The sequence below is a fragment of the Carassius gibelio genome, chromosome B20, assembly GCF_023724105.1.
Source record: "Carassius gibelio isolate Cgi1373 ecotype wild population from Czech Republic chromosome B20, carGib1.2-hapl.c, whole genome shotgun sequence".
Taxonomy (NCBI): domain Eukaryota; kingdom Metazoa; phylum Chordata; class Actinopteri; order Cypriniformes; family Cyprinidae; genus Carassius; species Carassius gibelio.
The window spans coordinates 947891-1014429 of record NC_068415.1 but is presented as its reverse complement, the minus strand read 5'-3'; the positions used below and the strand labels follow the sequence as shown (position 1 = coordinate 1014429).

General features: G+C 33.6%; 3 protein-coding genes and 1 long non-coding RNA gene across 13 annotated transcripts in view; 1 reads left to right on the top strand and 3 right to left on the bottom strand.

The window, feature by feature from the left end:
• Positions 1–6459: 6459 nt before the first annotated feature.
• Positions 6460–10980, bottom strand: slc25a47a (solute carrier family 25 member 47a). Of its 3 annotated transcripts, none has more exons than XM_052585574.1 (6): positions 10587–10980; positions 9841–9884; positions 9651–9722; positions 8700–8796; positions 7758–8013; positions 6460–7654 (listed from the first exon to the last, which is right to left on the bottom strand). In XM_052585574.1, the coding sequence occupies exons 1-6, from the start codon at positions 10621–10623 to the stop codon at positions 7291–7293; spliced, it is 870 nt and encodes a 289-aa protein (XP_052441534.1). In that variant the 5' UTR covers positions 10624–10980; the 3' UTR covers positions 6460–7290. The 3 variants fall into 3 exon arrangements, with proteins under 3 accessions (XP_052441534.1, XP_052441533.1, XP_052441535.1); XM_052585573.1 differs by having other exon boundaries at positions 8700–8876; positions 10587–10976; XM_052585575.1 differs by lacking the exon at positions 10587–10980 and having other exon boundaries at positions 9841–9880.
• Positions 10981–12010: 1030 nt separating this feature from the next.
• LOC127984324 (mitochondrial basic amino acids transporter) lies at positions 12011–21447 on the top strand. Of its 3 annotated transcripts, none has more exons than XM_052586913.1 (4): positions 12011–12409; positions 16571–16614; positions 17695–17778; positions 19093–21447. In XM_052586913.1, the coding sequence occupies exons 1-4, from the start codon at positions 12382–12384 to the stop codon at positions 19864–19866; spliced, it is 930 nt and encodes a 309-aa protein (XP_052442873.1). In that variant the 5' UTR covers positions 12011–12381; the 3' UTR covers positions 19867–21447. The 3 variants fall into 3 exon arrangements, with proteins under 3 accessions (XP_052442873.1, XP_052442875.1, XP_052442874.1); XM_052586915.1 differs by lacking the exon at positions 12011–12409 and adding an exon at positions 14159–14177; XM_052586914.1 differs by lacking the exon at positions 12011–12409 and adding an exon at positions 14880–15315.
• A 920-nt stretch (positions 21448–22367) lies between these two features.
• pak6b (p21 protein (Cdc42/Rac)-activated kinase 6b) lies at positions 22368–46231 on the bottom strand. Of its 6 annotated transcripts, none has more exons than XM_052585665.1 (11): positions 46163–46231; positions 44744–44803; positions 43325–43385; positions 34406–34622; positions 31952–32506; positions 30233–30706; positions 29941–30074; positions 28860–28986; positions 27468–27593; positions 25896–26030; positions 22368–23537 (listed from the first exon to the last, which is right to left on the bottom strand). In XM_052585665.1, the coding sequence occupies exons 4-11, from the start codon at positions 34616–34618 to the stop codon at positions 23370–23372; spliced, it is 1932 nt and encodes a 643-aa protein (XP_052441625.1). In that variant the 5' UTR covers positions 34619–34622; positions 43325–43385; positions 44744–44803; positions 46163–46231; the 3' UTR covers positions 22368–23369. The 6 variants fall into 6 exon arrangements, with proteins under 6 accessions (XP_052441625.1, XP_052441627.1, XP_052441626.1 ...); XM_052585667.1 differs by having other exon boundaries at positions 34406–34619; XM_052585666.1 differs by lacking the exon at positions 46163–46231 and adding an exon at positions 45999–46076.
• Positions 46232–64856: 18625 nt separating this feature from the next.
• The window catches only part of LOC127984434 (uncharacterized), a 2328-nt gene continuing 645 nt past the window's right edge, over positions 64857–66539 (bottom strand). The window contains exon 2 of the long non-coding RNA XR_008160600.1: positions 64857–65673. This is a non-coding gene — a long non-coding RNA (uncharacterized LOC127984434). The remainder of the gene's footprint in view (positions 65674–66539) is intronic.

The window sequence follows — 66539 nt, the reverse complement described above, 5'->3', positions numbered from 1 at the left end:
CAGAGCGGTTTACTTCCTGTTTGCATCCTGAGAAGATGAGAAAGCTGCTTCAAAGCTCCAAAACTAAAGGCTAGTAAAGTGTGTTACATAGGTTTTTGGTCCACATTATCTTTAATGTGTCTAGTGTTAATATATGAATTCATTCACATATATTACATTTAGTTGAGTCCGGTCATAGAATGTTGTTGTTGTACTGGTAGCACTAATATAACAATCTGATCATGTATTTGACCAAAAAAGTAACACTTTTTGTCTTTTATCTCAGTATTCCTATCAGTTTTGCATAAGGTTTATTTATTTATTTATTTTTTTATGGAAAATATTAACTCTAGAATGTGATTAAAGAGTTTAAAATAGCTGGCCTTAGATATTATTATATATAACCCTAACCCGTAAATTTGATACATTTTATCTTTTATTTACATATCATGTATTCTCATAGAAAACTGTTATTTTAATAGAAAAAATATATATATATTTTTGAATAAAAATGAATTAAACCTAAAGGGCAAGGATATAATATTAAATACAAATAAAAAGAGTAAAAAACTGGTCATGAAAAAAAACAACAACTTAAATTGCAATTTAAACCGAAAATATCATGATTAAAGCTAATTCAATATATATATATAAAATCTGTTACAGTATATAAATAATAAATACATTTTTGATGATAAAATAAAACTGGAACACATTAAAAGTAACATATTAAATAAATAAAAAAACACTAAAATGACTAGAAAATAACTAAATACTAAAACTGAATAAAGTATACACATAAATAGTTAACAATTAACCTTTTTTAACACTAACTCTAACCCTGAAAATATCAAAGAAAAATCAAAATAACAACCAAAATAAATTTACGAGGACTTGAATGAAAAGGGGCACTATTGTAAGAGTACAGCAATGATCCATGGTTGAAACGATGACAGTATTCTGGGGTCAGTTATGTAATAATAATCTGTCTGTAGATGAATGCATCTGTTCTCCGTTACTGTCCGAGTTCCATCGGGTTCTGCTGGGAATCACTTTCACATCGTTAGCAGAGAATGGAATTAATTCAGCAGAGAATGTGAGAATACTTCAAAGCAGTGTCCTCAGAGCAGAATTTCATTAGCATTGCTTTCATTGTTTTGTTTTGTTTTTCACATTCTCGAGATGTTTTCAACATTTAACCCTAAAAGTTTGGGGTCAGTACAATTTTTTAATAATGATTTTTTTTTTTTTTTTTATAAGTCTCTTCTGCTCAACAAGCCTGCATTTATTTGATCAGAAACACATAAAAAAATATGAAATATTTTTGCAGTTAACAATAGCAATTTTCTGTGTGAATCTATATTAAAGTGTAATTTATTTTGGTGATGCACCGCCGTATTTTCAGCATCATTCCTCCACACTCTTGGGGTTCTATATAGAACCATAGGGTTCTTTACTCAACTCCAAAGAAGCTTTTATGCTAAAAAGGTTCTATAATGACAAGAAGGAACCCTTTTGGCACAAATGTTCTTTAGGCTATTATTCATTCATATATTACATTATTCTGCAACATTTTGTATTTGTAATTAAATTATTGTTTGTAGTATCTTAATATCACATTTTAATCATGCTGATTTTTGGAGAAAAACTGAAATGGCACTCTTCGTGTGATATTGATTAACTACATAAAATTATTTTAAATATATACAATTTCTAACCTCCATATCTTGAATTTTGTGATCATTCATAAATGCATTTGAATACACCGAATAATGCAGTGAAAGAACACACTCAAACTGCACACGCGCCACACGCACTAGTATGACTTCAGCATGTAACTTTAAAAAATGATTCGCGATGTGGTGAAAGCTAGTTTTTTTCAGGGGTCAAGGTCAAACCATTTTTAAATTGTTCGGACCTTGAGCAAGCTATTCATGCTTTTATTAGTTCAAGACTAGATTACTGTAATATTACTGTAATAAAGACTGAGTCTCACAGTCATCACTCAGACGCCTTCAGCTGGTTCAGAATGCAGCAGGCCGTCTTCTAACGAACACATGTAAACGTGAGTATATTACTCCAATTCTGTCTTCACTCCACTGGCTTCCAGTTTCTTTTAGAGTTGATTTGAAAATTTTATTCCTTGTTTTTAAAGCTCTCAATGGCCTCGCACCACCGTACATAACTGAGATGTTAACTTTGCCTCAATCTAACAGGACTCTTAGATCAACAAATCAACTTTAGCTGGAAGTCCCAAGGACAAGGTACAGACTCTGGGGTGACCGGGCGTTTCTGTAGCTGGGCTACCTGCTGATTTACGTACAATCACTGACTTGGGCTCTTTAAGGCTAAGCTCAAGACTCATTTATTTAGACTGGCTTTTAATTTATAGCAGTTGTTGTGGCATTTTGTGTTTTCTTTGTGGCATTATTGTTTTTATTGTTTTTATTTTTATTTTAGATTTCCTGGAAAGCACTTTGGTTCACTTTGAGTGTTGTAAAGGGCTGTATATATAAAGGTTGATTGATTGATTGATCCCCAAACTGACTCAAATGATTCGCGATCCCGCTCCGAACTCCGAAACTGACTCAAATGATTCGCGATCCCCCAAATGACTCAAATGATTCACGCTCCGAACTCCCGAACTGACTCAAATGATTCGCAAACCCGCTCCGAACTCCCGAACTGATTAAAATGATTCACGCTCCGAACTCCCAAACTGACTCAAATGATTCGCGATCCCCCAAATGACTCAAATGATTCGCTAACCCGCTCCGAACTCCCGAACTGATTCAAATGATTCGCGATCCGAACTGCCAAAATGACTCAAATGATTCACGCTCTGAGCTCCCAAACTAATTCAAATTATTTGCGATCCCAGAACTGACTCAGATGATTCACGCTCCGAACCCCAAACTGACTCAAATGATTCGCGAAACCGCTTTGAACTCCCGAACTGATTCAAATCATTGGCGAACCTGCTCCGAACTCCCGAACTGATTCAAATGATTCGAGATCCGAACTGCCAAAATGACTCAAATGATTCAAGCTCCGAACTCCCAAACTGACCCAAATGATTCACGCTCCGAACTCCCAAACTAATTCAAATTATTTGCGATCCCAGAACTGACTCAGATGATTCACGCTCCGAACCCCAAACTGACTCAAATGATTCGCGAACATGCTTTGAACTCCCGAACTGATTCAAATGATTTGCGATCCCCGAACTGATTCAAATGATTTGCGATCCCCAAACTGACTCAAATGATTCACAAACCTGCTCCGAACTCCCGAACTGATTCAAATGATTCGAGATCCGAACTGCCAAAATGACTCAAATGATTCAAGCTCCGAACTCCCAAACTGACCCAAATGATTCACGCTCCGAACTCCCAAACTAATTCAAATTATTTGCGATCCCAGAACTGACTCAGATGATTCACGCTCCGAACCCCAAACTGACTCAAATGATTCGCGAAACAGCTTTGAACTCCCGAACTGACTCAAATGATTCGCGAACACGCTTTGAACTCCCGAACTGACTCAAATGATTCGCGAACCTGCTCCGAACTCCCGAACTGATTCAAATGATTTGCGATCCCCAAACTGACTCAAATGATTCGCGATCCCGCTCCGAAACTCCCAAAACTGACTCAAATGATTCATGCTGCGAACTCCCAAAATGACTCAAATTAATCACGCTCTGAGCTACCGAACTGACACAAATGATTCACAATCCGAAGTTCTCATCCAAATCAAATGAAACCGCCAGCGCTATTGGCTTAGTCCTCAAATTTTATAACATTTACTGAAATTAAGGTACGAAAAGTATGTTTTTAACAAATCAAATATCAATATTTCCATTCTGAACTGCTTTCCACGTCGAAACATCCACGAACATAACCAGGTGAGTGCAGTCTTCAGTGTCACGTGATCTTCAGAAATCATAATAATCAATATTTAAAACAGTTCATATTTTTGTGGAAACTGCTACCTTTTATTTTTCAGGATTCACAGATGAACAGAAAGTTCAATGAACAGCCATTTATTTGAAATAGAAATCTATTGTCACATCACTTTTGATCAGTTTAATGCATTCTTTTGTGAATAAAGATACACATTTGACAGCAGTATTGCAGCGTTATAATCTATGAAGTTAAGGCCTGAATGAATTGAATTAACATTTACTAGATGTGCACCAATTTGTATTAATTTTGCATTAACAGAACATCAATTACTCATCATCACTGCTGTCCAATCAAGATCTCCGAACACTAGCAGTGAATGTGCTTCGTCTGTAGATCGTTGTAAGTTTTGCCAAGCAGTTGATTTTATTCTCAGCGTTTGCAGTCATCTGAATCCACTCTATTAAAGCTATTATTAGTCTTAATACAAGACTGCAGAACAATGCTTTCTCACCAGCGCTTCAGGGCCGTGAAGCCCATTGCAACGGGATATTTTTATGGATTCAGAAACAAATGCATGAAAAACCTGGAGTAAATGAGGCGTGTTTGTTTCCAGAGCGTAAGCTTCAGGTGTTTGAGTAACTGACCAGTGTTTGAGAAGCAGAGGCACAAAGACACGCCGGCTTTAATTATGAGAAGAGAAAGAACAAAGGAAGCATTGAGGTGTTATTCCCGAGCTGCTAATATCGTTTCTTCACGCCAAGCTACATGCACATGCATTTAATGTTGGACGGCTGTTAAAGCAGAAATGCGAGGCTCTTCGTGCGTGTGGAAGTGATTGTGATGAGGCAGTGCTTCTGAAAGCATGATGCACACACCAGCTTCAGTTTAACGTGCTCCTCGTGGAAATCCAGCTTGATTCATTTAGCTTCATACCATGGCTGTTTGACACATGCTTTGCTTGTAGCAGTTCTCCATTCTTGCAATAACTTAAATTGCATACGCAAATAACCTTCAAAAGCAGTTGACTGGCATTTTTATTTGGATGTTATATTGCAATTTAGCCTTCTGGTTAGATAAAGTTGAATGTTTTTATAGAGCAATATGAAAAATTTAATATAATATGTATTGTGTGAGTGCATGCATGTGTAAAATAAAGAATAAAAAATGTCAAAATTTTATATATATATTTATATATATAATGCATAAAATATAAAATTAACAAAATATAAGAAACTATGTAAATAATTTATATTTAAGAAGGATAATTAATATATACCCCAAAAACTACTAAACAATTATAAAATAAGCAAATGTATTTAATTATTGAGCAAATAATAAAAATTTAATCTAAAAATGTAAACAAAAAAGAATAAAATAAAGAATTTAAATGTTTTAAAAATTATATGAATGTAAATTACATGATGTAAATTAATATAAATAATAAAAGTTAAAAACTAAAAACCCCAAAACTACAAAAAAATAACAAAAACACACAAGAACGCTCTAATTGTCTTCTTGTTTGGTGTTTGTGATTTCTCGGCTGGGATTTGGATGGGCTTAGCTCTGGAGCTTTAGATTTTCTGTGCTCAGTTCAACAAAAGCTACTTTCACCAGTACTTTAATAAGTCCAGTGATGAAGCAGCTCTGTTTGACACAAACACCAGCACTTGTCATGTGTGTGTTTCCTGCAGCCGCCTCTAGAGGGAGACATTCACCAGCAGATGACCGCCTCCGCTTCCACACACTGAAAACCACTGCTTTTATTCTCTTTTCTTCTGTTGTTGTTGTTGTTGTAAATGGTTAGCATGTAATGTTATGTAATCTGATTTTAAAATCAATATTTTAAACAATTCGATTTGATGAACTGCCATAAAATCACCAGTTAAATTTTTGAACATCACATGATAGGTAAAAATTGATAGCCTGAATCCACGGTAAGTCGCTTTGGATAAAACCGTCTGCTAAATGTGTAAATTTAAATTTAATAAGCATGTTATCACATATATATATATATATATATATATATATATATATATATATATATATATATATATATATATATATATATATATATATAATAATTATTATTATTTTATAGGTCATTTAATTGGATTATTTGCATTAACATTATTTAACATTAATCATAATTTTTTTATAACCAATAAAAAATTTTTTTTAAAAGGCATGTGTAAAATATTTTGATTTTTTTTAATATGTACTGTAAATAAACCAGTGTTATTTTAGTATCATTTAGATACCATAATAAATACAATTTTTATGTTTTCAGCTCATTTTAATTTTAAAATTTTAGTTTTTTTATTTGTTTATTAATTTAATTTATTTTATTTTATTACATATATATATTTTATTTTTATTAATTTTGTTATTTTAGAACATCAAAATAAACTAAATTAAATTAAGAAATGTTGGTTTTTTAAAAAAGAAAAGAAAAAAAGATGGTTTTAATTTGACTATAATAACCCTGATGCAAACTTTCCTGTGTTTATTATAGAATTTCAGTATTTAATTTTTTTTTTTTTTTTACATGGGTAAAAAGCGAGGATGAAAAACATCATGTAAATAATGTAAACTTTAATTATTTTCTCTTTGACTGCTATATACAGAATGCATGAGAGTTACTGAAGGAAGAATGTTGAATAAGAAGAATATACGTCTGCAGATCAGAGTGAGTTACAGATGAAAACACAAACTCGATTCATCTCTCTACAGCAGCCAAACAGTCAGCAATATTCATCTTTAATCGTTCATAATGAAGCAAGACACATTCAGTCTCCTAACAGAGATAGTGATGATTCAGACAGCATCCAAAACCAGAACAACTCTTCTGATCTTCATGATGGCCACATTTCTTTTCAGGTAACACAACTGTTTTACGGCTTTGGTTTAACAATTATAATCAACGTAAACTTACTTCTTTCCTATAATGAGAAAACAAATGAGAAATTATATTTCATTTGATGAAAGTGAAGCCTTGTTTTTTTTTTTTTTATTGCATTGTGAGAGTATTTTATAAAAATGAAGCACGTTTTCTTCAATTTCTATTATAACTGACTTTAAGTGAAATATTTTCCCTTTTTTTCAATTATAACACAGTTCTATTATCTATAGAAATACTGAAACATTTTAATTTTAAGTCATCTCCATTAATGCTCATAAACATATTCCTATTCTAATAAATCAAGGGTGGCATATTATAAAATGTTGTGTAAAACAAATACAAGTTTTCGGGGTAAAATATATCTGGGATGTGTTCCTCACAAAACCCAGCTAAAGTCTCTGTGAAAATGCAACCTTGATGTCTTTATTTCTGAGCATGTTAAAGACTGAAATCACGGTGAAATCAAACTTTGATGCTTGTCATCTCATAATTTCACAGAGAGGGTCACAACAAACCATGCACACATTTCCAAGACAAAACCCCATGTGCATCACACACACACACACACACGATGGCTAGAGTCGATCCAGAGACGCTGAGCTGAGACCCCGGACGGAAACCTCGTAGACGGCGAACACCACCATGTTGACGGGAAACGCTCGCAGGCAGTTTATTCCCAGGCTTCGGGAGAAGATCCCGGGTCCTTCGCTCCGGAGCGTCTCGCTCGCGCAGTGAAGCAGTCCTCGGTATCTCCTCGCTCCTCCAGCGCCGTCCATCTGCAGACGGGCTTTGATCACGTCCATGGGTGTCCCGACTGACCAGCCGGCCGTCCCTGCCAATCCCCCGGACAACAGCACCGCCGTCCACTCTGACACACACACACACACACAGACGAGAAACATTACTGAATGAACAGAGACTGCTGGAGTAATAGTGTTGGGTCAGAAGAGCAGTGTTGGGCTGTTGTTCACCTGGCTCTCTCTGTCCTGCAGGTGTGAGCAGTGAACACAGAGAGCTGTAGGTCAGGAAGTATGTGGCAAACGCCGGGCCGTCTCTGAGAGCCAGAGGAACAGCTCCTCTGTAGAGACCGGAGACGCCCTCGTCTCGGACCACGCTCAGCACACAGTGGACCGGACCGCTGTATTTGGGATGGAGTCCGCTTCTCTTGCTCTCCATCTGACACTGAAGACGAACCTTCACCAAGTCTCCCGGCGACATTACAGACACCTGGCAGCACAGAAAACATCATTTAATCAAGGTCTTCATCTCCTTATCTGTGTGTTTGAATGAAAATCAGAAACACTGTCTCTCAAACTTCCCATCTGCATTTTAAAAAGTCTTCCTCTACGCAATCTCAGGATTGGATGCACCCAAGATATGTAATGTGTAATAAATTGTTATGCAATTTTTTTTTTTGCAATGGATTATTTAACACGCATCGGTCTCAGTGTGCAAGGTTTCTGTGCATGATCAATTTTAAAGATGATGAATACAAAAAAAAAAAATGCATGTGGAAATTTCAGACTCGTGCAAGGACCGTGTCACTTAAAAAGAAACGGAGATGTTCGTGAAAGAGTTTTCTCTGTTTTGGAAGAATGGACACTTAAACTATACCACGTTTATTACAAAGGGTAGATGTTTATATATCACTGTTATAGTTTCATTAATAATCATTATGATGTCGAGTGCAGTGCAGTGTTGCCAGATATTTCTATAAAAACAAATAAATAAATAAACAAAAATTATTTTTTAAATCTTTCTCCCATTATAAAGTTTGGAAGAGCCAGGACATGCTTTAATGTGACTCCGATTGCGTTCGTCTGAAAGAAGAAAGTCGTATACACGCCGGATTCCCATGGGGAGAGTAAACCATGGGGTGATTTTCATTTTGGGGTGAAAAGCAGATGTCAGACCTGTGCCACTCCAGCCGCCAGACCCGCCAGAAACACATCGAGCTTTGTTTTGGGAGCGCCGTTCCCGCGCATCTGAGCCAAACACTGCAGACAGTTCCTGTAGGAGCCGAACACTACAGAAGACGTCAGGGATATAGTCGTGATCGGCAAAGCCATTCCCTTAAAGAAGCCATGAACCTGCAGCAAAACACCAGCGTGCATCAGAAACCAGACTAACTCAATCTGACAAACAGTGCTTTGATAAATATGACCAGACATTAAAATATTATAAGAAACAGCAGTCTGCAAGGAAGCAGCGTAATGAGCTCTTACGTTAAAAATAAGGTGGATGGCTTACACTTCAGTATTTTCTGAGTTTTGAGTTTTATAAGAGGTTTTTTTTTGCAATAAGTTGGAAAATATCAAAGAAAACATAAGTAGGCCTAAGTTATCCCAGGGAACACATATGTAAGTCGCTTTGGATAAAAGCATCTGCTAAATGGATACATTTTAATTTAATTTAAAATTTAATTAAATTTACATTTATGTTATTTTTTATATATGATTTGAAGTGTGTAGCTATGCAGAAATAGTTATTTTAGTTAATTAAAAATTAAACTAGAGGCATAAGAAACGTATGTTATTTACTAAAATAAAACATCAAAAACTGTTTTTTTATTTTAAAATTTAAGTTTAACTTGATGTATTAAAATAACTAAAACTAGAACTGAAATAAATTTTAAAAAATCTATAAACATTTTAATTAATAATAACAAAAATGACAAAATAAAAATGACTAAGACTCTTAATGAAATCAGAAAAATAAACACAAATAAATCTCTCAATAATACAGTTGCTGTGTGTTTTACTATACAGCTGCTTTCTCACTTTAATTAGTAATTAACAGAGACAGTTTTGTGGAATATGAAAGTGCATTAATCATTAAACATGAAGTAGATGTATGTTTGGTACCCCTTCTTTTTTGATGGTGGTTACGATGCAGTGCCAGATTCCAGCGAACTGTTTCTGAGTTTGGATTCTGACCTGTGCAGGGGTCAAACCAACATATTTAAGGTCAGGAGATGATGTTACAGCAATGCATGTCTGACATGATATGACATAGCATTTAATAATAATGTGTGATTGGCTGGAAGGAGTGTACTTTGACAGTATCCAGTGGATAACCGACCGCCACACCACACGCTCCTGGAACACAACAACAGCACATCAGTCACACTAACAGATTACTGACTTCTCATTACTGTTAGAAATCAGCAGAGAAAGAAGAACTCAGTTGGACCGGTGTGATAGAGGAGACGCCTTAAAAGAGTGCAGTTTGTTTGCTTTCAGGAACACTGCTGGGAAATATTGTAAAAATGTTGTTTGCATACATTTTTTGTTATTATCTTATGAATACAGCTGTGAGTTTTATACATGTGCCCTCAAAGTCCAATGATTTTACAGATGTTTTGTGTGAAGATGTTCAAAAGCATTGTTTATGAAATGTTGTTCACATGAGTGCATGTAAATGTCATGCTTCATTCAACACGAGGATCATGCTTAATGGAGATCTATTATTGTTGCATTTAAATCAAGAGGACAGTAAATAGTTTACAATTATTTCATTTTTTTATTATTATTAAAATGTCTTATTTTTTATATTTGTTATTACATTCTTGTCTTGTTTATGCATTTGTATTCGCAATTAAATTCTATTTTTAATTTCCAATTTAAATGTTTAACACATACCTTTACAATTCCTTGCGTGCACTTATTTGTTTCCATGCAGTAACAAAAGCAAGTGCTATCATATCATCTACTGTACACATGCGCTACAGCAGACTCTCTCAAAAACCTTCGCCTTATGTCAGAGAACTGAACCCGACAAACAACGACTCTGTACTGTACCTCCAAATGATCCTGCAAAGAAGTCTGCGAAATGCATCGTCCCGTCGTCATTCTAACCCTTCATGACATTATTAAACCTGTTCTAGATTCTGATAATAATTGCATAATGCACCGCTGTCGTGCTCAGTCAAGGTTGTAGGTGTTTCTGATCTGCGTTAGTGCTTTTGTAACTGTGCCTCATTTCTCACGTGGTTCCTTTGCTGGGTGCTTATGCAAGTTCTTATTTAAAACCAGTTACTAACAATTTGAATTTTATTGACACCGGCGCGTGCATAACACACGACGTGCCTTTATTTGTCTTTTAATGTGACTTTAAAACTTTAAACAAGATGTTTATATTTCTACAAGCTCGTGACAGGCGATCAGTCCGGATCGATGACAGACCGAGCACTGCAGCATCCGCGTTTGAACCGTAGACTGAATAAACACGCTGATGCAACGCGGAAGAGAAATTACGAGTGCAATGAATCTTTTTTTAACCGACTCCTTTCGAAAGATTCGGTTGAGTCGATTCGCGAATCACTGAACGCAGAGCGCTAGTGATTAGAACCTTGATCTTGAAAACAGCGGCAAAAGGTCCAATATTAATATACATTAGTTCTATGTTACTATATTTACTATGTAACTAATGTAATTTACAAGGGTAGAAGGATTGACATATAATTTAATGTCACACAGCAGCACAAGAGAGACAAGTTTTTGTTTATATATATATATATATATATATATATATATATATATATATATATATATATATATATTTTTTTTTTTTTTTTTTAAATTCACCTTCATTAAAGAATTTTGGTCTGACATAGATATTGATTTAAGTATGTGTGATATATTATGATATTTGTTTCTCATTATAAACATAAAATGTAGTAAACAATTATTTATTTTGTTAGCTAAATAGTTTATTATATAAATGTACATTTTCCTCGGCATTACCCAAATTCTACAATATAAGTTTCTTTGTGAATTCAGCGACCATGACACTACAAAAATATCAACAACAAAAAGAGTGTCACATTTGTGAAACTGTATAATGATAGGCTAACTGTATAAGGCTAAGTTTATTTACTACCTCTGCACTTTTTAACCCTTACCCACCCTATCCTTCTATTTGTGTTATTTATCCAATGTTGTGTTTAAATGTTGAAGTTATTCTTGCAATATATTTTTAATGCATCTCTTAAATATAAATTTTATTTCTGTCTATCTATCTAAAATAACAATTTTGTGGAGTAAAAACTAAAATAAATCGTTCGATCCGAACGAACCGATTCACTCAAAAGAGTCGGAATCTGCGGCGCCTGCGCTACTTCAGCGAAGCCACGTCATGAATATTAACGACACAACCTCCTATGGCTCGTCTTGCCTACTGAATATTAAAACACCTAGTGATGACGTTCTCTCTGTAACCGAAGCCCCGCCAAAGTAACATTCCGGATCAGGAAAAGCGCTCAAACGCGCATGACGCCAAAAGCAGGAACAGGAATCCTTTTTAAATCCGCCGATCGCGATTGGGCGCGCGCACACACACCTCCTCACCGACACCCATCCATCCAGAACCCGCTACACAAATAAAAAAGTAAACCTTGCAGGTGGTAGTCAAGCTAGAAGGTCGAGCTTCGAGCCTCATCACAGACACTTCTGCTCAGGACAGGCCTGACTAACTAAAGAACTAACTAACTAACCAACTAACCAAGCAGGTCGAATAAAACCCAGTTAACCCTTCAAACCCGGGGTGAGCTCATCTAAAGCAGCGCTTGCTTGCTTCTGTCAGCTTGAAGCAGTGATGGACTTCCTTGCTGGATGTATAGGAGGTAAGATATTTACAGTAGAGTACAGTAAACTCCTGTCTGCTAGATTAGGATTTAGTTAAGCTCGTTAAGAGGGTCTAACCCCTAATGTGACTTCAATATAGGTCGGTTTGTTTACATTCAGACTGCGCGTTCACACAGTAGTAGGGCAGTAATTAGTTAATAGAGTTTCAGTGGAAGTTCATTGATGTAATATACACGGTTAGGAGTCACACATGTTGAATTATTTGTTGTGGAGCAGGAAGCCACGTCAGAGAGATTCTATCTATCTATCTATCTATCTATCTATCTATCTATCTATCTATCTATCTGTCTGTCTGTCTATCTGTCTATCTATCTATCTATCTATCTATCTATCTATCTATCTATCTATCTATCTATCTATCTATCTATCTAGCTGTTTGTTTCCTATCAGTGTGATTCAGATGATTGTTATTGAACTGTATGCTGAGGTGGCGATGTCACGTGACTGAAGACCGCTCTGCCGCCTTTGAAGTGTGGAATGTTACACTGTTTCACTGCTGAAAGATGGATGTTCTAATAAAACTGGTTACAATGTCAATATTTTCTTTTGTGGTGAAAACTGTGGAAGCTGGCTTTTAAAACACAAATGCTACTTTTTTTCATCTAAAAAAGATCTCAAATTTTGTTTAAAAATAAAAAATAAAAGGTTAAATTCACATTTTTATCACACAATTCTGAGATTTTTTTTCCCACAGTTGTGTTTAAAGATCAAAGATTTCGGACTTTTCTTCTCAATTTTCACATTTCTGTCTTGTAATTCTGATATGTCGCAACTCTTGCATTTGTTCAATTCTCAGAATTGCAAGGAAGAAGCACAAATTTTTCAAGAATCTTCAAGAATCTGCTCAAAACCCATCTCTTCCATCTTTATTTGACCCTCTAACTTTAGCACTCACTATTCTAATTCTATTCTAAAAAAAAAAAAAAAAATCCAACTAGCTTTCTAATCTTTTTGTATTCTATCTGTTTTTTTTTCCATTTATTATGCAATTAACAAAAACAAAAAAAACTTCTAACTTTCTATTCTATCTATTTTTATTTTATTTATTACATTATTTAAAAGCCCTTGCTATGTGTGCTGCGTTTACCGAGACTTGTTATAGCGCTTATATATCGTTGCTCTTTTGTTGTTTTTGATTGCTTGCATTGTCCTCATTTGTAAGTCGCTTTGGATAAAAGCATCTGCTAAATGACTAAATCTAATGTAAATGTAATAGTAAATTAGATTTATCATTATTTTATCCTGTGGTAGAAACAAGCTTCCATATACAAATCATATCATTTCGAGCTAAAGCACTTTTTTTATTCATGGAGTCTGTAACCAACTTGAGAGGTAAAGGTGAAAGTTTAAGAATCAAACATTGATAAGAAAACCTGAAAATTGACTCAGGTGTTCAGGGTACTAAAGAAATGCACTCAGATCCACTTACAGATAGTTATGATTTATGTTAGAAGTTCTTCAAGTGTGTGCAGACTGATTCCTTGACTGATGATTGACTTTAACTGAATATGTAACCTACAAGCCTCCTTGCAGTCGTCCTGTTCTCTTGTGTGAATATCAGTCATGCATGAGCTGCTGTGAAATGTGTTTCCTGGAAGAGCCCAGAATAACCTCCTCCCAAACGCCTGTCCGTGTGCCGTCAAACACAGAGGCGTCCCACACACCCCTGTGAGAGCCAATCCCAGCCGCGGGACGGGCCACGTCTCTCAAAGCTCCTGACCGCTCGTGTTTCATATTACAGACACGGTACTTCATAAGTTTATAAATTAATTATTAGATTGAGGATTGTATTTATCTAGCTAAAATATAGCTAAGTATTTTTCCAACTGATACTAATATGCATAAAAACATACTAATATATGTGTGTATATATATTTACTAGTTGTTTATTACTGTGAGTGTATATATACAAACACATTCGATAATTAAGTAAATGCATCTCTTAATATTTGTGCTTATATCCTAGTTTTATTATTTGTTATTTATAACTACAATATAAATATACACATCTATATATAAATCTTATTTTTATTAATTTATTAGTTGTTATATATTATTATATATAAGCAACTAATAAATAAATACAAATACATTTAAATATAGAAATGTATATAACTATTTGCATACTATATATGTATATATATATATATGTACATGTATATATGAATGATATTAAAGATAATATTTATAAATTACATGTTAGGTAAAAATATACAGTATATATTTTTTTAATCAATAAATAAAAAATAAACAATCAAGCCATTTTTTTTATTAATGCCGTTTGTCACTAAAAGAGCAACACAGGTAATATATTTAATTATATAAAATATTTTAATTTATTTTTAACATATAAAACATGCCACACAGATAATTTTGTTAACATTTTTACACAATGATAATGGTAAATAAAAACAATGAGTCTATTTAAACATTCAAGGCATGTTTTCCTTGCACTTTTTATCACAAGGAATAATGATATTTAATATTGTATGTGCACCGATTTGTGAAACCATTCAACACTAATCAAACTTACTGACTATTCAAAACATCTCTCTGAAGACTCTCCGAATTAAATATTTTAAAAATTAAGTTTAGCTTAGTTTTTGTATCAGCAGCAGATATAGAGTATATTCTGTATGTCACTTAGCCCTGCTCTGTAGCCTAGCCTTACTATACTGTATGTATGTGTTTTTAGGTTTTACATAACATCACTATCATCTTAAGTCACCTCTTGGCACCGTTTGACAACTTGAGTCTTGTTTTGGACTTGCTTTGATTGGTCAGGATGGACCAACGCCTTCGGTGCAGACTGACTCCCATCAGCCCGAGCTTGCGTCATCGCTCTCTTTGGCATGGAGCAGTAACTGCTGATATGTAAAACCCTGTGAGATACTGAGATATATCTCCTGTGAGATTTACAGTCCTACACTAGCATCTCCCAGCCAATGACTGACTGAGCTTTTGCGTTAAATCCAATGGAAACACTGAAGATCCTAGAATTGACACTGTTGTTCATGTACAGCTGTGCTCATAACAGTTTTATGCAAAATTCAGTGCTAAATGTGGTCAGAATTGTTTGCGAGATGTAAACTAAGAATTTTGAGTTGTTTTCAGAAAAAAGTTCCAATTGCGAGATGTAAACTCAGAATTGTGAGATGTTTTCAGAAAAAGTTAGAATTGCGAGATGTTTTCAGAGAAAAAAGTTAGAATTGCGAGATGTAAACTCAGAATTGCGAGATGTTTTCAGAGAACGATATCAGAATTGTTTGCGAGATGTAAACAAAGAATTGCAAGATGATTTCAGAAAAAAGTTAGAATTGCGAGATGTTTTCAGAGAAAAAAGTTAGAATTGCGAGATGTAAACTCAGAATTGCGAGATGTTTTCAGAGAAAAAAAAGTTAGAATTGCGAGATATTTTCAGAGAAAAAAGTTAGAATTGCGAGATGTAAACTCAGAATTGCGAGATGTTTTCAGAGAAAAAAAAGTTAGAATTGCGAGATATTTTCAGAGAACAATATCAGAATTGTTTGCGAGATGTAAACTCAGAATTACGAGATGATTTCAGAAAAAAGTTTGAATTGCAAGATGTTTTCAGAGAAAACATTTTATATTTGTTTTCAGAGAGCAATATCAGAATTGTTTGCGAGATGTAAACTCAGAATTGCGAGATGTATCAATATCAGAATTGTTTGCGAGTATAATTAGAACTGCAAGAAAAAGTTAGAATTGCGAGATGTTTTCAGAGAAATGTTTTTTAGAATTGGTTTCAGAGAACGATATCAGAATTGTTTGCGAATAGTTAGAATTGCAAGAAGTTAGAATTACAAGATGTTTTCAGAGAGCAATATCAGAATTATTTGCGAGATGTTTTCAGAGAGAAAAAAATGTCAGAATTGTTTGCGAGATGTAAACTCAGAATTGGGAGATGCTTTCCAATATAATAGATATAAGCTCAGAATTGCAAGTTGTAAATTAAGAGTTTAGAGAAAAAGTCAGGAATTTGAGAGGAAAACTGCAATTAAATGTTTAAATTATTTTTATTAAGTGACAATTTTTATTAAGCAAACAGTTATCTATAGGCATACAATACATATTTCTCAATAGCATCCTAAAAACTCCTATTCTTCTTTTCTGTGCAGGTGCTGCCGGGGTCCTCGTCGGACATCCTTTTGACACAGTTAAGGTTAGTAATCATTGACTCGTGTCGTTCGAGTGCCAGTGCTTTCGCTTCACATCAGTGGAGCAAATCTGTCATCTGAACCGGCTGTTGATTTCATCGGAACTCTCTTGAAACTAGCGAGCAAACACTATTATATAAATATTATATATATATAATATACAGTACTAAGTAAATAAGTTGCTTTAATAATTAAGCATAATTTAATTTAGAGTATAATGTTTTGAATGTGGCTGTTTTTCATTACAATTGTATTATTTATTTATTTATTTATTTATTTATTTATTTATTTGGTGTGAAATGATCTGTTCAGGTTTATTGCTTTACATTGATTGACATCTCCATTATTTTTGTTCCAGATAAGTACTGCTCTCATTTCTAAAAATATATAAATAAAAATAATCACTAATATATTTTTTTATACTCTATATTTATTATAGTTAGCTTTAGTAGCTTGTTTTTTTTTTAAATAAAATAAATACATTTTTAACCAACTAAAACAAATTGAGGGTGAGTGATTGATAATTTAATTTATTTAAATTTTGTAAATTATTTTTGCATTTGAATGTTTATTTAGCGCATCACATGTACATGTATTTATTATGTATTCATTTTCTAACTTGAATTGATAATACTTATGTAAAACAACACAAAGTAATCTTTTTGTCACTTTTATGTTTGGTTTTATTTCTTTATTTTATTTTGTTATATTTAGGCCCTACTTTAACTAAATTAAAAATGTATAATATTATGTATTTTGTTTTTTAATAGTTTGCATTTTTAGGTGTGTGTGTGTGTCTAAAAAAATAAAATAATACATATATATATATATATATTATTTTTTTTTTCTATTTTTTTTTTTTTATAGGTATAGAAATTTTTATAGTTGGTTTTGTTCAGAGTGAATTACTGTAAATGTTTATTTGCATCACTTCTTGCAAGGTTTAAAACTAGGCTGCGATCAGCGCTGGTCTTCAACCACGAGACCACAGCGGTGTTTCAGCAGTTTCCATATTCTAAAGAAACTCTGAACAACAAGCTCTTTGTTTTCATGGGTTTGTTGTGATCATGTTGTCTCTCCTGTAGGTTCGTCTTCAGGTCCAGAGTGTGGATAAACCACTTTACCGAGGGACTTTTCACTGTTTCCAGTCCATCATACGTCAAGAGTCAGTGAGTGGAAACTTCAGTGGTTTTAACTACACCTACAATCACCAACACTTGTATAAACATTTATCTCAATTGATATTTATTTTGCACTTTATTAATGTAATTTGTTTGTTTACATTTAAAAAAAAAACTTATTAAATTAAATAAAGAGTTCCATTTAACCTTTTTTTTTTTGCCTGTTCACGCTTAAACCGAAAACCAGATCTGTGTCGTGTGAAAAACTTGTAGTCTGTGTCACATTCAGTTGTGGTGTAAGTGTGGCAAAACTACTGAGGAAGTTTAAGCACAGAAAATATGTCAAGCATTTCACTCAATGCAAAGTCTAAATAACTACACACAACATACGTCAGCTAAAGCAAAACATTTAATTGCACTTAAGTATTTAAAGAGGCAAGCAATAAGAGGCAGTTTAAAAAAAAAAATTTAATGCAAAAAAAAAAAAAATACATTTTAGTAATGAAGTAATAATACCACATACACAAGGCTTACCATTGTATATTTATTGAAAATAATAATTTATTATTTAATTTTATTATATTTTATTAATAAAAGTCTCCTGTGAAAATATCAAAATGTAAGATTGTTTGTAATTGATATTTTTTTATTTAGCTTGTTTGACCGACTTGATTTCACTCTTCTAATCAATGTAAACACTTCAACAATAAAGTTTTTTTTTAAGGTTGTTCACTAATTTTTAAATATGAATCCTACTAAAGTATGACCTCTATATTTATTTTAAAAAATACAATCACGCAGTTAAATTTTATTGTTTATTTTATGACAATATGATATGTAATAAGTTTACAAATAATTGTATTAATATTCATCACTAGTTCTACACTCTAGTTTTTATTTCTTCAATAAACATAGTATTTTCCACATGACGTTAAAAGACAAGGCTGAGTAAAAAAGTATTTTTGAGTGACAATCATTTTCAGACACAAACTTTGAACTATAATAATGTTTGAACTGAAACTATATTCATATTTAAAAATTATATTCTTATATTTAAGCAATTTTTACATTTGATATTATTGCTATTTGTCTGAGATGCAACTGTTTAGAAATCTGGAATCTGAGGGAGCAAAAAAATCTTAGCAATGCATATTACTAATCAAAAATTAAATTTTTATACATTTGCGGCAGGAAACAAAATATCTTCCCTTCTTTTTTGGCATAAAAGAAAAATCTATAATTTTGACCCATGCAATGCATTGTTGGCTATTGCTACAAATATAGATGCTTTTGTGCTCCATGGTCACATGTATGCATGTAAACAAATGCACCTTGGATCACTTTCTTTTACCTTCCCCACAGATGCTTGGCCTTTATAAAGGCATTGGGTCGCCCATGATGGGCCTGACGTTCATCAACGCCATCGTCTTTGGTGTTCAGGGTAACGCCATGCGCAGGTTGGGTGAGGATACACCCTTGAACCAGTTCCTAGCCGGAGCGGCGGCCGGTGCCATCCAGTGCGTGATCTGCTGCCCGATGGAACTGGCCAAGACCCGAATGCAGCTGCAAGGAACAGGCGAGAAGAAGTCGTCCTCTCGGAAGGTCTATAAGAACTCGCTGGACTGCTTGGCTCGTATTTACCAGCGCGAGGGTTTGCGAGGAGTCAACCGAGGAATGGTTACGACTCTCATCCGAGAGACGCCGGGATTCGGCGTTTATTTCCTCGCGTACGACCTCCTGACGCGTTCGCTGGGATGCGAGCCGGAGGATCCGTACATGATTCCCAAACTGCTGTTCGCCGGAGGCATGTCGGGAATCGCGTCTTGGCTTTCGACGTATCCTGTGGACGTGATAAAATCCCGCCTCCAAGCCGACGGGGTCGGAGGAAAGTACCAGTACAGCAGCATCATGGACTGCACCAGGAAGAGCATCCAGCGCGAAGGTTGGCGGGTTTTCACGCGCGGACTTACTTCGACTCTCTTACGGGCTTTTCCGGTCAACGCAGCCACTTTCGCAACAGTCACACTCTTTCTTTTGTACGTACGTCCGGACGAGGGATCGAAAGATTGCGAAGCGGCTCCAGCTTCGCATCAAGCACCATTGCAGCAGCAGCAAGCGCAAAAATCCAGTCTTTGAGTCACTCATCTTCCTGGGATTTCGACTAGCGTAGCACTTCCCAAAATAATGGCTGTTACTAAACCGAACAGTGCATCGAGCACATCTCTCCACTGTAAACAGAACTGCACAACCTTTATATCCCAACAGTGACTCTGTAAATATATATTTTTATATTCAATGATATTTAACAAATACGTTCCCTGTGACTGCCTTACGAGAGCTGAAAGAATCCGTCCGCTTGAAAGTAAGAGTTTGCGTGTTTCCTTTTGTTGTCACTTGGCAGAACTAGTAAAACTTGCTTTGAAGCTGCATATTATTTCTACACTGAAGAGAATCCAGTGTCTTAACAAATCACTGGAAGTTTGGACACCCCTTGATGTGAATGATTGGAGGCAGTGACGTGTGGATGTTGGACAGGTTTTAGGTCATTCGGAACGTTTTGGAATGGTGCATTTTGGGAAAGTAGCTACCAAGGTCCTCCCATTCTCGTTTTTGTTTGCATCAAACTTAATACGGCCTCTACCCCGGACATAGATTACATGTGTACTCTCAACCCCACCCAGACTTGGACAAATATGATTTTTGGCACTGTTGAATATAGTCTTTGTTATATTACAATGTTTTTAATCTGAGGCGTGGGAACCTCTTTTTAGTGGAAGCTGCTGGTGAAATTGCCTACAAGGTTGCGATATCGTGGCTCACCGTTAAAGTTGTGAAATTAACATGGTAGACACCAAATTACATTTGCTTGAGTTTCTAAATCACTAATGTTACATCTGAGGAACTGTTGATGTTGTCTACTTGTATTGCGTTAGCCCGAATTCATTTGGTTCTGGTGTACTGAAAGCGAATAAACCAAAGGTTTTGGACCGACAAATCAAATTCCGTCCCCTCAAAGCAAGTCTTGAATTAATGGCATATTATCTTCGAAATGAATGCAATATTTGCATGTTTTCTTTAACTTGTGTTTGTATACAGGTCGTATCTGGGACAGTTTTACTATATTTAAACTGCTATTGGACGCTGTGTTTAAGTAACCTCTTTACTGATTTACTGAAGAATGTGGGTTGTCTCTTTAAGGTCAATATATTTAATTGTTGTGTATATATCGAGGCTGGAGTTTCTCAGCATATTGAAAGCTGTGTAAATAGAGATGCATACTGTATGTTTGATTTCAGAGTGCTGAGACTAAAACATGCACATGACAGAAGAGGTTTGCCTGGCTTTTAAAGAATGTGCTGCTCTTTTTGGAATGGTTACGGATTGTATTATATTAAATGTAAATATGTATTATTCTATTAAAAAGAGAAGTTTAGAGTGATGTATTGAAAAGGAGATTGTTTTGTGTGAAATCTGTAAGAAATGTAAGTAATGTGTATGTTACAGAGTTAGAATGGTTTCAGAAGGACTAAAGTGGTTTTAATTTGAGTAGTTTTAGTTTAGTTTTCTCTTTTTCAGGTTCATTGTTACTGTAACAGATGGATTAATATTGAATCTGATTAAATGTTTGTCCTATTTTTGTATGCAAAAGTTTAGTTCTGTGCTACTCCCATTTGAAAACTGCTAAAATATGTGGAAATAAATGGGACAAATGATAAATCTTGTGTCTTTGTCTTTGTCTTGCCAAGTTCTTGCATTCCTCATCCTTTGGATAAGTCAGTTACTTAATGCATTTATATTTTTTTGTCTAATATTCAAGTTTTAATTTCAGCAATTTTTTTAAATAGTTTTACTTAAGTGATATATATTAACATTTTTAGTTTAGTAATTTCATGAGCTTTTTTCATGTCTATTATTTAAAAAAATCAAAGTTTTGTATGTAGATTTATATTTGTTTAGTAATTAGTAATTATATGCTGTCATTTTTATTCTTTTTTCTGTTTAGCTTTAATTTATTTTTCAATTTTAATTTACTTTTAAATATGAAATATTTTTATCACATTTTTTAATATTTCGTCTAATATTTATATTTTATTTTCATTTAGATTTTTAATAGATTTATTCAGTGGACAATAGCACATAATGAAATGTGCAAAAAAAATTAATATGCATGTTTTGATTTTACAATCTTTTTTTTCATTATTAGATTACAAGAGTTTTTATAAATATTTAAATTCGTTTTTTAGGTCATTTTTTGTTTGTTTGTTTTTACATTTCTTTTTAGGTGTATTTTTAAGTTTTAGTTAGTGAACTCGAGGTTGAGTAGAAACACTTGAAATATTTGTCAGTATTTCTCATCAAATAAGTCCTCATAAATATTAAAGTGCTACATCAGTAAATGAGGCGTTTATCAGATGAGCTGGCAGAAGTGTTCATGTTCACGCTATACAACGCTTGATATAATCAGATAGCAATTACTGAATGAAAACAGCCATTTCTGAAATGTGAGCTTCATCTGAATTATTATAATTATAAGGACTCATATTAAACAGCCACCAATCATCAGACGTGCTTCAACAGCTTCCTGTTTGTTTAAACCATGTTTTCAATACAATCAATGCTTTATATAGCAGACCAAACACAGTTTGTAAATTTAATGCTTAAAAATAAAGGAACAGACCTAACATGCAATTTATAACATTTGCAAAAACAGTAGTGAATAATAAAAATCATTTAACATCTTGGAATACAAAATACAGACACTGCTGGATTACTCAAGTTCAGTTTCATTGACATTCATTATAACATAAAAAAGTTACTTTTTAAAGTCAACATGATTAATAATTAATGTTTCTGATCTCACTGTTATGCCTGATTCTGCCACGAGATAAAAAAAATAAAAAAGGTCATTGTGACTGTAATCTCACAATTCTGACTTGCAATTCAATTTTTCTCGCAATTTGGACTTTATAGCTCACAATTCTATATTTTCTTGCAATCTTTTGTTTATATCTCGCAATTAAATGTTTATTTTTTAAATTCTGAATTGATATCCCACAATTCAAGTTTTTTCCTCACAGTTATGTCTTTGCGATTTTTTTTTACTTTATATGTTGCAATTCCCTTTTCTTTGCAATAAAATTTTTTATTACAATTCTTAGTTCATATATCGCAATTCTGATTATATCTTACAAATATTATTATAATTTACTAATAAAATAAAAAAGGTGAAAAAATAAAAAATGATAAATTTTAAGTTAATATCTCGCAATTGTTACTTTTCTTCTTAGAAGTACCTTTTTTTTCTCGCAATTGTAAGTTAACATCTCAATTCTGTTTTTTTTTTCAGAATCGCAAGAATTAATGTCACAATTACCTTTTAATTCCTTGTGCTGAAGCAGAAACAGGCTTCCATATATTGTGAACGATCATCATATGGATTTAATTAACCCATCAGCAGTCTTTATTACACACAGCACATAATGTCAAAGGTTGTGTGCAAATGCATTAGAATACGAGGAATAAAGGTTGACAGAATGATTGTTCTGGAAGGAATCGCTCCTGTCCATCTCTATGAGGTTCTCCAGCTCAGGCTTTTTCCAGTGGATCGGGAAGGTTCACAGTCTCTAAAGTGCTAAAGGTCAGCATCGCGACATGCGTTTGCGGTACTGCTCCACTAGAGGCACCAGACAGCGAGGAGAAGTGGCCTGCAGCATGAAGGGATGCTGGAGCAGATCTCCGGCGCTCGCTCGCTTCAGAGGATCACGCGTCAACATCGAGTCCAGAAAATCCCTCAGGACGGGAGAGATCTGATCACACCACAAAGATCATTATACATAATATCACACATCATCATGACCAAACATGACTTCATGCTTCTGAAAGTAGGATTCATTTTCTTTAATTTAAACAGCTTGTGTTTATGGTATAAATGATATACAATAATTAAGTCATTTTATTTAATTTATGCTTGAAATCAGTATTGTTTTAGTATACTATAGCTTTTATTTTATAAAATTTATATTAGCCTTTCATTTTAAAATTTAAAGTTTAGTAATTTCTTGGTTTTTTTCTTTTAAATATATTTTTTAAATATTTCTATTAAGCTTTATTTTTTATATTTTTATGTTAAATTTATATTAGCTTTTATCTCTTACAATTTTAGCTTTAGAAAATTTGTTATGTCACTTTGTCATTTTTATTAATTTTTTAATACATTAATATTTAGCTTTTTAATAATTGTTCAGTTTTAGTGTTAGTAATTGTGGTACTTTTAAACATTCTTAATTTTTAATGTTTCATTACATTTTATTTCATTTAGGCTTTTTAATTAATGAAAAAAAATCATAGTTTAATTAATGTGTAAAAATTTATGTTTGATTCATTTTGTTATTTATTTGTCATTTTAGTTTTTCAATATTTCTATTTAAGAATTATACATTTTTCAGTTTAATAAATTGTATACCTTTTTTTTCCTTACATTTGTGATTTTACATTTCACAGTTGCCTGAAACAAATGTGTAATTCAGAGTTTCTTGAAATGTAAACTCAGTATTGTGAGCTATAAAGTCAGAATTGCAAGATATAGACTCTCGATTGAGAGTCACATGAGATATAAACTTGCAAATATGACTTTTATATCTCGCAATTAAGACTTTTATATCTCGCAATTTAAACTTTTATATCTTTATAGTGAGGTATAGAAGACTTTTAGGTCCACAATTAAGACTTTTATATCTCGCAATTAAGACTTTTATATCTTGCATTGAAAACTTTCTTTTCTCGTAAAAATGATTTTTATATCTTTTAAATATGACTTCTATATCTTGCATTGAAAACTTTTATATCTCGTAAATATGACTTCTATATCTCACAATTAAGACTTTTATATCTCGCAATTAAGACTTTTATATCTCGCAATTAAGACTTTTATATCTCGAAAAATATGACTTTTTATATCTCGCAATTAAGACTTTTATATCTTACAATAAAGACTTTTATACCTAGCAATTAAGACTTTTATATCTCGCAATTGAGGGTTTTACATCTCGCTATTAAGACTTTTACATCTCGCAATTAAAGTTTTATATCTCGTAAATATGACTTTTATATCTCGCAATTAAGACTTTTATATCTTACAATAAAGACTTTTATACCTCACAATTAAGACTTTTATATCTCGCAATTGAGGGTTTTACATCTCGCAATTAAGACTTTTACATCTCGCAATTAAAGTTTTATATCTCGTAAATATGACTTTTATATCTCACAATTAAGACTTTTATATCTCACAATTAAGACTTTTATATCTCGCAATTAAGACTTTTATATCTCGTAAATATGACTTTTATATCTCACAATTAAGACTTTTATATCTCATAAATATGACTTTTATATCTCGCAATTAAGACTTTTATATCTCGCAATTAAGGTTTTTATAACTCACAATTACGTTTTTATGCCTCACAATTAGGACTTTTATACCTCACAATTATGTTTTTATGCCTCACAATTAAGACTTTTATATCTCGCAATTAAGACTTTTATATCTCGCAATTAAGGTTTTTATATCTCGCAATTAATACTTTTCTATTTCGCAATTAAGACTTTTATATCTCGCAATTAAGGTTTTTATATCTCGCAATTAATACTTTTCTATCTCGCAATTAAGACTTTTATATCTCGCAATTAAGACTTTTATATCTCGCAATTAAGGTTTTTATATCTCGCAATTAATACTTTTCTATCTCGCAATTAAGACTTTTATATCTCGCAATTAATACTTTTCTATCTCGCAATTAATACTTTTCTATCTCGCAATTAATACTTTTCTATCTCGCAATTAATACTTTTCTATCTCGCAATTAATACTTTTCTATCTCGCAATTAATACTTTTCTATCTCGCAATTAAGACTTTTATATCTCGCAATTAAGACTTTTATATCTCGCAATTAATACTTTTATATCTCGCAATTAAGGGTTTTACATCTCGCAATTAAGATTTTGATATTTATTATATTATATTTATTTTAAACTTATTTTTATATGAATTATAATTCTATACAGTAATAATTTTTATAGTTTTTGTTATATGATATGACATGAATGTAGTTTTAGCTTCAGTTTTAGTTGACTGAAAGAACTGTTGAGGTTGTGCTGGTTTTACCCTGTTGATGTTTCTGGCGGTCGGCGCCGGCTCGTCCCTCAGTCTCTTCATCGCTGCTATCGGCGTCTCGCTGAAATACGGAGGTTCTCCATCGATCATCTCCACCACCATGATCCCCAGAGACCACATGTCCACCTACAAACACACAAAACCTCAGGATCTTTCACTTCAGCATCTCTGCCTCACTAACCTTTATCCTCTTTCCGAGGAACAAATGCAACCTTCTCATGAATCACAAAGAACTATAGATAAAGTTAATGTAGAAGTGTCTGAGATGTTCTCTGAGCAGCTGTTTGTCAGTCACACAGACACGTGTATTGTACTGTAAGTCAGTGAAAAATATGAGGAAACAAAAGTGAAACTATTACAAACTAAATGTGTGTTTATAAAATAAGTATATATAAATAAAAACAGGTTTCCTAAGGCTTTGGACCAATGCATTTCCATGAATTTTCCAGTCATTCTTTTTCTTTTTTAACCTTAAATGTCTGAAGTCCAGCTGACAGAGATATTTCTCTTAAAGTAATGGAAAAAAAAAAAATCTGAAAATTTTATTTTAACATTCCTCGTTTCAGAACATACAGAGGACTTTTAAAAGTAGCATTCAAGAAATGTTTGGAAAAAAAATAATGACTATAAATGTTTGAAATATATGAAAAAAAAATTATGTTTAAAAAAATTTCAATTTATCATTAATTTATCATTATTCTCTGAAAAATTTTAGTAGGACGTTCATCTGACATTTGTTAAAGGTTTCTACTCATTTTAGGATGTTTAGGAAATTTTCAAGAGTAAAATCTCCACAGTGTTTGGAAAAATTATAGATTTTAATATTCCCTGAATGTTTGTATAACAAACAAAAAAAGGATGTTTTTAATATCTAGAAATAAAGCATTCATTACTATTTACACATCTTTCATTTAATGTTTTTTTCACTGAAACATTAATGTAATTTTTTTTTTATTACATGACATTCATAAAACATTCAAAAGTAATGTTTACATAGTGTTTGAATTCTATCTGGAATGTTCCCTCAAGTTTTGCATAACCAAAAAAGAAAAGAAAAAAGAAAACATTTTAAAAACTGGATATTTTGAACATCCAGACATTTATAACTACATGGGAACATTATCAAAAACATGTATTGTTTAACAGGAAGGAAAAATGCATTGTTTTAAACTGATCAATCTCAGTTTTATCTTCTAAAGTCGGTGAAAGTTGGAAAGTAATTTCCCAACAAAAGGCAGTATTTTTAAGTACACTTCCCTTTGAGCATAAATGCATGTTTATGCACTTTCACTATTCCACATGGTTTTATCAATGTTTTATGAATTTATCAATCGTTCATGTTATGTTGTAGTAGAGATTTCTAACAGTATTTAATAGATTCAACATCCGTTAAAACAAATCCATGCAAATATTATGTATTGGCTCTAATCTTCCCATTAAAAGGTCTTAATCACAACATTATCTGCTGTGGCATTGTGGCTCATCCAGCATCTTTATAAGATTGCTTCCTTCATATCATATGTGATCTGATAAATTAAGGGGAAGACTGATGATGCTCGTTACCTCGGTGCTGTAGGGCGTCTTTGACACCACTTCGGGCGCCATCCAGTACGGAGTCCCGACTAACGACTTCCTCTTCGGGATGTCTTTGCTGATCTGAGCGCAGAATCCAAAGTCGGACAGTTTGACCTGTAAAACAGAGAATGAGACGACACATCAGTTCTGCTCAGGAGTTTCCCAGCTTCCTGAAGCGTAAATCAATTACATTTTCAGTCCACACGTCTACTAAACACCAGACACATGTACTTCGTCAAAATTAGTGTGCTATTTTAGTATCATTCAGAGGTTTTTATTAGTATTTTGAATTTGTTTTTATTTTTAAATTTTCATTTGAATTTTAGTAATTTTGTTGTGTTTGTCATGTTTATATGCTTTTGTTTCTTTTAAAATTATTTTATATGGTTTTTTATATGTACTTTTTTCATTTAAATTTTGAAAGTTTTAGTAATTATGTCATGTTTTCAATTCATTTTTGTTTTTAATTAAACATTTCAATAACATTTTTCATTTTATATTTTTTTTATTTTCAACGTTTTAGTAATTTTGCACTTTTGTTTTTTTATATTTTATATTATACTTTTTTATTTTATCTTTTCATTTACATTTTAGTTAAAGTTTTAGTAATCTTCTTTTTTTTAAAAAAAAATTCTATTAGTTAAAGTTTTGGTAATTTTTTCTTTTATTTAATTTAATTTATTTAATTTCTTTTATTTAATTTCTTTTTTTGTCATTTTTCTAAAAACAAAATATCTGAAAATGTTTCTGTATACCGTAGTTTTTATTTTTATATTTTGTTTTCATTTTGTAATTTTTATTAAAGTTTAAAGAATTTTGTTGTCGTTATTTTTATTCGTTTTTGTTATTTTTTTTCTTAATTATAAATTTTATTTCTTTTTTTGCTATTTTTGAACTTGAAGTTAAACTAAACAAAGAAATGTGAAATAAAATAAGTTGAAGCTATGTAATATATATGTGTGTGATTTTAGTTTATTATATTTTAAAAAGTGATTTTTGTATGGTTTTAATTAATAACAATAGCCATGGTATACTGAAAAAAAAAATCTGGTGCAGAAACAATTTTAACTTGCTAATTATTGTAGTATTTTCTTATAAAATGTACTCCTATGATATTTGTTTTATTTACAACTTCCAAAAATATATATTACTTTACAATGTAGAAAGTAAATCCTAAAACATCAGAAGACAAAACCCCTGCTAAATGCATAATACATATCAATATTTTTGATTTTCTAATGTCTATATGATTTATTATTTTAAAGATTAAAAGACATTGTTTTATACTTTAAGCAGCTCATGGGTTGAACTCTCAGTCGTGGGAAGCTCATACAGATGTAAATGAAGAGTGTATTAGCAGCGGTCAGGAGTGTGTCTCACCCGGCCGTCCAGCGTCAGTAAGATCGAGTCGCTCTTGATGTCTCTGTGTATGACGCCCTGAGCGTGAAGATAACAGAGAGCCTGAAGAACAGCTTCACACACTGTAGCAATCTGCTCCTCCGTTAGCCTAAACACACACACACACACACACACGTTTGTTTCTGTGAATTGACCATAGACTTCTATTACTTTTATGCTAGACTGAACAATATTTTCTATCCCCGAACCCTAAAACTACCCCGTAACCATTCTGTACTGCATTATTACACTTTTGGATAAATATCATTTACTATTTTTCCCCTCTCTCTCTCTCTCTCTCACACACACACACTCTCTCTCTCTCTCTCTCACACACACACACTCTCTCTCTCTCTCTCTCACACACACACACACACACACACTCTCTCTCTCTCACACACACACACATACACACACACTATTTCTCTCTCACACACACACACACTCTCTCTCTCTCTCTCTCTCACACACACACACACAAACACACACACACACACTCTCTCTCTCTCTCACACACACACACACACACACACTCTCTCTCTCTCTCTCTCTCACACACACACACACTCTCTCTCTCTCTCTCACACACACACACACTCTCTCTCTCTCTCTCTCACACACACACACACACATACACACACACTATTTCTCTCTCACACACACACACACTCTCTCTCTCTCTCTCTCTCTCTCTCTCTCTCTCTCACACACACACACACAAACACACACACACACACTCTCTCTCTCTCTCTCTCACACACACACACACACTCTCTCTCTCTCTCACACACACACACTCTCTCTCTCTCTCTCTCACACACACACACACACACACTCGCTCTCTCTCTCTCACACACACACACACTCTCTCTCTCTCTCACACACACACACTCTCTCTCTCTCTCTCTCTCACACACACACACACACACACATTGACAGTAACACTTATGTTCAGTGTGATTTCAGGTGAAGATCATGCATCTGATCACTCAGTAAAGTATGTCATCAGTCCTCTCTGACCCGAGGAATCCTTCATTACATGTTCATTAAAGCTGTTTCTGACCTGGTTTCTGAGACGATGTTGGTGAGAGCGCCGCCCTGCAGGTACTCCATGATGACCCACAGCTCTTCACCCACCAGAGCACTCTTGAACATCTCCACCACGTTTTTATGCCTGTAATCTCGCATGATAACCACCTGTGTGTGAAGACATCCAGAAAACATTTTTATAATAATACTATATATATATATATATATATATATATATATATAGCGAGAGAGTGTGTAGCTATATATGCCCTGTTTAGTAAATCTGTGCCTGATTGTGTTGTGATCGACAGATGAGATGCTCGTACTTCATTGAAGAGCAGTTCTCTCCTCTGCTGCTTCCGGACGTCCATCATCTTGACGGCGACCTGCCGCCCGCTGTGCTTCTCTCGGGCGATGCACACCACGCCCGTGGAGCCCTCGCCGATCTTCACGAAGTTCTCCAGATACAAGCGAGGGTCGCCGGTGTCCACCACCATCTGCAGCGCGGCTCTGAACTGCTGGTGGGTGACTCCGGGTGACTCCAGGCCACTGCCGGACGTCTGAGCCGCTCTGAGGCTGGGCGACGAGGCTCCGCTGGGGGATGCGGGCGAGCCGGTCGGAGCGGGTCTGGGCTGAGACGGGCTGTCCTGCGTCAGAGCGACCGAGGCTGGAGTTTGATTGGGAGAAACCAGGTCGCTGGAGGAACGCCGTGTGTTTGGATGGCTGAGTACTCCATGGCCCGGTTTAGGACTGCTAGTGCCGTTAGGTTTAGAAACGGCTGGGAAACGCGGTGAATTCACCTGGATTCGTGGAAAAAGAATAAGCTTTTTAAGCTCTTCAAACAAATGTAGGAAGTAGCTTATTACTCTAGAATAATATTAAAGGAATATTCTGTGTTTAAAATAGTGCTGTCAAACGATTAATCGCGATTAATCGCATCTAAAATAGGTTTTTGTTTGCATAGTATATGTATGTATGTACTGTGTTTGTTTATCATTTATATATAAATACACACACATGCATGTATATATTTAAGAAATATGTTACATTTATATATTAAGTATATTTATATATAATTGAAATTTTCAGAATATAAATTAGTACCGTCAAACGATTAATTGCGATTAATCGCATCCAAAACAAAAGTTGTTTGCACAGTATATGCACGTTTGCACTGTGTTTATTTATTATGTATATATAAATACACACACATGCATGTACATATTTAAGAGTAATTTTATGTTTATATATTAAATATATTTATATATAATTTAAATTTTATGAATATAGATAAGTGACATCAAACGATTAATCGCGATTAATCGTATCCAAAATAAACGTTTTTGTTTACATAATATATATGTGTGCACTGTGTATATTTATTATGTATATATAAATACACACACATGCAAGTAGATATTTAAGTAAAATATGTAATATTTGTATATTAAATATATTTAGATATAATAGAAATTTTATGAATATAAATAAGTACCGTCAAACGATTAATTGCGATTAATCGCATCCAAAACAAAAGTTTTTGTTTGCATAGTATATGCACGTTTGCACTGTGTTTATTTATTATGTATACATAAATACACACACATGCATGTATATATTTAAGCAAAATATGTAATATTTGTATATTAAATATATTTATATATCATATAAATAATATAAATATATACATGTAAAAAAAAGTTAAATATACTGTATGTGTGCTTATATATATTACATTTATATATTAATTTAAAGTAAATTAAATAACTTAAATATATATAAATATAACATTTTATATAAATGTATTTAAATATATAATTTAAATTATATATAAAATCAATAAATAAATTATATATATATTTTATTTTTATTCTATATATATATATATATATTATTTATTTATTTCTATATATATATATATATATATATATATATATATATATATATATATATATATATATATATAACATAAATGAAATACACACACACACACACATAACCTACTGGAAATGCTAAAGAATGTTTTTAGAAAATATGTCTCTAACCTTGAAGTTGTATGTGGACTGAGGCCTCCTCTGCGCGTCTATCGTGGGCTGATCTGAGTTCAGTCTCACTCCATTGTTTTGGCTGTAGTTGCTGTAGAGACACGATACAGGCCTCTGGTTGGGTTTTACATCTCTTTTATCAGTAGCAGGCCCTACACGAGCAGTTTTAGGTGTGAGCAGAATGTCCCGGGGCATCAGCATGGGCTGTCCCAGGAACATGGACTTGGCTCTGGGTCGTGACTCGGTGGAGTTCATGGTGTAGCTGTTCTTGGATTCGGGCCGAGGGCTTCCGCTCTCGCTGTGGACCGGTCTGGACCTGGAGCTCCAGTCTGACACCGGCTGTCCGTTCCTCCAACTGGCCTCATTGAGCTCCTGATATTCATAAGTCTCTCCTTCGGCTACCTCACCCAGACGGCCCAGAGACTGGGCTCTTTTCCTTAAAGACGGGCCTGTTCTCCTCAACGAGTTTGAGCTTGTAACAGTGAGACGATTCATCTGAGCGATCGCCGCAGAAATGTAGTCCTCATGTCCGATGAAACTGCCGCGAACAATCCTCTGGAAGAGAGAATTCAACATGACATTAAAAATCATCTTAATGCTGGATGTGTTTCAGGTTTTGTCTTCTCCAGATGTTCACTGATGGACTGGAGTGCTGTGGATTATTGTGATGTTTTTATCAGACTCTCATTCTGACGGCACCCATTCACTGCAGAGCATCCATTGATGAGACACTGATGCAATGCTGCATTTCTACAAATCTGATGAAGAAACAAACTCATCCTGATCTCAGATGAACTGAGGGTGAACGCATTTAAAATGTTTGTTTTGTCATAAATCAGCTGCCCGCTCAGATGCAGTTATATAATGCACACAATGCATGACAGCTTTAATTACAAAAAGTCGTGTGCTTCACATTCCTGCTCGGCAAACTGAGAAACTTTAGCCAGCGGGAACAACAATGTGCCTCTCAGATGAAGATGGTGCTTCATCACTCAGTCACCAAAAATCCAGTTCATGAAGCTACAGTTTGATTGACAGCTGATAAATCTGTATACAATTATTTAACTAGTGGATTTGTCCTTAGGAGAGTTTAAAAGAAAAAACTAATATTTATTATAATTTTTGCATGATGTTTTGGATTAATTGTCATGAAAATAATGCCAATAACTTATAACTTTAAAATATACAGATTTTTAATGCACTATTTTTACGGGTTTTTTTTTTTCGTTCTTGTGAAATTCACCTAGTGACTATTTATACAATAATAACATAATAATTTTGATAAATTATAAAAATATATTAAAAAAAATAAGTTCTGCATATAATTTTCTTTAAAAATACCATTTTATTGCTCATATAGATATATTATAATGTCAATAAGCCTTGCATGAACTGGACAAGCGAAAGCAACAAACATGATGCTGATGAAGTCATTATATAACAGCAGCGCTGAGCAGGTCTGTCTGTCCTCTGTAATTAGAGGATAGAAACTCATCATGAACACATCTGAATGGTGTTTCTGATACGTGAGAACCCTGGGGAAATATGACAAAGACCTTGGCTTCGATATAAACCGAACCTCCCTCTACAGAACCTGTTTAACAGAGACAACTGGAGCTGCAAACATGAGCACGAAACACTTTCTCAGGGAAAAGCCTGGTCTTAATGTGACGTTTCTCAAGAAATTACTGAAAGTGCTACAAGGAGTGTGCCAGAAAAATAATGTTATGTAGTATTGCAAATAATGCAAAAAAAAAAAAAATGCTGTATATATATATGCATTAAATTCCATAAACAGTTGCATTACACAAATTCATTTGCAGTCCAATGCAATGCACTGTACTATTAACTATATGTTTTTTGCATGATATTTTAATTAATTGTGAAAATAAGCCTAAGTCTCGCAAATAATGAGAAAAATGTAAATATTTAAGAAATAATTTTTTTAAATAATTACATAATAATATACAAGAATATACAATATATCCATGCAGTGAATTTCCTTATATTTTACCTAATTTTAATAAAAATATGCTTAATAATAACGTTATTCAAATAATGCATGCATATATATATATATATATATATATATATATATATATATATATATATATATATATATATATATATATATATATATATATATATATATATTTATTTATTTTTTGAATCTGGACATGTTTTTGTTAGATTCATCTATAGATTATAGATATTTATTATATAATAAAAGTAGAACTATTATTCACTATATTCTTAAATGTCATAAAAATAATGCTACTATTTTTAATTATTAATTAATATATGTATAATTCATATTACAGTTTATCTACAATATATATATATATGCAATAACCATAACATGACTGCATGCATTCAACAAATACATGACGATTGCATACAAAAAATGCAATGCAAACCTCATGTGTTTATGTGTGTATCCTGAAGCAGCTTTACCTTCTGTGGTTTGAGCTGCACCTGTGTGATTCTGCAGGGGTCCACCACAGGTTTGGGTCTCCGGAGCGTGTCTATGAGGCTTTGCCATTGAGGCGGCAGACCCACGAAACAGCCCTGCACCGGGTCGAAGGACGTGTGCACCCTGTGCTCGAAGTTCCTCGGTGTGGAGATCTCCAGCCTCCTCTTCTTCTTCTTTTTCTTCCACTGGAACATCCTGCTGGAAACAAGAGTGTGTCCCATCATAACACCACAGCTCTGAGAAAATACAAGACTGAAGGAGAGGCGGAGCTGTCAATCAGACACCTGAGGACACGCCCCTTTCCTGAAGCAGAACACGTGATATATCTACTATATCATTTTGTATGATAGTTTTCCCTTATTTATCATTAAAAATATTATGTGTGAAAAAAATGTGACTGAAATATGATCTAGACTTGTTTTGTGTGAGATTCATCCACAAAGTGACTATAAATAATAATTACATAATAATGTTACAAATAAAATGTTATCACTAGAATATAGAATATATAAAAGCTTAATAATAACGTTGATAATTTGTAATGTAAATCAATGAGATGTTTATAAATCAAAACTGATACAAAACGTTCTAAATATCAGTGACTTTGTAGGATTATAAAGAAGTCAGTTCGGGAGTTGGAAGTGTGAATCATTTGAGTCAGTTTGGGGTTGGCGAATCATAGATGTATATGGATACCCTATGCATTTTTAACTAATTTAGTAGCTAGTTCTAATTATGTTTTCCACGCGTGTTTAGGTGTGATATGTGAACTCATATTTTTTATTTTAATGATGTGCCTTTTAACAGTATCAAGTATATTCAAAAACTAAACAAATCGTGCCTAAAAAGTGCAGACATCTAGGCTAATGTAAAGTTACATGATGAAGTCATACTAGTGCGTGTGGCGCGTGCACAGTTTGAGTGCGTTCTTTCACTGCATTATTCAGTGTATTCAAATGCATTTATGAATGCACGTGAATGATCACAAAATTCAAGATATGGGGGTTAGAAAATGTATATATTTATATCATTTTATGTAGTTAATCAATATCACACGAAGAGTGCCATTTCAGTTTTTCTCCAAAAATCAGCATGATTAAAATGTGATATTAAGTTACTACAAACAATAATTTAATTACAAATACAAAATGTTGCAGAATAATGTAATATATGAATGAATAATAGCCTAAAGAACATTTGTGCCAAAAGGGTTCCTTCTTGTCATTATAGAACAGTAAAGAACCCTGTTATTAGTAACGCGATTACCTTTGACAGTAACTAATACTGTAACGCATTACTTTTTTAAATAAATTAACTCCGTTACCATATGGTGCATTGTCCGTTACTTTTTTAAAAGTTAATTAATTTTGACTGAAGTGCAGCCTAACCTGTTTGCAGCAGCGACGCATTGTAGGATTGGTGGATGCCAACCACTGTAAACACGAAGACGCACTGTGGGCGTGTCTCCGTTTATTCAAGTGTGTGCGGCAGTCATGGCGAGTCAAGGCGAGAGCAACACGAGTTTCTCAAAGTGGAAATATGCTCATTATTTCACTTTAGTTGAGCATAAAGACAAAAACCTTTTAGTCACACGTAAGCTGTGTCTTTCTGGTTCGAAAGTCCTATCCTAGCCCAAGAATTTCCAATCCGTGCTCAGATTAAGTGAAGTGACATTCAGTGACATTCAGCCAAGTATGGTGACCCATACTCAGAATTTGTGCTCTGCATTTAACCCATCCGAAATGCACACACACAGAGCAGTGAACACACACACACACACACACCCACACTGTGAGCACACACCCGGAGCAGTGGGCAGCCATTTATGCTGCGGCGCCCGGGGAGCAGTTGGGGGTTCGATGCCTTGCTCAAGGACACCTAAGTCGTGGTATTGAAGGTGGAGAGAGAGCCGTTCATGCACTACCCCCACCCACAATTCCGTCCGGCCCGAGACTAGAACTCACAACCCTTCGATTGGAAGTCCAACCCTCTAACCATTAGGCCACGACTCCCCCACGATTAGGCCACGATTTTGTAAACCGTACCCTCGGTTTTTGAATCTGTACCCACGAATTCATAATCTGCGCGCACACTTTCGCAATCCGTTCCCATGGATTTGTAAACTGTAGCCTACTCACTGATTCATGCAGCAAGCTCCTACGTGTTAACATACAGTTTTAATTAATATTATTATGAGTGAGCATAAGTGTCTTAAGTGATTCTCTGTATGTTTTTCTCATACAGGTGAAACATTGTTGAAAACATGCACCTGTCTCTACTGTGGAGTCACCGGCTTTCAGTCAGCTCCTTAGCATGAGAACATAGATTTCATTTTTTAACTCCTTCCAATATATATATATATATATATGTGTGTGTGTGTGTGTGTATTTATGCATGTATGTTTCTCGAAACTGATTCTGAATAATTCAGATTGCTTTAATTTATTTATTTCAAAATGTTTTGTGTTATGTTGTCCATTGTTGATAGTTTTCATACTTAAGCTGTGAAAGGAACATTTTTAAGGGCTCAACACAACGTCTTTTATGATGCAGAAGCCACTTTAGTTTTTGATTCTGAATGTATTATTCAGATGTTTTGTAATTTATTTCAGAAATCCTTGTGATATACAATATTCAGTTAGTGTTGGTCTGACTTCATCAAAATAGTGTTTAAAAATGACTTTCTGTTTTACTTTGTGTTTGTATAGACCATAACGCATAAAAGTGAAGTTCTTTAAAAGAAAGTTCTTTAAAAAAAGTAACTAAAAAGTAACTTTTATCAGTAATGCATTACTTTTTGGTGTAAGTAATCAACAAAGAGTTATTGAGTTAGTAATTGAGTTAGTTTTTGAATGAAGTAACTAGTAACTGTAACTAGTAACTATTTGTTAGTAACTAGCACAACACTGGTCCTCACAGACTCTTCTGTCTTCATCTCTCCTCGTGATCTCCTGATCCTCTGCATGTGTGTCTTACACATATTATTAACCTTTTATCTTACCTTTTGGCCATATAAATTGTTACACATAATGCAATATTGTAAAAAAAAAAGCAAAATAAATAACATTTTAACTAAAGTTAATTAATTAAAATTGAATTAAAATAATTACATTTAATATGAAATGATATTATTATTTAAAATAATTATTTTATTTTATTCCTTTGACTTTATATAATAATTACATCATAATGTTAAAAATAGAATTATATAACTGGAATATATAAAAAATATATAATACATCTACACAGTAAAATGCTTTGTACTAATATCAGCTTTATTTTTTCCCCTGATATTTTTGCTTTATTGTCATATAATGCGAAAAGTAGGCTTTAAATAATTTTGATTTTGGAGTGATTTTGTGAGATTGTCTCTGATTTTTGTCTGCTGAAAAAAAGCTTAAATCAAACGATGATGAAGACAAGCACTTTGAAACATTTCGTCTCGTGACCTTTCATGACCCTCAACACCCATCCAGATGCAGGAGATAAACAAGAACAGATTTATGCAAATACAAGCGATAGAAAATATTATTTCTCATTTTTAAGCAATTATTTAACATACAATATATATCCATGCAGTGAAACTCTATGCACTAAAATCTATATTGTTTTTGATAGTTTTTCAAATGTATACAAAACAATTGTTATATTTAATTCGATTTAATTATTTAATTTAAATATTATTTTTACTACAATAATGTACTTTACATTTACATTTAATCATTTAGCAGACGCTTTTATCCAAAGCGACTTACAAATGAGAACAATAGAAGCAGTCAGGTCAACAAGAGAACAACAACAGTATACAAGTGCCATGACAAGTCTCAGTTAGTCTAGTATAGAACGCATAGCCAGGTATATATAATTTTTTTTTTTTTTTTTTTTTTTATTAAATGAAAAAGACAAGAAAAGGAAAAGTACTGGTGTTAGTAGGTTAAGTGTAGGCGAAAAAGATGAGGCTTTAGATGTTTCTTGAAAGTGAGTAAAGACTGTACGAATTGAGATTGGGAGGTCATTCCACCAGCTGGGCACAGTCCAGGAAAAGGTCCGTGAGAGTGATTTTGAATTTCTTTGGGATGGCACCACAAGGCGTTGTTCACTTGCAGAGCGCAAGCTTCTTGAGGGCACATAAGATTTAACCAGTGAGTTTAGGTAAGTTGGTGCCGTGCCAGTGGTCGTCTTGTAGGCAAGCATCAGTACCTTGAATTTGATGCGAGCGGCTACTGGTAGCCAGTGTAACCTGATGAGGAGGGGAGTAACATGAGCTTTTTTTGGCTCATTGAAGACAACCCTCGCTGCTGCATTCTGGATCATTTGCAGAGGCTTGACAGTACATGCAGGAAGACCCGCCAGGAGAGCATTACAATAGTCCAGTCTGGAGAGAACAAGAGCTTGGACAAGAAGTTGGGTTGCTTGCTCTGACAGGAAGGGTCTAATCTTCCTAATGTTGTATAAGGCAAACCTGCAGGACCAGGTTGTTGTAGCAATGTGGTCAGTGAAGCTTAATTGATGATCCATCACAACTCCTAGGTTTCTGGCTGCCATCGAAGGAGTTATGGTTGACGAACCCAGCTGTATAGAGAAGTTGTGATGAATCAATTGGTTAGCTGGAATCACCAGTAGTTCAGTCTTCGTAAGGTTAAGCTGAAGGTGATGGTCATTCATCCAGCTAGAAATGTCACTCAGACAGGCTGAAATGCGAGCAGCTACCGTCGGGTCATCAGGCTGGAATGAGAAGTAGAGTTGGGTGTCATCAGCGTAGCAGTGATAAGAAAAGCCATGCTTCTGAATGACAGATCCTAAAGATGTCATGTAGATGGAGAAGAGAAGTGGTCCAAGTACTGATCCCTGAGGAACCCCAGTAGCAAGGTGGTGTGACTTAGAAACCTCACCCCTCCAAGACACACTGAAGGATCTGTCAGAGAGGTAGGACTTAACCCACAGGAGAGCAGTTCCAGAGATTCCCATCTTTCTGAGGGTGGACAGGAGAATCTGGTGATTAACGGTGTCAAAAGCAGCAGACAGGTCCAGTAAGATGAGTACCGAGGATTTTGAAGCCGCTCTTGCTAGTCGCAGGGCTTCAGTAACTGAGAGCAGAGCAGTCTCAGTTGAGTGGCCACTTTTGAAGCCAGATTGGTTGCTGTCCAGGAGGTTGTTCTGTCCAAGGAACATAGAAAGCTGGTTGAACACAGCCCGCTCAAGTGTCTTTGCAATGAATGAAAGAAGGGATACCGGTCTGTAGTTTTCAAGAAGCGCTGGATTTAGAGATGGTTTCTTGAGCAGTGGGTTTACCCGAGCCTGCTTGAATGCTGAGGGAAATGTTCCAGAGTGAAGAGAGGAGTTGATAATGTGAGTAAGTGAAGGTATGACTGAAGAAGAGATCGCTTGAAGGAGGTGAGTGGGGATAGGATCAAGTGGACAAGTAGTGGGATGATTGGACAGGAGAAGTTTGGAGATGTCCATCTCTGAGAGTGGGGAGAAGGAGGATAAAGAGTGTGCGTCGGTCATTGTGAAGTTTTCCTCAGTCTGCGGTGTGGAGAATTGTTCACTGATGGATCTCGTCTTATTTGTGAAGAAAGTTGCAAAGTCGTCCGCTGTAAGAGTCGATGGAGGTGGTGGAGGTGGATTAAAAAGAGAAGAGAAAGTCTTGAATAGTGTTCGAGCGTCACAGCAGCTGTTAATTTTGTTGTGGTAGTAGGATGTTTTAGCTGTTAAGACCTTTGCAGAGAAGGAAGAGAGGAGTGATTGATACACAATGAGGTCCGTAGAGTTTTTTGATTTCTGCCATTTCCTCTCTGCAGCCCTGAGTTTAGAGAGGTACTTAGTACCTATATTTAATAATAACAAAATAAAGTTAAAAATAGAATTGTATTACTATAATATACAATAAATCCATGCAGGGAAATTCTATCTACTATATCATTTTGTATGATAGTTTTCCTTATTTATCATTAAAAATATATAAAAATTGTGAGTGAAATACGATCTAGACTTGTTTTGTGTGAGATTCATCCACATAAAATAATACAGTGATTACATAATAATGTTAAAAATAAAATGTTATCACTAGAATATAGAATATATAAAACCTTAATATCAAATATATATATATATATAGTCAGATATTTCTGTTATTATCATAAAAAGTGATGCAAGTAATGCATATATTTTTACTCTTATTTTATTTTTTGGAGTGAAATATGATCTATTGTGTGCCATTTCAGGCATTACTCTGTCTTCTGTATGCTAATATCAAATTAAAATAACATGCATATTTATAAAGCATCTCTTTTTTATATATAATAATAAACATCTTGCAGATTATTCAAGGCTCTTGCAAACATATACGTTCACTGTGAGCTGATTACTATGTAGAAATAGTACACTGTCCATATTTCAGTTGTCTAGAGTTATTCTAGAAAAACCTGTGGTTAGTAATTTGTTTAGTCAAATTGTCCCTGTTGTGAAATTTAGGTCAAAGAGTCTGTTTCTATATGATTCAGACCTGCATTAGCAGACGTGTTTAATACAATAATGACTCTATAATCAACAGTAAAGGGTTCAAACGCTTTCAGAGAAGAAAATAAGCCAAATAAGATATGCATGAATGCATGAAAATCTATTTATTTCACTCTGCCAGTTTTATTTTGTTTATGCATAAAGTCTGTTTTAGTTTTTTCTCAAAAAGTAATAATTATAAAATATATCCGGCACCATCCTCAGAGATTAATATTGAGTGTTGAAGAATAATTTCATTTGTTCAATAAAAAAGTTTTAAAAAGTGTGTGTGTGTTGCACTGATTAAGAGATTTTATCCACTAATTGTTTTTATTTTAAATTTATATTTAAAAGATATATACTGTATATATATATATTGGATATAAAAATCTAGAATTCCAAATGCTTTTAAAAAAAAATCAAGAATAATGTTAAGCAGAAAAGATTGAGAATTGTTTTTGAACCTTTTTTTCTGGAAAATTTTTCAGAAAGGATATTGTTTTAGCCTAAAAAATATATATATATATTAATAACAATAATTTATAAAATATATTTTTTATTATATTTTATTTTGATATGTTCTGTTTTAAGTTTAAATTAAAAGTTGTAATATTTTTTAGGTGTTATTTTTGTCATTTTCAACAGTTTACATTTTTTTTATCTATATAGTTTTTAGTTTAGTTAATTTAGCTTAATTTATTTAACTATTTCAAGTAATGAAAATGTTTTTGTATGGTTTTAGTTTTAGTTAATGATAATATATATAAAAAAATAATTTGTAAAAAATATATAATAATTACACGCTGATAGTAACCTGATAAATAACCTGGATACATATTTATACAAATTCACAATACGCCTGAGATATATATGTGCCACCTCTACTCAATCTTTTAATGACAGATTAAGCAGACCCATTTTTACAAAAATATATATACTCTTTATACATACAGTTGAGGTTAAAAGTTTACATCCCCTCTTCAGAATCTGCAAAATGTTCATTATTTTACCAAAATAAGAAAGATCATACAAAACAAATGTTATTCTTTATTCAGTACTGACCTGTATAATATATTTTACTTAGGGTTAGTGCACAGAAAAATCCTTCAGCTATCACAAATTCTCTGGGTTTTCAGCATTTCTGTGTATTTGAACCCTTTCCAGCTATGATTGTATCATTAGGAGATCTATCGTTTCACTCTGAGTACAACTAGGGATGCACGATATTGGATTTTGGCCGATATTCGATATGCCGATATTTTCAAAATAATTTTGGCCGATGCCGATACCGATATATATACAAATTTTTCGCCTGATATATTTAAACTTTAATTTTACTGAAGAGAAATCCATGTATCTCTTCTGTACTGATTCTACCATAAATGTATTATTTTACAAATGTAGACAGACATTCACACCTGAAAAACAGGTCAATTATTTCACTTGGAGAATATCGGTTTGGCTCATCAGCAGAAATATTCATATCAGCCGATACCGATGATGGACATTTTAAGCTTTTATCGGCCGATACCGATGTTGTGCCGATATTATCGTGCATCCCTAAGTACAACTGATGGACTCATATACAACTATTACAGAAGGTTCAAACGCTCACTGATGCTACAGAAGATAAAACCATGCATTAAAAGTATCAGGGTAAATTTAACTTAGTTTGTCTTCTGGGAAGCATGCAGTGATCTTATATATCATTTGAAGAGCAGTACTAAATAATAAAAAAAAGAAAATATTTAGGCAAAATAAGAAAAATGTAAACATCTCCATTTTGTTCAAAAGTTTTCACGCCCTGGTTCTTAATGCATGGTTTCTCCTTCCGGATCATCAGAGAGTGTTTGAACCTCATGTAACAGTTGTATGTGAATCCCTCACTTGTCCTCACAGTGAAAAAATGCATCTTAAAATCATACAGTCATTTTTGGAAAGAGTTCAAATACACGAAAATGCTGGAAAACCAAATAATCAATGGGAGCTGAAGGGTTTTTCTGAAGAACAGCAGACAGTTTATCTGTTCAGGATAGACAAGGGACTCATAAACAACCATCAAAAAATTAAAAACCACAACTGAGGATCATTCAGCTAACAACACTGTTAAGAAGCAAGGGGCGTGAAAACTTTTGAACGGGGCCATTATTATAAACCCAACTATTTATTTCTATTTTGAATTGTGTGTAAACAGTGTTTTATGGGAAACATCTTAATCAGGTCAGTACTAAATAAACAATAACATGCATTTTGCATGATCCCTCTTATTCTGGTAACATAATCAACATTTCGCATATTCACACATTTTTGACCTCAACTTTCCATTGATTTTAGAATGCATCAAATAAACAAACTTGTAAACGTGAAGCCTGTTTCCATTGCACGAGAGCATGAGGCTCTTACCTGTGGATTTGTGTTTGATTTCCCTTCAGTTCAGCTCGTTCACATCATCTCTCAGCAGACCCTGATCAGCACAGAAACACAGTATATGAGCGAGGACATGATGGTGTGGAGATGGTGAAGAAACTCTTCCTGCGGCACGTCGTGACATGAGAGTATTCATGACCTACATCTCAACATGCCAGGATGGATCAGAAGCCAGCGCCCACAAGCAACAAAAGCACGAAGGCTTGTTTATCCATGAAAACCTGACTTTAGGGGTGTGCAGATATTCATGCAACTATTGCATACCATTTATTAAGCCAAAATGCGTGTCAATACTCCACATTAAATGGGTCAGGTTAAACATTATTGACTCAGTGTTATTTACCAAGTCATATCCTTTAGGACAAAGTTCAGAAGTAAAATATGAACTTTTTGCTGAGTTGTGTCTGAACAGCCAAGCTCCAGATTTTCGAATGTTTTCAGTGTATAACATGTTCTTGGTAATGCAGTCTTATTTCCCAGTTTTTGACACTTAACGATGTGCACGCTTTGAGATATAATGTCTCTGACGGAGACCCCTGATAAACTCAAGCACACAAACACATGCAGATGTTGTATGTGTCACATTATTTGCAGAAACGCCCTGCATCTAATTCATCTGCAGATTCATTTACACTCACCAAACTGGTTAAGGGTTTCATGACCAGGGTTTGTAACTGTAAGCCATCCAAACAACACACCGAACACAAGAACAAGAAAACACAATTATTTTCTATTACAGAAAACATCAACCCAACAGTGGGATCTCTGTGATGTTCTTTTATTGTATTTCTTATAATTTCCCATAAAACTGGTATGGTATTTTGTAATAAGATGACGTGTTATTTTAGTATAAATTAGGGATTATTATATTTTTTATTCAGATTTTTAATGCATTTTAATTTTTTATATTTTGTTTGTAATTTTATGTAAAGTTTTAATATTTATAATTGCATGCTTTTTTATTGTATTATTATGTTTTAATGTTTTATATTTTTGCTAATTTTATTTCAGTTTTAGTTATTTTAGGATTTTTTTTAAATATTATTATTATTATTCTTTATTTTTTTTTTTTTTTATATATTTTATTAACTATAATATTCTTGTTGCTGTCACTTGACTAGTTGAATTTACAACATTTGCAAAATCTTTCAGGCGTAGTATTTATAAATGAACCTAATTTTGAGAAATAAAAAAGTTAATGGAATAAAGAAAAAAAAAGAGAAATGAGAAAACTCTTTATTCTTTGATTTTTAGATGCAATTGCAGAATGTAAAATTACAAATTTGAACTACTAGAAAACACCTTGATATGAGATGCATGCTTCCAGAGAGATGATAATCTATGTCTGTGCATAAATTACATCCAATATAAGTTAAAGAAAGCTTTAGAAATCACCTTAAACATTTCTCCTCTTCATCAAGTTCATGGAAAATCCATGTCCAGGAATGTCACGATCTGTTTAGACAAGCAGAAGATCAGCCTTTACACGACTCCTGCACTGCTATGCATTAGTTCAGTGCAGCCTGGTCAACACACTGGATGTTTTACTTTTGAGTTTTCCCTTCTAATTTTTATCATTCTTCATTATTTTCATTACGGCAATTAATTTCTTGTCTTACATAAACAAAATAGAGTTAAACAATCTTAATTTAACTCACTAAATTATAATCAGGACAGCAAAAGCTACTCCTGGTAAGTAGAATAAACTAAAAATAAAATTTAAAATGTATTTATCATTATTGTTATTTTAAATAATATAAACGTTAGCTGAAAGTACAAATAAAAAAGTCTAATTTTATTTTAATTTAAGCACTACAATAAGTAAATATAAAACTGAAATAATACAAATAATAATAATTCATAATAGGAATAGGAATAGTAATAATAATAACACAACAAAATTGCTAAAACTTTAACAATATTTTACTTTATAAAATAAAGCTGAAAAATAGAATAAAAATATGTATTTTAAAAAGACTAATGAAAGTTATTAAAAACAACAAAATTACAAAAAGATGATCAAAATTTGACTATTAAATAACTAAAAATGGAATAAAAAATGACTAAAATTCTATATTTTAAAGAATAATAAATGTTATAAACACAACAAAATTACATTACAAAATAACGAAAAATCTGTATTTAAAAAAAAAATAATGAAAGTTATAGAAACATAACAAGAAGACCAAATCTTGAACAAAATGTTACTTCATGTATTAAAAAAAATTAAAAACAGAAACTGACAAAGACATTAAAAAAATGACAAAACAGCAACACCAACAACAAAATAACTATAACTTTAAATGAAAACAGAAAGTACGAAAATGAAAACAAATTCAAAATATAACGGTATATCAATGAAACTAAAACAGCACTGTAGAAATGCAACTAAAACATCACTGTTTTTCTCCATTACGGTATTGTGAATTGTGAGCTTTACTGGCATGAAAATCTAGTCAGGACAACTCTTGACGGTCTTAAACATGTTTCATGTCCTTTAAGTCCTTTAAAGTCATCTATAGCATGATCTTTTGTGGTGAAACATGACCCAGACGAGTTTCATGTCTGACCCTGGCAGCAGAACGAGAAACTGAAGCACTTTTACACTCGGGCCCCAGAGAACCGGAAAGATGAAGACAAAGGCGCTCACCTCTGTCTAAAACCACATGTTCTCCAAGAGCTCGCCTCCTCAATCCTTCACCTTTCCTCTCTTTAGTCCCCAAAACAAACACCAGCACCCTTCAGAACCAGAAGCTTCTCTTAGAAAAGCAAGAGTGAGACCATAAAGACAGAAAGAGAGGATTTCGGTCCTACCTGAGGATCGCAGCAGCGCTCATGAAGGTCTCTCTCTCACACACACACACACACACACACACACACTCGAACATGTAGATCTGCGTGCTGCTGCATGTTCTGAAGGTTTGGGAGCGTCTCTATCCACGCTGACTCACTCACATTACAGACTTCTAGTGTGCTGCAGGGCGTTAAAGTGGCCAGAGATAAATACTTCCATAAACCAGATCTCCATCAGACGCCTGCTGTGCTGGGGGTCCTTCACCTGATTTGGTGTTTCTGGCCAAAAATGGCATGTAAATCTCTCTTTATGTGATATTATCACTAAATCTTGGATATGAAAACATTATTTAATGCTATGACATTGAAAGCCTAGTTTCTTAAATCACACATGGTATGTATAACAACTAACCCATTTTTTTTTACATTTTGTCAAAATTGTTTTTTTCAGTTATCACAAATTTTGCATTTCTTGTAGGAACTGGTTAATCGTAGTCTTCATTGAATTAAGCCCATGCACCTCAGTTTGTGAGTGAACAGATCATTATTTATGGATAATTTTGACAGAATTCACTCAAAAACTGATATAAATGAAGACCCATGATTAGACAGTTCCAAAAAAATAAAAACAAAAAATGACCAGCCTTTTAGAAATTACTTGTAAGTCTCCCATTATGTGATATTATCACCAAATCTTGGATTCAGTGTTTTTGAAAAATGTAAATATTAGTTAATTCTATGAAATTGGAACCTTTACTCACACATGGAATAACAACTAACCCAAAAAATTTTGTAATTTTTATTTTTTTTTATTTCATGCAATCTTCTTATCCAGTTGTTTTCTTTCAATTGTTGCATTTTTTTTAGAACTGGATTTTTTTTAGAACGCACCTCAGTTTTTGAGTAAACAAAGCATTATTTATGAACAATTTTGACAATATGTTATTAGACTTAATGATATCAATAAGAACTTCAATATCAAACATTCAAGATTAATAAATATTTTATTTTTTGTTTGTTTCCTTCACCTTGTTATGCTTTGTGGTGTTCCGGGTCAAAAATGACCCGCCTACAAAAACTTGTTTGTAAATCTCCTTATATAATATTGTTCCAATATTTTGGATTAAATCTTTGTGTCAACTTGTATTTTTTCATTTAGCACTGATTTTGTTTTTCTTTGGGGAACTGGTTAATCATAGGCTTCACTGAACTGAGCCGATGCACCTCAAATTATGAGTGAAAAAAAATCATTTTGAACGTTTTGGCAATATTCACTCCAGTCTTTGAAAAAATGCTTGTAAATCTCTTATTATATTATGACCAAATGTTCCATTTAATCTTTTTGAAAAATGCAAGAGCTATTTTCTTTTTTTTTTATTGTTTTTTTTTTTTTTTTTTCATTAGACTAAATTGTACTGACTGTGCTAATGCATACAACAACTTCTAGCCAAAGAAAACAGTTCATTTTTCTACTTATTTGGGATTTCATATAATGTGGGGTTCATATAAGAGATGATGTACAGTCACATGGTTGTTCGAATGGACAAGTAGCTAACAATCAGTTAAAGATATTATACAAATATTTACACAACTATCGAAGTTTTCCAGAGAAGCGTATGATAAGAACTGAATATTAACTGTAAATGAGTCTTGCATGTACAAAATTACAGTTAATGATTTAAAACAGCGTGTGAAAAGAACCCTGACATGAAACCATAGTCAGAAAAAATATATTATTTAATACAAAAGTGTATTGAAACTATTTGTTCCCGACTGTCATATTTGATCCATCAGGCTTTTATGACTTAGATAATCTAATTAGCGAAAATACACAGAAAATTACAGCTATTTTTTTTTTTTTGGTGATTTTATTTTGCATTTTTATTTATTTATTTATTTTGCATTTTTTTATCAAGCATTTTGATGCTTGTAATGTAATTCAATGAGAGCTTTATATCCGTAGAGAAGATACTTCCATCAAACAATTTAAATATCAGTCGTCATCTCCAAAAATGTGTCTTAAAATGAGATTTAAATAATCCAAACATATAATGCAATGCAATCCGATGATGATGGAGAGATAAACGTGAAACCAAACATGAGATCAAAGCACTTTCCACCATCAGTATCCAAACTAAACGACTGTTGCCAATTTATAAACTTAGATTTTTACTGTTTAAACCTCAATAAATGGACGGACAGGAGAGTGTTGGGTTTATTTCACGGACTCCAGACCCCTGAAACAACTTCCAGAACAACAAAAGAGGAAGAAGAACAGCAGCGTGGAACATTTGTGGAGTGCTGAAGAATGTGTGCCACGCCTCAGACGTGTGGAAGATCTGCAGAGACACGCTCCAGACCAACACACATGAGTCAGACGTCTCCTACAACTCTTCTTCTTTTGTTTTGAGAAACATTCATGTTTAGAATATTTTGACCCGGGTTTGAATGAAGTCCAGTTGGGTGCTTTTAGTAAAAGAGTTATATTAGTGTCAAAAACTTTTGTAAAGTACATTTCCATACTCACACACTTCTGCCACTCAATCCTGTTCATGAACAATAGAATATTTCAATTGATGAAAGATTGCTGCACGAAAACAGTGATCTTTTCAATTATTATTATTTATTTTCTTTATCTGAAACTGGAAAATGAAATCGTTTTCTTCAAAACTGTCCAGGTTAGTCATTACGTTTCTTTTGTTAGAAGTAAATATGTAGGCTAGATTTCACAAATTTGGGCTGTTTTTTTTTTTTTTTTTTTTTTTTTTGTTTGAGAAATCGTAAAGTCAAAGAAATGTAATTAAATTGCATTAAATCCAATGAGGTAACACTGGCTGTTTTCATATTATTCTAAGTTTTGTATTTGCATTATTATTTATTTTTGGTGTAACTCGTGTATAATTCGAAATTTCAAAGAATTTCAGAAATGTTCTATTAATATAAAAGCTTAGGTTTTATATAACGGGTTAATATTCAAAGCTTGAACATAAAAAAGAATTCACATTCGCCCAATAATAATAATAATAATAATAAAAATAATAATAACGAGAGGCTGCTGATTAGATACAACATAGTTTTCACTGACAAATATTTGAAAGTTATGACTGTTTTGTAAAATAACAATGTTTAGGTGCAAATGGTTTCATGCATAGGTTAGAAAAATAGTTTCAGATTCTGAATGCGATATGAAGGTTAACAAAACACTGATGAAATGTCTTCCCAATAAGTCTATTTTTATAGAATTAAAGCAAATCAAACTGTATTCACTCGTGGAGCACATCCCACATTATCACTGGTTTGAGAGCAGCGGGGTGGATTTTATTCCATGCAAACATCATCTCAAAAACTGTGTGTGATCAATCACATGACATTACAGCTCAGGTGACAAAGTACAAACACACACTGCAGAAACACTACAGAGTCTACAGAGTCTGAGAGCTGCTCGTCACAATCTTTGGTGCAGTTTTCTTGTTGGTGCTGTTTAAGATTATTTTAAACTCATTTTATTGTAAATGCATTAAAAAAGTAACACTTTATAGTAAGTTTCCTTTTGTTAACTACAAAAGCTAACAATGAAATTTACTAATCCATTATTAAAATACATAATTGAGCCTGGATATAATATTTAAAAGACATGCACTAACAATGAACGGTTGTATTTTATAGCACATGATCCTCACTGCTATTTTTAGATTAAATTCATGTTAATTAACAAGCTGTTGTTGTGAAGTGCAATCATGAAAAGAGAGTGTGAATTAATTTAATAATTATTAATTATTAATAATTACTGCTTTAAGGGCGATTAATGCAATTAATTGTCAAATAGCTGAATGTGTTGAATTAGGATGATTAGTATTTAGATTTTCAGGTTTCCAGAGCAACATTAAATAAATAATGGGGATTCAAAGAGGTCAAATAATTTATAATAATTAAATAAAAATAAGTGGAATAACAACACTTTAGATTTCATGACACCATCTAGTGGAAGGTTTATTTATTTTTTATCTTTTATATATACATTTTTTACAAATTATTTTTTTTTTGAGTTTGTTCATGGTGCTTGAATCTCTGTTTGCCATTTGTTGTTCATATAGGAATTTACTTTAATAATGTATTTAATAATTAACTTACAACAGAAATATTATAACATGTGCTTGCTTGTGTGGATCAGTGGGCCTATACCTAAACACATATACAAGTAAACTCTTGTGCTTTCATGTGGGGTTTTTTTCAACATGTATTTTATATTTATACAGGTGCGTACTAAATGTCATTTATGTAATGCCTTCACCATATCTGGTAATAAAACTTTTAACACAGAATCAGTTGAAGTCTTTATTCAGCAAAAGCAATCTACTTTTATCTTTGAAATGAAAATATACAAATTACTGTATGTTTTGATATAGCCATTTGTTATTAAACTACAAAACATTTTAATTGTTATAAGTTTGTAGAAAAGAAGCAAAACATTGTTAAAGTACTGCAAGGTTGTGGATTTCAAAACTTGACCAGTAGAATTTGAGTCAAAATGATTTTCAAGAACACCACAATGCAGTATATGATTAAAGACAAAAATAAAGTGTATAAATACATTTTTACATTTATTTTAATTAAATAGTGCATTTTATCTACAAAATAGATATTAAAATGTTAAAATATTTTTGGGCAAATAAATAAAAAACAGAGATTAAGAATGTTTATATTCAAGTTCATGTGTGCATTTAAAACATTCAGCTTTTACTTTTGTTATTAAAAACATTTTTTGAATGATTGAGCAACCTTTTTGAAAATATTTTATGTTTCAGTGACAACGTACTAATATTTTCACGCGAAACAGGAAACTCATGAATATTCACGTATGCTCCGCCCAGCGTCACCGAAAATCTCAGAAACCGAATATTTCACAACACCGGCGACTCCACAGTAGAGACAGGTGCATGTTTTCAACAATGTTTCACCTGTATGAGAAAAACATACAGAGAATCACTTAAGACACTTTGCTGTAGAACCATTCCATATAATAATATTCATTAAAACTGTATGTTAACACGTAGCAGCTTGCTGCATGAATCAGTGAGTAGGCTACAGTTTACAAATCCACGGGAACGGATTGCGAAAGTGTGCGCGCAGATTATGAATTCGTGGGTAAAGATTCAAAAACCGAGGGTACGGTTTACAAAATCTGAGCGCACGGATTGGAAATTCTTGGGCTAGGATAGGACTTTCGAACCAGAAAGACACAACTTACATTTGACTAAAAGGTTTTTGTCTTTATGCTCAACTAAAGTGAAATAATGAGCATATTTCCACTTTGAGAAACTCGTGTTGCTCTCGCCTTGACTCGCCATGACTGCCGCACACACTTGAATAAACGGAGACACGCCCACAGTGCGTCTTCGTGTTTACAGTGGTTGGCATCCACCAATCCTACAATGCGTCGCTGCTGCAAACAGGTTAGGCTGCACTTCAGTCAAAATTAATTAACTTTTAAAAAAGTAACGGACAATGCACCATATGGTAACGGAGTTAATTTATTTAAAAAAGTAATGCGTTACAGTATTAGTTACTGTAAAAGGTAATCGCGTTACTAATAACAGGGTTCTTTACTGTTCTATGACAAGAAAGAACCCTTTTGGCACAAATGTTCTTTAGGCTATTATTCATTCATATATTACATTATTCTGCAACATTTTGTATTTGTAATTAAATTATTGTTTGTAACTCAATATCACATTTTAATCATGCTGATTTTTAGAGAAAAACTGAAATGACACTCTTCGTGTGATATTGATTAACTACATAAAATAATATAAATATATACGTTTTCTAACCCCCATATCTTGAATTTAGTGATCATCCATAAATGCATTTGAATACACCGAATAATGCAGTGAAAGAACGCACTCAAACTGCGCACGCGCCACACGCACTAGTATGACTTCATCATGTTACTTTACATTAGCCTAGAGGCGTGCACTTTTTAGGCACGATTTGTTTAGTTTTTTAATATACTTGATACTGTTAAAAGGCACATCATTAAAACAAAAAATACGAGTTCACATATCACACCTAAACACGCGTGGAAAACATAATTAGAACTAGCTACTAAATTAGTTTAAAATGCCTATCCATATACATCTATGATTCGCCAACCCCAAACTGATTCAAATGATTCGCGATCTCGCTCCGAACTCCCATACTGACTCAAATGATTCGCGATCCCCGAAATGACTCAAATGATTCGCGAACCCGCTACAAACTCTCGAACGGATTCAAATGATTCGCGATCCCGCTCCGAACTCCCGAACTGACTCAAATGATTCGCGATCCCCAAACTGACGAACGGATTCAAATGATTCGCGATCCCGCTCCGAACTCCCGAACTGACTCAAATGATTCGCGATCCCCGAACTGACTCAAATGATTCACGAACCCGCTCCGAACTCCCAAACTGACACCAAATAACACGCCAGCGCTACTATTGGCTTAGTTCTCCACTGGTTTTCTCTGAGGTGGTGGGATCACATCAGATTGTGATTAATCTTGCAGATCATGACTTATATCTACTCTTCCTCTCCCTGCAGTTTGGTAATATAAAGATTCCTCCTTTGAACTCCCACCTCTTCTGTGGGTTTTATTGTTACTGTTGTATTTTATAGCACATGATCCTCACTGCTATTTTTAGATTTAATTCATGTTAATTAACAAGCTGTTGTTGTGAAGTGCAATCATGAAAAGAGAGTGTGAATTAATTTAATAATAAATAATAAATAATTATTAATAATTACTAATTTAAGGGTGATTCTTGCTGCTTTAAGTGTGATTCTTGCAATTAATTGTCAAATAGCTGAATGTGTTGAATTAGGATGATTAGTATTTAGATTTTCAGGTTTCCAGAGCAACATTAAATAAATAATGGGGATTCAAAGAGGTCAAATAATTTATAATAATTAAATAAAAATAAGTGGAATAACAACACCTTAGATTTCATGACACCATCTAGTGGAAGGTTTTATTATGTTTATTTGAATTAAGTTTAAGTTATTTTGTAAATAATATTTGACTACCAATGCGATCCCGCTACAAACTCTCGAACGGATTCAAATGATTCGCGATCCCGCTCCGAACTCCCGAACTGACTCAAATGATTCGCGATCCCCAAACTGACTCAAATGATTCGCGAACCCGCTCCGAACTCCCAAACTGACACCAAATAACACGCCAGCGCTACTATTGGCTTAGTTCTCCACTGGTTTTCTCTGAGGTGGTGGGATCACATCAGATTGTGATTAATCTTGCAGATCATGACTTATATCTACTCTTCCTCTCCCTGAAGTTTTGTAATATAAAGATTCCTCCTTTGAACTCCCACCTCTTCTGTGGGTTTTATTGTTACTGTTGTATTTTATAGCACATGATCCTCACTGCTATTTTTAGATTTAATTCATGTTAATTAACAAGATGTTGTTGTGAAGTGCAATCATGAAAAGAGAGTGTGAATTAATTTAATAATAAATAATAAATAATTACTAATAATTACTGCTTTAAGGGTGATTCTTGCAATTAATTGTCAAATAGCTGAATGTGTTGAATTAGGATGATTAGTATTTAGATTTTCAGGTTTCCAGAGCAACATTAAATAAATAATGGGGATTCAAAGAGGTCAAATAATTTATAATAATTAAACAAAAATAAGTGGAATAACAACTTAGATTCCATGACACCATCTAGTGGAAGGTTTTATTATGTTTATTTGAATTAAGTTTAAGTTATTTTGTAAATAATATTTGACTATTTTCTTAATAGAATGAAATGTATTTTAAATCATGTTTACTATTTAAATTATGCATTAAGCAGCTTTTTTATCAAAAACTGTTGTTTTTGTATAGTGTCACACTTTATTACACGCAACATCCTCTCATTAGTCATTAATAACTATCATCTATTAGATGACTGTAACTTTAATGAGATTAAATTGAGATTTTCTTCATTTCTATTATTAATTAAAAAAACACCCAAGATTATGTTGTGAAAATTGTTTATTAAATGTGTATAAAAAGCAATGTAAAACATTAATTTTATATCCAACCATTCATATGCACTGCTGCTGTTATTATTTTACACATGACAATATCTTCATAAGCTGTTCCTCACAATACTGATGAGCTCAGACAAAACCAGCTCTGAAGACTTTAGTCCTGGATTCAAAATCATGTGGAAGAAGTCTTTCCATAAAGACTCGACGGGAACGCTGGAAAAACAAGACCATCACTAGATCAAACACTTCACCTGCATACATGATAAACTCACAACAATGACACATCACACCCCCAAAATCACCTGATATTTTGAGATGCAAAAGATATATTTATAATATCTATTACTGTTGTTTTTATTTTAAAACTATTCATAATATATTCATTCATATATCACATTATTCTGCAACATTTTGTATTTGTAATTAAATTATTGTTTGTAACTTAATATCACATTTTAATCATGCTGATTTTTGGAGAAAAACTGAAATGACACTCTTCGTGTGATATTGATTAACTACATAAAATGATATAAATATATACATTTTCTAACCCCCATATCTTGAATTCTGTGATCATTCACATGCATTCATAAATGCATTTGAATACACCGAATAATGCAGTGAAAGAACGCACTCAAACTGCACACGCGCCACACGCACTAGTATGACTTCATCATGTAACTTTACATTAGCCTAGAGGCGTGCACTTTTTAGGCAAGATTTGTTTAGTTTTTGAATATACTTGATACTGTTAAAAGGCACATCATTAAAACAAAAAATAGGAGTTCACATATCACACCTAAACACGGGCTGAAAACATAATTAGAACTAGCTACTAAATTAGTTTAAAATGCCTATCCTTATACAGCGATGATTCGCAAACCCCAAACTGATTCAAATGATCCGTGGACCCGCTACGAACTCTCGAACGGATTCAAATGATTCGCGATCCCGCTCCGAACTCCCATACTGACTCAAATGATTCGCGATCCCCGAACCGACTCAAATGATTCGCGGACCCGCAACGAAGTCTCGAACGGATTCAAATGATTCGCGATCCCGCTACGAACTCCCATTCTGACTCAAATGATTCGCGATCCCCGAACCGACTCAAATGATTCGCGGACCCGCTACGAACTCTCGAACGGATTCAAATGATTCGCGATCCCGCTCCGAACTCCCATTCTGACTCAAATGATTCGCGATCCCCGAACCGACTCAAATGATTCGCGGACCCGCTACGAACTCTCGAACGGATTCAAATGATTCGCTATCCCGCTCCGAACTCCCGAAACCTTAAAAGTAGACACTGCATTTAATGTGCATTATGTAAGGGAAGAAACGGGGGATGCATGCACAAAGTAAAACAGAAAGTCATTTTTATTTCTGAAATAAATAACAAAACATCTGAATAATACATTCAGAATCAAAAACTAAAGTGGCTTCTGCATCATAAAAGACGTTGTGTTGAGCCCTTAAAAATGTTCCTTTCACAGCTTAAGTATGAAAACTATCAACAATGGACAACATAACACAAAACATTTTGAAATAAATAAATGAAAGCAATCTGAATTGTTCAGAATCAATTTCGAGAAACATACATATACATATGTATGTATATATAAATGCAGTTAAAAAATGAAATCTATGTTCTCATGCTAAGGAGCTGACTGAAAGCCGGCGACTCCACAGTAGAGACAGGTGCATGTTTTCAACAATGTTTCACCTGTATGAGAAAAACACAGAGAATCACTTAAGACACTTTGCTGTAGAACCATTCCATATAATAATATTCATTAAAACTGTATGTTAACACGTAGGAGCTTGCTGCATGAATCAGTGAGTAGGCTACAGTTTACAAATCCATGGGAACGGATTGCGAAAGTGTGCGCGCAGATTATGAATTCGTGGGTAAAGATTCAAAAACCGAGGGTACGGTTTACAAAATCTGAGCGCACGGATTGGAAATTCTTGGGCTAGGATAGGACTTTGAACCAGAAAGACACAGCTTACGTGTGACTAAAAGGTTTTTGTCTTTATGCTCAACTAAAGTGAAATAATGAGCATATTTCCATTTTGAGAAACTCGTGTTGCTCTCGCCTTGACTCGCCATGACTGCCGCACACACTTGAATAAACGGAGACACGCCCACAGTGCGTCTTCGTGTTTACAGTGGTTGGCATCCACCAATCCTACAATGCGTCGCTGCTGCAAACAGGTTAGGCTGCACTTCAGTCAAAATTAATTAACTTTTAAAAAAGTAACGGACAATGCACCATATGGTAACGGAGTTAATTTATTTAAAAAAGTAATGCGTTACAGTATTAGTTACTGTCAAAGGTAATCGCGTTACTAATAACAGGGTTCTTTACTGTTCTATAATGACAAGAAGGAACCCTTTTGGCACAAATGTTCTTTAGGCTATTATTCATTCATATATTACATTATTCTGCAACATTTTGTATTTGTAATTAAACTATTGTTTGTAACTAAATATCACATTTTAATCATGCTGATTTTTGAAGAAAAACTGAAATGGCACTCTTCGTGTGATATTGATTAACTACATAAAATGATATAAATATATACATTTTCTAACCCCCATATCTTGAATTTTGTGATCATTCACATGCATTCATAAATGCATTTGAATACACCGAATAATGCAGTGAAAGAACGCACTAAATTATTTAGGCAAGATTTGTTTAGTTTATGAATATACTTGATACTGTTAAAAGGCACATCATTAAAACAAAAAATAGGAGTTCACATATCACACCTAAACACGGGCTGAAAACATAATTAGAACTAGCTACTAAATTATTTTAAAATGCCTATCCTTATACATCTATGATTCGCGAACCCCAAACTGATTCAAATGATCCGCGGACCCGCTACGAACTCTCGAACGGATTCAAATGATTCGCGATCCCGCTCCGAACTCCCATACTGACTCAAATGATTCGCGATCCCCGAACCGACTCAAATGATTCGCGGACCCGCTACGAAGTCTCGAACGGATTCAAATGATTCGCGATCCCGCTACGAACTCCCATTCTGACTCAAATGATTCGCGACCCCCGAACCGACTCAAATGATTCGCGGACCCGCTACGAACTCTCGAACGGATTTAAATGATTCGCGATTCCGCTCCGAACTCCCATTCTGACTCAAATGATTCGCGATCCCGAACCGACTCAAATGATTCGCGGACCCGCTACGAACTCTCGAACGGATTCAAATGATTCGCGATCCCGCTCCGAACTCCCGAAACCTTAAAAGTAGACACTGCATTCAATGTGCATTATGTAAGGGAAGAAACGGGGGATGCATGCACAAAGTAAAACAGAAAGTCATTTTTATTTCTGAAATAAATAACAAAACATCTGAATAATACATTCAGAATCAAAAACTAAAGTGGCTTCTGCATCATAAAAGACGTTGTGTTGAGCCCTTAAAAATGTTCCTTTCACAGCTTAAGTATGAAAACTATCAACAATGGACAACATAACACAAAACATTTTGAAATAAATAAATGAAAGCAATCTGAATTATTCAGAATCAATTTCGAGAAACATACATATACATATGTATGTATATATAAATGCAGTTAAAAAATGAAATCTATGTTCTCATGCTAAGGAGCTGACTGAAAGCCGGCGACTCCACAGTAGAGACAGGTGCATGTTTTCAACAATGTTTCACCTGTATGAGAAAAACATACAGAGAATCACTTAAGACACTTTGCTGTAGACCCATTCCACATAATAATATTCATTAAAACTGTATGTTAACAAGTAGGAGTTTGCTGCATGAATCAGTGAGTAGGCTACAGTTTACAAATTATTCATTCATATATTACATTATTCTGCAACATGTTGTATTTGTAATTAAATTATTGTTTGTAGTAACTTAATATCACATTTTAATCATGCTGATTTTTGGAGAAAAACTGAAATGGCACTCTTCGTGTGATATTGATTAACTACATAAAATAATATAAATATATACATTTTCTAACCCCCATATCTTGAATTTTGTGATCATTCACATGCATTCATAAATGCATTTGAATACACTGAATAATGCAGTGAAAGAACGCACTCAAACTGCGCACGCGCCACACGCACTAGTATGACTTCATCATGTAACTTTACATTAGCCTAGATGCCTGCACTTTTTAGGCAAGATTTGTTTAGTTTTTGAATATACTTGATACTGTTAAAAGGCACATCATTAAAACAAAAAATACGAGTTCACATATCACACCAAAACACATGTGGAAAACATAATTAGAACTAGCTACTAAATTAGTTTAAAATGCCTATCCATATACATCTATGATTTGCGAACCCCAAACTGATTCAAATGATTCGCGATCCCGCTCCGAACTCCCAAACTGACACCAAATAACACGCCAGCGCTACTATTGGCTTAGTTCTCCACTGGTTTTCTCTGAGGTGGTGGGATCACATCAGATTGTGATTAATCTTGCAGATCATGACTTATATCTACTCTTCCTCTCCCTGCAGTTTGGTAATATAAAGATTCCTCCTTTGAACTCCCACCTCTTCTGTGGGTTTTATTGTTACTGTTGTATTTTGTAGCACATGATCCTCACTGCTATTTTTAAATTTAATTCATGTTAATTAACAAGCTGTTGTTGTGAAGTGCAATCATGAAAAGAGAGTGTGAATTAATTTAATAATAAATAATAAATAATTATTAATAATTACTGCTTTAAGGGTGATTCTTGCAATTAATTGTCAAATAGCTGAATGTGTTGAATTAGGATGATTAGTATTTAGATTTTCAGGTTTCCAGAGCAACATTAAATAAATAATGGGGATTCAAAGAGGTCAAATAATTTATAATAATTAAATAAAAATAAGTGGAATAACAACAACTTAGATTTCATGACACCATCTAGTGGAAGGTTTTATTATGTTTATTTGAATTAAGTTTAAGTTATTTGGTAAATAATATTTGACTATTTTCTTAATAGAATGAAATGTATTTTAAATTATGTTTACTATTTTAATTATGCATTAAGCAGCTTTTTTATCAAAAACTGTTGTTATTGTATAGTGTCACACTTTATTACATGCAACATCCTCTCATTAATCATTAATAACTATCATCTATTAGATGACTGTAACTTTAATGAGATTAAATTGAGATTTTCTTCATTTCTATTACTAATTAAAAAAACACCCAAGATTATGTTGCGAAAATTGTTTATTAAATGTGTATAAAAAGCAATGTAAAACATTAATTTTATATCCAACCATTCATATGCACTGCTGCTGTTATTATTTTACACATGACAATATCTTCATAAGCTGTTCCTCACAATACTGATGAGCTCAGACAAAACCAGCTCTGAAGACTTTAGTCCTGGATTCAAAATCATGTGGAAGAAGTCTTGCCATAAAGACTCGACGGGAACGCTGGAAAAACAAGACCATCACTAGATCAAACACTTCACCTGCATACATGATAAACTCACAACAATGACACATCTCACCCCCAAAATCACCTGATATTTTGAGATGCAAAAGATATATTTATAATATCTATTACTGTTGTTTTTATTTTAAAACTATTCATAATATATTCATTCATATATCACATTATTCTGCAACATTTTGTATTTGTAATTAAACTATTGTTTGTAACTAAATATCACATTTTAATCATGCTGATTTTTGGAGAAAAACTGAAATGACACTCTTCGTGTGATATTGATTAACTACATAAAATGATATAAATATATACATTTTCTAACCCCCATATCTTGAATTTTGTGATCATTCACATGCATTCATAAATGCATTTGAATACACCGAATAATGCAGTGAAAGAACGCACTCAAACTGCACACGCGCCACACGCACTAGTATGACTTCATCATGTAACTTTACATTAGCCTAGATGTCTGCACTTTTTAGGCAAGATTTGTTTAGTTTATGAATATACTTGATACTGTTAAAAGACACATCATTAAAACAAAAAATACGAGTTCACATATCACACCTAAACACGGGCTGAAAACATAATTAGAACTAGCTACTAAATTATTTTAAAATGCCTATCCTTATACATCTATGATTCGCGAACCCCAAACTGATTCAAATGATCCGCGGACCCGCTACGAACTCTCGAACGGATTCAAATGATTCGCGATCCCGCTCCGAACTCCCATACTGACTCAAATGATTCGCGATCCCCGAACCGACTCAAATGATTCGCGGACCCGCTACGAAGTCTCGAACGGATTCAAATGATTCGCGATCCCGCTACGAACTCCCATTCTGACTCAAATGATTCGCGATCCCCGAAACGACTCAAATGATTCGCGGACCCGCTACGAACTCTCGAACGGATTCAAATGATTCGCGATCCCGCTCCGAACTCCCAAACTGACACCAAATAACACGCCAGCGCTACTATTGGCTTAGTTCTCCACTGGTTTTCTCTGAGGTGGTGGGATCACATCAGATTGTGATTAATCTTGCAGATCATGACTTATATCTACTCTTCCTCTCCCTGAAGTTTGGTAATATAAAGATTCCTCCTTTGAACTCCCACATCTTCTGTGGGTTTTATTGTTACTGTTGTATTTTATAGCACATGATCCTCACTGCTATTTTTAGATTTAATTCATGTTAATTAACAAGATGTTGTTGTGAAGTGCAATCATGAAAAGAGAGTGTGAATTAATTTAATAATAAATAATAAATAATTACTAATAATTACTGCTTTAAGGGTGATTCTTGCAATTAATTGTCAAATAGCTGAATGTGTTGAATTAGGATGATTAGTATTTAGATTTTCAGGTTTCCAGAGCAACATTAAATAAATAATGGGGATTCAAAGAGGTCAAATAATTTATAATAATTAAACAAAAATAAGTGGAATAACAACTTAGATTCCATGACACCATCTAGTGGAAGGTTTTATTATGTTTATTTGAATTAAGTTTAAGTTATTTTGTAAATAATATTTGACTATTTTCTTAATAGAATGAAATGTATTTTAAATCATGTTTACTATTTAAATTATGCATTAAGCAGCTTTTTTATCAAAAACTGTTGTTATTGTATAGTGTCACACTTTATTACACGCAACATCCTCTCATTAGTCATTAATAACTATCATCTATTAGATGACTGTAACTTTAATGAGATTAAATTGAGATTTTCTTCATTTCTATTATTAATTAAAAAAACACCCAAGATTATGTTGCGAAAATTGTTTATTAAATGTGTATAAAAAGCAATGTAAAACATTAATTTTATATCCAACCATTCATATGCACTGCTGCTGTTATTATTTTACACATGACAATATCTTCATAAGCTGTTCCTCACAATACTGATGAGCTCAGACAAAACCAGCTCTGAAGACTTTAGTCCTGGATTCAAAATCATGTGGAAGAAGTCTTTCCATAAAGACTCGACGGGAACGCTGGAAAAACAAGACCATCACTAGATCAAACACTTCACCTGCATACATGATAAACTCACAACAATGACACATCTCACCCCCAAAATCACCTGATATTTTGAGATGCAAAAGATATATTTATAATATCTATTACTGTTGTTTTTATTTTAAAACTATTCATAATATATTCATTCATATATCACATTATTCTGCAACATTTTGTATTTGTAATTAAATTATTGTTTGTAACTTAATATCACATTTTAATCATGCTGATTTTTGGAGAAAAACTGAAATGACACTCTTCGTGTGATATTGATTAACTACATAAAATGATATAAATATATACATTTTCTAACCCCCATATCTTGAATTCTGTGATCATTCACATGCATTCATAAATGCATTTGAATACACTGAATAATGCAGTGAAAGAACGCACTCAAACTGCGCACGCGCCACATGCACTAGTATGACTTCATCATGTAACTTTACATTAGCCTAGAGGCGTGCACTTTTTAGGCAAGATTTGTTTAGTTTTTGAATATACTTGATACTGTTAAAAGGCACATCATTAAAACAAAAAATAGGAGTTCACATATCACACCTAAACAGGGCTGAAAACATAATTAGAACTAGCTACTAAATTAGTTTAAAATGCCTATCCTTATACATCTATGATTCGCGAACCCCAAACTGATTCAAATGATCCGCGGACCCGCTACGAAGTCTCGAACGGATTCAAATGATTCGCGATCCCGCTCCGAACTCCCATACTGACTCAAATGATTCGCGATCCCCGAACCGACTCAAATGATTCGCGGACCCGCTACGAACTCTCGAACGGATTCAAATGATTCGCGATCCCGCTCCGAACTTCCATTCTGACTCAGATGATTCGCGATCCCCGAACCGACTCAAATGATTCGCGGACCCGCTACGAACTCTCGAACGGATTCAAATGATCCGCGAACCCGCTCCGAACTCCCAAACTGACACCAAATAACACGCCAGCGCTACTATTGGCTTAGTTCTCCACTGGTTTTCTCTGAGGTGGTGGGATCACATCAGATTGTGATTAATCTTGCAGATCATGACTTATATCTACTCTTCCTCTCCTTGCAGTTTGGTAATATAAAGATTCCTCCTTTGAACTCCCACCTCTTCTGTGGGTTTTATTGTTACTGTTGTATTTTTTAGCACATGATCCTCACTGCTATTTTTAGATTTAATTCATGTTAATTAACAAGCTGTTGTTGTGAAGTGCAATCATGAAAAAAGAGTGTGAATTAATTTAATAATAAATAATAAATAATTATTAATTATTACTGCTTTAAGGGTGATTCTTGCAATTAATTGTCAAATAGCTGAATGTGTTGAATTAGGATGATTAGTATTTAGATTTTCAGGTTTCCAGAGCAACATTAAATAAATAATGGGGATTCAAAGAGGTCAAATAATTTATAATAATTAAATAAAAATAAGAGGAATAACAACAACTTAGATTCCATGACACAATCTAGTGGAAGGTTTTTTTAATTATGCATTAAGCAGCTTTTTTATCAAAAACTGTTGTTATTGTATAGTGTCACACTTTATTACACGCAACATCGTCTCATTAGTCATTAATAACTATCATCTATTAGATGACTGTAACTTTAATGAGATTAAATTGAGATTTTCTTCATTTCTATTATTAATTAAAAAAACACCCAAGATTATGTTGCGAAAATTGTTTATTAAATGTGTATAAAAAGCAATGTAAAACATTAATTTTATATCCAACCATTCATATGCACTGCTGCTGTTATTTTACAAATGACAATATCTTCATAAGCTGTTCCTCACAATACTGATGAGCTCAGACAAAACCAGCTCTGAAGACTTTAGTCCTGGATTCAAAATCATGTGGAAGAAGTCTTTCCAGAAAGACTCGACGGGAACGCTGGAAAAACAAGACCATCACTAGATCAAACACTTCACCTGCATACATGATAAACTCACAACAATGACACATCTCACCCCCAAAATCACCTGATATTTTGAGAAGCAAAAGATATATTTATAATATCTATTACTGTTGTTTTTATTTTAAAACTATTCATAATATATTCATTCATATATCACATTATTCTGCAACATTTTGTATTTGTAATTAAATTATTGTTTGTAACTTAATATCACATTTTAATCATGCTGATTTTTGGAGAAAAACTGAAATGACACTCTTCGTGTGATATTGATTAACTACATAAAATGATATAAATATATACATTTTCTAACCCCCATATCCGACTCAAATGATTCGCGGACCCGCTACGAACTCTCGAACGGATTCAAATGATTCGCGATCCCGCTCCGAACTCCCATTCTGACTCAAACCCAGCTAACACAGTTACGTCGTGACGACGTAACTGGACCAGACCATATTCGTTGCAGCGACATCCCAAATAACGTTCCAGCGACGTAACTTTGTGATTCCCATATCCGTCGTGGCGACGTTATAGTGGAACGTCGCTGGAACGTGATGAGTACGTCCCAGCGACCAAACTGGCACGTTATGAGGACGTGACATTACAGGATCATATTGGTAATTCATATTTTCACCTCACCATTACCTTGAAATACATAAAGAACTAATAAACTCAATCCATCTCTGGTGCAAAAAAATAAACCTTATGAAATCTAATTGTAATCTAATTATAGGGGATTCATAGTTAATACATCAATTACATACATGCAATGCAAACAAATACAAAAACATTACATTCTAATATAAAATAGACAAAAACACACTGCATTCATTCACAAATCAATATTTATTCAGCACTACTTTGTACAAATACGAAGCCAAAACATTTTGAACATCGCACATGTTCTTTAACCATGCAAAATGTTACTAAGTTATGAGCACAGAAAACTAAACACATCAATTCATAGATTACACAATATAAACAATAGAAAATTTTTGTCTTAAAGATGGGGAGATGGTTAATGACGTTATTAGTGAAAATTATAAATAATTATCAGTAAACTTGTTGATACAACATAATTTAGTGCAACAAAAAATACATGATAAATAGATATGAAACAATTCAGCAGATACTGCACAGAGATTCTGCACAAAGTAAAACTGTGAGCGTCGTATAAGAGGCTCCTGGTATAAATGTCTGGTGGTGATGTGCTTTAATTACACGACATGCAGGAAAAAAATTAGGCTAATTCATGCGCACGATTTTCTATTTCATTCCCTCGATTTGCTAAAATGTGTACACTATTTATACATCAAGAGAACGAATTAGTAAATTGTGCATACGATTTAGCAAATCAATGAAATGTAAAAGTAATCGTGCACGTTTTAGTACATAGAGGGAATGAATTAGTAAATCATGGACATGATTTCTTTCTTTTTCTTGCATGTCATGATCAGGGCTCTGTGCTCACTATCAGAGGATAAAACTAAACAATATAACAATTACCAAAGAACCATAATTTTTGAGCTTCTCAGAAGAAAAACATTCATAAAGCGTAAAGATATGAAAAATAAACAATATAGAGATTTCTAGCATCTCTCCTGTATTATTTGTCCCACCCGAAAAAACAAAGTTTTTTAAGAAAATGAGCATATCGACTTTCTCAGAAGAATCTGTGATCTGTGATTACTGACTGTGGAGAAGACTCTTTCAGACAGTGCTGAGGAGGCAGAGTTAGGTGCAGGACAGCTGATAGAGAAGAGGAAGAGTGTGTTTCTTACCCCAGCAGCAGAAGACAGGCTCTTCTGAGGGAAGGACAGGAGGCTTGCAGTGTTGTGCTGTAGAACAAGGCTCCTTCTCAGCACCTGATCTTCTTCAGAAAAGAGTTCCTCTAGTGTAGAGTCAGACACTCAGATTTCTTGCAAACTGGAATCTTTTAATAACATTTAGCATATTATTGTAGTCATGTTCATTGTTTTTATTATAACACATGGCAAGCTTATAGAAAATTGTTAAACATGTTCTTCCTCCTCTTCTTCATCCTGGGCCTGCTGTCAACATCCTTCTCTGAGCTGAAAGGGAGGATCATCTTGTTAATGTTGCTCATGTATGTTCACAACCAGTCAAAAATCTGGAATCTTTTCTTTATGGTTTTCAAGAGAAGTCTCTTCTACTCACCAAGGCTAGATTAATTTGATTAAAAAAAAAAAATTAAATTGTAAAAAAAAAAAAAAAAAAGAAAACAGAAAGAAAGAAATAACAGTTTTCATACTCTTTTTTTGAATATACTTAAACATATTTATTGAAATAATTATGAGGCAAAGCTGAATTTTTCAGTAACTTTACTCCAGTCTTCAGTGTCACATGATCTTTTTCATATACCGATTTGCTGATCGGGAAACATTGCTGATTATCACAAATCAGTTCATTTACATGCACCTAATCACATTATTGGCGCTATGATCAAAGTGTACATCTGCTCATGACATACATGATGTAAATCACATCTGCAGTTAGCTTACTACGGTTGTTAGTTCCACTGAACTCTATTGGTAAAGAAGGAACTTGTGACCAAAGTTGGTTTTAGGGAAACGCACCCCATATTAGAAATGATGGGGAAGAAAACTTAGCATTTCTGGAAAGTTGAATTTTTTCTTCATTATTATTTTATAAAACACATAGTTCAAAACATTGAAAAAAAGGTAATCTTTTGTAAAAAGATTACCCCCCCCCCCCCCCCCCCAAAAAAATAAAAAAAATAAATAAAATAAATAATAAATAAATAAATTTAACTGTAGTGTAGACAAAATGTTTGGGCAGCACAACTGTTTCCAACACTGATAATAATCAGAAAAATGTATTGAGCAGTAAATCATCATATTAGAATGATTTCTGAAGATCATGTGACACTGAAGACTGGAGTAATTAATGCTGAAAA

Excerpts from the sequence above, each read along its gene's own strand:
- slc25a47a (XM_052585573.1), bottom strand. The coding sequence starts at position 10,623 with ATGCATTTCGCAGACTTCTTTGCAGGATCATTTGGAG. Across the intron at positions 9,885-10,586 it reads CTTTGCAGGATCATTTGGAG|GAGCGTGTGGTGTGGCGGTC; the intron begins GTACAGTACAGA and ends GTTGTGTTCCAG. Across the intron at positions 8,877-9,650 it reads CCACCATCAAAAAAGAAGGG|GTTCATGGCTTCTTTAAGGG; the intron begins GTACCAAACATA and ends GTTTTGCTGCAG.
- LOC127984324 (XM_052586913.1), top strand. The coding sequence starts at position 12,382 with ATGGACTTCCTTGCTGGATGTATAGGAG. Across the intron at positions 16,615-17,694 it reads ATCCTTTTGACACAGTTAAG|GTTCGTCTTCAGGTCCAGAG; the intron begins GTTAGTAATCAT and ends TCTCTCCTGTAG. Across the intron at positions 17,779-19,092 it reads CCATCATACGTCAAGAGTCA|ATGCTTGGCCTTTATAAAGG; the intron begins GTGAGTGGAAAC and ends CCTTCCCCACAG.
- pak6b (XM_052585665.1), bottom strand. The coding sequence starts at position 34,618 with ATGTTCCAGTGGAAGAAAAAGAAGAAGAAGAGGAGGCTGGAGATCTCC. Across the intron at positions 28,987-29,940 it reads AACATCGTCTCAGAAACCAG|GCTAACGGAGGAGCAGATTG; the intron begins GTCAGAAACAGC and ends GTGTGTGTTTAG. Across the intron at positions 23,538-25,895 it reads CCGCCAGAAACATCAACAGG|ATCTCTCCCGTCCTGAGGGA; the intron begins GTAAAACCAGCA and ends TGGTGTGATCAG.